This window comes from Zeus faber (genome assembly GCF_960531495.2).
Source record: "Zeus faber genome assembly, chromosome: 13".
NCBI lineage: Eukaryota > Metazoa > Chordata > Actinopteri > Zeiformes > Zeidae > Zeus > Zeus faber.
In genome coordinates, this window is record NC_137198.1 from 14,080,422 (window position 1) to 14,152,510 (window position 72,089).

Consider the following 72,089-nt stretch of genomic DNA (forward strand, 5'->3'; position numbering starts at 1 on the left):
CCGCATACAACCCATTCGTCTTTGCATGATTTTAGCGTATGCATGAATTAAACCTGACGTGGAAAAAGCTGTATAACTATTACACCCTAGTTTCCAAAATTAACCAAAAAAGAACGGAAAACAGTAAAGAAAAAGGAAATGCATCGAAAAAAAAGTATATATACTGTATAAAAACACATACTTTATATCTATGTTTATCTGTGTGTGTGATAGACAGTTGAAGAACAGAAATATGATGCCAGCATATTTACAATAAGACAGACTTAACCATCATAGGTGTCCTCATCTTGCAGATTCTGACTCTAAATTATCCCCGTTGCACCGGCTCTGATAATGGTACAATAATAACACTGCCATCCAAGCGCCGTGTTTCCTGAGTTGTGTGCGTGACAGCCATTGTCCCAGTTTGAGCATCATGGGTAATGCTGTTGTTCTCGCCGTTCTAGTGTTCAACCCAAGCCCGGCATTGACCTCTGACCCTCTGCTTTGTCTGTCATTCAATCTGTCTATCCTTCTCTCTCCCCCTGTGTCCTTCACCCAAACTAATTTACTGTATGAACAACTCACTGTGTGTAAAGGTTCAAAATCCACCCATGCAGGGGTCTCTTTCACTCTAATAGCTGTGGTAAATTGAGTTGGGATGCAGGAGACGAGGGCTGAGCGGCGCGCTGCAATTTTTTACCTTCTTTTTTTTTGCGTGGTGTCATCTGCGCTGTTGTTTTGTCCAAATGCACACAATGTCGCGGTGAAATGCCCCCGAGAACCACGAATAACTTGTTGTCACACGTCGCAATGGCTTTCACCTACAGCTCCGATTCGCGCTCCATGTCAATAAATGAATTTCAAGTCTTTTTAATGCGATCTAAATGAGAAGACAGCCGCGCTTGTTGACAGTGACTCTCATAAAAGCGCCGCCCTGTTCAGTCTTTCGTTGACACGTTTTAAACATTTAAACAACCTTTTTTTTTTTATTATCTATTATTATTATTAGCTATTATCATGTGAGTGGGAGTTGTGGAACATTTACCGTTGCAGCCTGTAGAGGACTGTGTGTATGTGTGCGATTGTAACTGTAACAATTAACAATTGTACATTTTTCTGTCTTATCGCCATCTCTCTGAAATCCTCAGTGAAAACCTCTTCTCACAGCTCAGACGGTGCCAGTGAAAATCTGAGTTGACGGCCATAGTCTGTTTGCAATTTAGTGACCCGCGCGTTTCCCCTGGGTGAACGCAGGGAAAAAAGAACTGGCAGAATCTGCAGGTTCTGGCAGCTTCAGTATGGCTTTTAGGAGAGCAGGACTCCATTAGACAAACAAGGATTTCACATCACGCCTCTGTCCCAGCAGAGGATGATTCAAATGAAGGGATGACGAGATTCACTCCTGGATCCCTCTGTCCCATATCTCAGGCTTCTCTGCGCACTGACAGGTCTGTTGGTTTTTTTTTTTTGAAAGGATAAGATTTAGAAAGAGTTTTAGTCCAGTGTTGAGGTGAGAACGTTCTCACCCGTTTAAGGGTTTAGTCACACAGGAAAAGAGGGAGCGGGGTTGACGAATGCTTTCGTTAAATTGGCCCCAAAGGAAGCCGGTGCAGAGAGTGATATTTTGTTCACCTCGTTGGATATTTACGGTGAAATGTCAAAACGTCTGACATTTGTCTAAATCTTGAAATCAAATAACTTTTTTTTTTTCGTTCTTGGACATCAGATATTGATGTGTGATTTTGAAATGTAATTATTATTTGACAGCGGAATGGCTGAAATACATAGTCTGGGAACCACACCAATCCGCAGCTCCTTTTTCATTCTCTCTGCGGGATACGTCTGGCCACCCTCCCGTTCAAACAGATTTCCACCCGCCCTTGCCGGGGTTGTACCAATCACGACCGTTTATCTAATATGGGGCGGGGTCTGTTGCTATGACGACGCAGGGGAGCGCCATTGACACACCTTACCAAGATGGCCGCCACTTACGTGGCGCGGTCTGAATCCGTTATCCCGACAGCTTTAAACAAACTCGACGGTATATTTTCCTTTAAAAACCTTTTGTCGATAAGAAAGACGTGTTCGCCATATTTTCCGACGGGATTTGGTAAAAGCTGAATTCACCGACTCCCTCGCTCGGCTCGTCGTCACATGTTTCGTTCGCTCTGATTGGTTGCAGCTCCATCCAATGCTCTGATTGGTTGTAGGTCTATCCAACGCTCTGATTGGTTGTAGGTCTATCCAATTGCGTCCAGAGACATTTTTGGTCCGCGCCAAATTGAAAATGAACGGAGAGATTCCAGGCTAATGCAGTTGCAAATTGGTCTGGCAATGTCAGGCTCGGTGAAGCAGACACGGAGGACAAAGGTGGTGGTTTGGATCCAGTCACTGTTTTGAGAGGATATATGGAGAGGATAAGAGCCGGGGAGTTAAAAAAAAAAAAAAAAAAAAAAATATGACATGTAGAGAGAGCAGAAAACAAAATTGCTTAATGGGGGGAATATCAGTTAAAGAATGCAATGCCTGTGAGGGAGATAGAAAGCGAGAGCGAGAGAGAGAGAGAGAGAGGGCGATAGAAGAGAGAGTCAGGTTTCCTGTGGCAAGGCAGCCTCAGCTCTCCTACTGTTTCCTTGGCCAGAAGACTTCAGCTGTGATCTGTTTGCTGAGCCGCTCAGCGTATGGAACTTCCAGAGTTGGCCCAGACATTCGCCTGCCATGAATACAGCGTGCAGCGGCCCTAAGCCCAGGATGCGAACTCCGCCAAACATATGGATCCCCTCACCTTGCTCGATAAGGTCTTTTTTTTTTTTTTTTTTTCAGTCAGAAAAAAATAAAATAAAATGCCTGCCTGCTGCTCAGAACAGAACCCCACGTTTTTTTTTTTTTTTTAACCATGTCAGAAATAACCTTTTCACCTTGCAATCAGGGCAAACAGTCAGACCTTGGTGGTCGGTAACGGACAAGAGAGATAATGTCTTTTTTTATTCTCCTTTAGAGCCAAACAATATAATTATGCAGTTCCACCGATTTACTTTTTTATTTAAACTTAAGAGGGAAATAGAACTGTGAAAATCCACGGAGGAAACTGGGTTATCGGAAAATTTATGTGATATACAAATGATTTCTTTTACTAATAATAGACAAAGTTTCTCTTGTTGCCCATTACATTTTCTTTCCAGTTTCCATATTCGGTCATCTATTTCCAGCCTTTATTTCTTCTATAATTATCAATGAATAGCAAGGCTGTCATTCAAGCAAATAACAGCAACATTATCAACACTCAACACATAACTCTTCTTCTTCTTCTTCTTCTTAGTCCCTGCTTTTAATAACGTCTTTGTAATAATCCAATTTTTCGTAGTTGACCGCCGTGACCCTCCGTCATGGATGTCAGACAGTGATGCCATTGTCCCCGCAGGGCTCTGCCGGGGTTAAGCTACGATGACCCGCCGAAAATCCTAACGTGATGTCTTTGTCTTGATGTGGTGTCACATGGACGGTCTCCTCCCTCCCTCCCGTCCTCTCTCCCTTCGGGGCGCTGATTGATGGTTGTGTTTTCCAGATCCAGACGGCCTCTAAAACAATTAAAAAATGAGACAATTATGTTATCCCAAGGTTGTTTTTATATCTTGCATAATCAGATGTTTTGGTCCAGCAGCATTCTGTTGGCTTGCTTTCAGCGGAATTATTTTGCGATGAAATGAGGTTCCAACAGTAAGACCAACATTTGATGCTGAAGCTCATCAGTTTGTGTACTGATTTGCAAATATTATTGTTTGCAACATTCGAAACATTTATGTGCGTAAACACAAATCTACCCTTATATATTTTTGAATTTGCTTCTGTGTCTATGCCTTGGGTATGCCTTGCCTCTGTGATTTGCAACGGGTGACCAAACCACTTGAAAACCACCAAACTATGCGGTGCTCTTGTTAAGCAAAAAAAAAAAAAAAAGAATAAATGCTGTCATCATTTTGTTTTCTTTCTTTTTCTTTCTTCCCCCCCTCTCTCTGACCGGATCTTCAGTTTGCAGAACCAGTGACGCTCTTTTGGACACGTTTCTGGAGGAGAACTTTGCTGATTATGCATATACAGATCATTTGCACGGCGACAGCCAAAGTAGGTGGACCTGTACGTCCTGTTTTACCCTGGTAAAGGACAAAATATTCAAGAGTAATTCAAATATGTATTCAAAATACATATACAATACATTCATTTTTATGTTACAGACTTACTGGCCATTTCTCAGAACAACACAAAAAAAAAACATGCTAAAAACCCAGCTTTATCTTCTATCTATTTCTCATACACACTATATTACTGTGTATATGCACGTATTCAATTATTCATTAACCATTCATTAATTGTATATTGTATATATTTCAAAAAAATAATTGTGAAGCGTGTTCAATTTATCTTGGTTGACTTCTGGATTTTTAATCACTATTTGAGATTTTTTTGAAATTCTTGCCCTTTGTCTTTTAACCCCTGAAAAGTGGGCTGAACCTTGTCTGTAAACTGAACAGACTGCCAATGCTGCTCTCAGAGTTTATAGGAATAATTATAATAAGAATCAACACCTCAGTTGGGAAAACTCGAGGCTTCACGAGTAAAACTCGAGGAATATTATCGTAGAACCAAGAGTCAAACACAGATCTCCGGAGCCACTTCTACACCATGCAATCCTAAATTTGTCAATGAGTAGATCAGCGTACCATCAGGCTTACCAATCAAGCTTACCAGGCCGAGCAAGTCGGACTATATTGGGCTTCATAATTGTACAGTGACAATAACTGTCATTGGCGTAACTCATACTGGTTAAAGAATGTTTTGTTTTTTTTAGTAAAGGTTTTGAATTCATACATTTTGCACAATATTCTATCTCTAACTATCAATTTTCAATCGGTTTTGTATTATCAAACGCTGAACTTTTTCGATGTCCCAAGCAGCCGTCTCCTGTGATTTTGAATCGTTCTGCCACTGGACGGGGTCAAATGGCAGCTCTCAGGCCGACTGGCAGGTCGCGTCGCCTCAGCAACGTAAAACAAGCGCGCTCCCTGTCACAGACCACTCACCGGGAGACTCTGATGGTGAGACTCACATCACACCACGTACTTAAGTCGAAGTATAATGACCCCCATATCAAATGATTGCTCATGCTTTACTCGGGGAAGCTCGTATGCGTGTATGACGATGGCTCTGAAGCGCGTATTCTGATTCGGCTTGAGTCAATTTGCAGGGTTTCTCACCACCTCTCCTCTTCCAGGTCACTTCCTGTTCCTCAGCCCCACCCGAGCTCCCCGGACCTCCGGGACATGTGATTACCGCCTGACCAGCCCGGTTCTGTCGGGCAGTGGGCGGCCGTGCAGCTTGCAGCTGGCTGTGTACGAGTCCGGCCCGGCAGCGGGGAACCTCAGCGTCCGTGTCACGCCGATGCTCCCAGGTTCCCCCGCCGTCACCACGGTCCTAAGCCAAAGGAGACGAGCCGCTGGCAGGTCAGAAAAAGGCTCTTTAGCCCCCCCCTAGCCAGTGGTTAGATTGGAGATAGATGCTGTTCAGACTCCTTTACTAAATACATTGAGAAAATCTAAGAAAATAGATATTAAAGGAGTTCCTTTGCTGACCGTTCCATATTTTTCTATTCGGGCCTTTGAGGGCTGCCATGATATTCCCTTTGTCAAAGTTTCCCATCTTAAGTGATTGATTAGAGTGCCTTCAGCCGGATTGAAAATGTCCGACCCTCACTGCATCGACTAAATCAGAGTTGGCATAGGCACTAAAGACACAGAAAAGGTAGGGAATTCTAACTTTTTTTTTTTTTTTTTTTTTTTTTACTTCTGCACTACAAAGGCTATGGTCAGAACATTTATTTTGTCTCTGGCCTGTATACTTGCAATTCTCGAGAGAAACATCTGCCTTAAGGATCTATTGTTTGAGAAATGTTCTTCCTATTGATCCGATGCTCGAGTACAGCTTCCCTCAGACCAGCTAAAAGCTTTGTTGTATCTGGGTACTCTGCCTGGGAATGAATTTGTATGTAATTGGTTTGGACAGATAAAGGATGGATGATCATGCAATGAGGTTCTACAGTATGTGCTTTTTGATGGAGTGTGCAGTAATGGATTGTGCAATTCTATTAGGCGGGGGAATTCAGTATACTGTAGTTACAGACAGCCAAGCAGACTAACCAGCAGATGATACTTTGGAAAACATTTTCTATTGAAAGCTGTTTTCATCCACATGAGTTAGTATATGATTCACTACAGTATTTTATTTGGGAAATTGCCTCCGGAAATTATTCGAGGCTTATTATCTTTCCAGGACTCATTCAATATTTAATCAATTATTTGGACTATATTCTACATACCTGCCTGTACTTAAGGAGCTTCCTCTAGGAGTGGTTTGGTAATGCAGATTAAATGATTAAAACCACCACTGATATAATCACATTTGCAGATAAAAGAGGATAAGATAACAGTTTATTGATCCCTGGAGGGGAAATTTCTGATTTGTCTTCTCTCTAAATGTCTTATTGCAGAGCTGCTTGGGAGGTTCTGGAGGCCGTGATCGGTGCAGTGGACGGGCCGTTCCAGGTGAGCGTGCACTACGCGTCCTGTCTGCAGAGCGATGACGCCGCTCTGGCTCTGGATTCTCTGCGGCTCAGAGACTGTGACCTGGGTAAGTTCAGCTCTGCGTGCACGGCGCGTTACGATGGAGATGGAATGCAACATTACATTACACATATACGTACATTATAAGCCAAAACTGGGACTTGTTGCTTTTGGCATTGTCGTTTTTAGTCGTCCTAGCAGTACATCTGCTTTCAATAATTCATAACACAGTTGTATCCGTCCCACTGATAAATGATCTTTTTTTTTCTATCTTTATTGATGCTTTTAATCTGGTCTGTTTCACCTAAAGACCAATCAAGCCAAATGCCTGTAGAGCATTTAGTCCTTTATTCTTCATATCACCCATTCAAGGATGATATGAAGGATATCACTGTCACTTCTGCAGACAGAGTCATTGTGAATAAAACATAGAGAAGATTGCTAGACATAAGAAGACCGATAAGACAAAATAAAGTTATGATTTCAGTCCATCTTTAATAACTGTTTTGTTGCCGTAGCGGTAAGTGCAGTGCTGTGTACCCACTGTTTTCTGTCTGTTCACGGGGCTGCAGGGCAACACGAGCTGGACCTCGACGCAGACTGTAAGGGGTCTTTCTACTGCGACACCGGATCCTGCGTGGAGCAGAGACTGGTGTGCAACTTCCACACCGATTGCCCTTTAGGGGAGGATGAGGGAGCTATCTGCGGTGGGTGTTTGAACACATCTGGCTCCGTGGTCCTCATCTCGCAGAGCCCCGAGGAAAGCATGCCATCTGCTCTGTGTCAATCAAGTGGCCTTTTTTTTTTCCAGCCCCATTCATAAAACACAGGCATTGCTGTGGTTTCCCAGCTCGAGTAGAGTCGCTCAAGGGGCTCCTCTTATGCAGCAAATCAGTTGAAAACACTGAGATGAAGTGGCTGCAAGGATGAATCCCAAGATAATACTGAATATCCATTTGGCAACTGTCAGAATAGAAATTTGAAGTGTATGTATGGGTACACTTGAGTTTTAATGCTCAGTGCCTCTAATCCAACACCAGGGTTTCCTCCACTGTGACACAATATACAGGGTAACTGTTGCATAGACGTTAATATTGTAGATGTTGCAGCCTGTGTTGAGCGCTAACTTGTTCGGAAGTTTTTTGTGCTGTTCTCCCTTACTGTAACACTGACTTTTCATGGCCCTTGCATCACTTATTGAAGGAGACAAGCAGCGAACAGTAATCATCTACATAATTCCAGTTAATTAGATGGCTCATAAAAAATGTAGAACTTGCCACCCCAATACATGAAATGAACATAATTTTCATGTTGAGACACAATATCTAGGGGACATTATCAAAAGATTTATTACAGCATAATGTATTGTGGTTTGCTTTATATTTTTCATGTTCAGAGATTTAGATGAGAAAAGTAACACTCTCTGACACGACTCTGATAATGAAACAGGCATGCTTCACCCCATAATGCAGTCAATGGGAAGAGAGCTATTTAAAGGCCTCGCTGCGAGCCCTGAGGCACGCAGCGGTGCCACAGAGGTGCTTTAATGTCTCCAACGGCTCGGTGGACGAGTCTGTTCTTCTAATGCCTTTAGAAAGACTTAGAAATACCAGAGTCTTCCTTTAACTGAAGGACTCTCGTGGGGTTGCTTTTGAAGAGGGTTCAGAGGCATGATGAAGAACACATTAAGAGGCAAAACCAGTCAGATTGACTGACAAACATACACACACACACACACACACGCAAACACATAAACACAGGAAATAGCACAAACCCTGACTTTTTCCAAAATAACCACAAAAAAAATAGGGTAACGTTAAAAAAAAAAAAAAAAAAGACTGTCAAAGGCCATAATCAGAAACACAGAAAACCTCCAGTTTGTAACTATAGCCGAACAACATTTTAGTTCAATTTCACAGCGAATACCTGCTCTTCCGTCCCCCACGCAGATGCCCTGCCCTTGGGCTCGCACTGTTCGTTTGAACGTGATGCCTGCAGCTGGTCAGTCTCCAGCCAGCGCTCGGCCTGGAGGAGGGTCGCAGGAGAAGATCTGCTGGAGAGGGAGGACACGCAGGGCACCGCCCTGCAGAGAACACCAGGTACTGCCATGGGCGGGTGAATTAATCAAATGACCCACAGTTAAATTGAAATTCTAAAAATAATCATTAATTGGAGCAATTGTGCTATGTCTGTGTCCACCATTGGATTAAGCAAAATAAGTACCCTTCGTGCAGAATTAGCAAAATGTCCTTAAATGAATCACTGTGTGTTTCTGGGAAGCTCTCATTCTCAGAGCTCTCATTCAAGAGCGATAATGAGGTGTGGATGTCAAAAACCACGAAATGATTCCCGGCTCTTCTTTGCACCATTTTCATGTTGTGTGGAAAGCCAGCAAGAATTTTAATGTTTCGTGCAGCCTTTCATTATATTTTCTCAGCGTCAAGTATAGCCTAAATAAGTGTAACAGCAAATTGTTGTGAGTTAACTGCTATATCATGGGACTTTGGAGGGTTTGTTTATGGTATGATGTGGTTTGTATTCAGCTGTGAAACATCTGAGTGCTAATTGATCCCAGGATGAAAGTCTATAGACGTCGTTTTCCATCCACGGGGCGCACGTTTCATTCCGGTTCTTCTTGGCTTTTATGTAAAATTACTGTATGGAAGTTTGAATGACTATCAATACCTTCCAACCCCCCTCTGAGAGTCATTGTGTTTGTATTGTGTTTTTATTTTATTGTCCTCGCCTAGGGCACTTCCTGTTTTTGCGAGTGCGAGGCAGTGATACTCACCGGCAAGCATCTGTACAGAGCTCGTCTCTCCCACCGCCTGTCACTGCAAAGGCCTGCGAGGTTGAGTATCCAGCTGATTGATCAACCCAGTCTCACGCTGTTTCGTGGCCGTAGTCACCAAAATGTGTCGATTGAATCTTGTCCCGGAGCACGATTGTCCGACTTTTTTCGTACTACACGTAATGAAATTTAAACCAATTCATTTGAATGGGGAGACTTTCACAGGCTTTAGAAGCGGGGGGCATGGGGAAGGAGATGCGTACATTAAAACTAAAACTAGCGTGGAGAGGCGGGGAGGGGGGCAACTATGGATGTATTCAAATTTAAAATGCAGGGTTTAAATGTTGTTTGACGATCACGAAACAAAGGCGGGATACTGGTTTCGCTTTTTCTTTGAATGGTCTATTCAATTTAAGGTTGGGCCAGAATAGGGTAGGGGATATAGGGTCATACTCTCAGTATTAATTTCATTCATAGATACAATTTAACTGGATATAAATGTTAGTGTTTGCGCGCCTCTATACCCATCAGCCAGTGCGGTAAACATTTCCATGGTAACAGCGAGCTCCACCAATCAGAGACGTCGCAGTTACTTTTAGGACTATGGGTAGTGTAGTCTCCATGACATTGTGAATAAAACATGTTTTTCTTAAAACAAGGTTGATATCATACAGACTTGTGGCTTCTACAGGAGAAAAAACAAATTCAAAAGCAAAAACAAATCCCTATTCTCGCCTCACCTTGAATTTAATAGACCATTCAATAGAGGAAAAGCGAAACCAGTATCCTGCTTTTATTTTGTGCTACTCAGAACGAAATTGAAACCGATGCATTTAAATTTTGAACACATCCATACTCTCCCCCCTACACACTTGTGTGTGTGTGTACTTTCGTCAGGTTAGTTTTAGCTTAGTATAAGTATCTGCACACCCCTCCTTCCCCATGCACCCACCTCTTCTAAAGTGAAAGAAAATCTCCCCGTTCAAATGAATTGGTTTGAATTTAGTTCTGTGTAGCAAGCTGTTGTTATACTGCAATTTCCCTCCAGGGATGAATAAAGTATCTATCCATCTATAGCATGCCACCACACTAAATGTCCGTTCAGCCCTGGTTAAAGTGTGTATTGGTAGTTTGCTAATGATTTTTCTGTTCCTAGTATAAGTATTTTGGCAAAAGACATTAAATTTACTTAATTGACACGATGTTGCATGGTTATTTTCATTAAAGTATAACAAATAATAAACTATAACTATAACAGTGAAGCATGAATCAATGAAACAGCATTAAAACCATCCCATGCACTATATATACAGCACATTCAGCCAAATCTTAATCTGTGTCTTGCTGTGCAGCTGCGTTTTTCTTTGTACATTTTCGGCGAGTATAACGGCACCCTAACGGTGGCTGCGGAGGAGAACGGCACGGCAACCTCGCCTTCGGTCTGGGAGAGACACGGGCAGTGGACGGACGACTGGCAGTACATCGCCATGGACCTGATTGGCGTTCACCACGGGTAAGTGAGGGGAAGCGGGAGCGGGGGGGAAAGGTGATTGCGGCGGTGAGACGGAAAAAGACAAAATACAATCACAGAGAAGAGGATCCAGAATAAGAATGTAGAATGCGAAATAAAACAGAGAGGGTCACACCCATCCTTCCATCTGTGCAAAACTGCCCTAAAATTGGGTCCGTGAATTCCAACGTGTTATTAAACACCTCTTTACAAATTGAAGATCTGTTTTTGTTATATCTATTTTAAATCCATATATTATTCCTAAATATGCAGCACGACGATTACCAAGTTGCCCCCGCTGCTACAAATCTCTCCTCTGCCAGTAGAGAAATGGAGTTTCACACTGCTTTATTGACAACTGACTCAAGACGGATAACATTTTTTCACATGGAAGAAAATTTTGCCTAAAAGGTCTGCAGTTTGGCTGGTAACAGTCTGATTCATTGGAAAATTTTCTTGGGAATAGCTTGGGAAAATTGTGGTTCGCCATACACTGAAATGACTAACTTTGAGTATAAAGTAGTGACCCGAGGTGGTACGCCAGATGACATTGTTTATAATATGCACTGAGAAATTTGAACTGAAAATATATACTTCGCTATGCATTTATTACCCGTTAACCACGCTTCTTTGTTGATATAATACTATTTTTTTAGGGAGTCCATATACTGTAATATCTGGCAAGAGACTACAGACTACTGACTACTACATTTTAATAATGTTTATCAATACTGTCCCTGTCAAATAAACAAACTCAATTAGAAATAAATGAATGTATGATAAATATTATGCGATGATTATGCGATCTAATAGTAATTTTCAATTATTTTGAAAGACTACGTATTTATCATTGAAAATGTTATAAACACAAAATAAAATAAATACACCCATCAGCATCTGAGTTACAATGTTCAGCTCAGATGAGAAACAATAAAATAAATAAAAATATGCACAGAATTTCAGTTGCATGCCATCCGAGTCTTCAAACATGTGTCCACAGGGTGCTCCGTGGAAGATGTAGAGACGCCTTTATTAATTATCATCATATTTTGGTATCAAACTGGTTGTTGGTTGCTGGTTCCAACTTGTGTGGATGTGATTAGTGATGTTTTATATAACATTTTCAGAATATCTTTTACAATATACAATTTCCCTCAATGTTGAAATATACTGCAATTGTACTAATAATTGTACTATTGCTAGGTCCATGTTTTATAGTTCTCTTAGTGGCCGCATGTGGCTGCCATTTATGTGAAAGTGCTAAAAACTAACAAAAAACTTTTTTGGGAGCTGTCTTAAAGTGTGTTTTTTGTGCTTCACCGCTAAAACATTTTATTTAAATATATTTTTTTATTCACATTTTACCAACCTTGACCACATGTAGTACTCATTCCAGATCTCATCAGCTGCGAAAAGCCTAGTTAACTGTTATAAGTGCATAACAAAGGATTTATTAACCTTAATAAGGAACAGTTCTCTATTTAGATCTGGCAGCTGCAAAAAAAGCATATTTAGCCTTTAATAAGTGCACAATAAAAAAAAGATCTGGCAGCTGCAAACATAATATTTAGCTGTTAATAAGTGCACAATAAAGAATTTATTAAACCCCAATAAGGCACAGTTCTTGTTTTAGACGTGGCAGCTGCAAATGCATATTTAGCTGTTAAAAGGTGCAAAATAAAGGATTTATAAACCTTAATAAGGAACTGTTCACACTCTAGATCCAGTAGCTGCAAAATGCATATTTAGTTGTTAATAAGTGCACAATAAAGGATTTATTAACCTTAATAAGGCTCGATTCTTGTTTTATACCTGGCGGTTGCAAAAAGCATATTTAGCTGTTATTAGGTGCACAATAAAGGATTTATTAACCTAAATAAGGCACTGTTCAAACTCTAGATCCGGCAGCTGCAAAAACCATAGTTAAATACTAATAAGTGCATAGTTAATTGCTAATATATGCTATTATCAACACTTATGTAGTCTTATTAACACAAAAAAGCATAGTTAACTCTTAATAAGTGCAAAACTGTTAATAAATGCATAGTTAACTGGTAATAAATTATATTATTAACTGCTAATAAATGCTGTTATTAACATTTATAGAGGCTTATTCATACATAATAAAAGCATTGTTAACTTCTAATAAATGCTGTTGTTAATATTTATAGAGGCTTATTAATGCATAATAAAAGCATCGTTAACTTCTAATAAATGCTGTTGTTAACATTTATAGAGGCTTATTAATGCATAATTAAAGCATTGTTAACCGTCAATAAGTGCTTATTTAACTACTAATAAATTATATAATTAACACCTTTTATAGTCTTAACACAATAATAATGTTAATGTTAATAATCTTATGAGGACCTTATTAACAATTAACTAAAGCTCATTACAAGCACCTTAATGGAAAGTGTTATGAATGCAACATACATAGTACTTTATACAATCTGGAAACCTACATTCTTAATTCTGTCTCATTAATTAAATAATCTTTAGCCTCACCCTTATATTATTCTACACTCAACGAGATGTTCTGCATTTTAATCATTTGCATTTTGGAGACTGAATGCTATGTATCAGAATCAGAATCAGAATCAGAATCAGAATCAGAATAGTCTATATGGCCAAGTTAGTTTACACGAACACGGAATTTGTCTTGGTGTTCGGTGCATACATGAAACATAAATGTAAAACAATAAATAGAATATTAGTGAAATATAAAAGAATATGTAATATAAGGCTGTTTTTTATTTATTTATTTTTTGTTTTGTACAGTTTGTGCAGGATTGTGCCAATGTTCAGTCTAAAGTGTAACAGTATGTGCAATGTTCATGGATAAAGTCCAGAAGAATGCAATGTGTACATTGTTAATGCTCCATCTAACAAAGTCTTATTATCACAGGTTTAATATCAAGGTGTCTGCGCGATGGGCTGAGGGCTCCAATGCTGACATCGCTCTTGATGACATCTCAGTCGGGGCGGCATGCTTCGACACAGGTAGCTTTGCTAAATCCATGCCGCCCGAGAGCATGGAAACAGTAGATAAAAACCACGGTATTTTAAATTGTACACATAATCCCAAAACTATGTGTACATGATTGAATCTTCTAACTATAAAAGAAGGAATCTCTGTCCACCTGTCTGTATGTCTGTCTGTATGTACAGTATGTCTGTCTGTATGTCCTTTGATTATCTCAACAACCGTTCATCCAATCTACTTCACACTTGGCGGGTGTATCGCTAGGGAACCAAGGACGTGCAGCGTCGAATTTGGTTCAATTTGAAGATGCGACATGTGTAAAATTATTAAACTTTCAGTAGACAGCAAACCGCGCGCCGGTAGGGGGCGGGGCATCAGGGCTCTGCAACTGAGCCACAAAGACTTTCTTTCCCCAGTTACTTTAATGGGCAGTTTTATCTTCCATGGTGGAACGCTTGTGGTCCACCATGGAAGTCCATTGGTAACTAAATCATTGACATTTTGTTAAACTGTACCATTAAACATTTCTGAGAAACTCTTCAATTTTGATATGGCATGCTTTGTTATAAAATTCTGCATGAGCCATAAGTTGGCACAACAGTAAGAATTACTTCCAGTGCTCCAGCAGCCTTGCCTATTTTTTTTTAAATACTGTATAACTGTCAACACTGTCCCTTGTAATGGAGAAAGCACACTTCACATATGTGTTAAAGTGAAAATATGTGATTTTTTATGATTTGGGCTCGTAGCAGTCACTTGTGTTCTTAAAGTTGCAAACCCTTTGTCAGTTATTTTTATATAAAATTCCGCACATCTGGCTGGGTACAATAAAACAACTCTGGACAATATTTTTGTTGAGGGGCTTCGTTGATCGACAGATCCTATAAAATTGGATCTGTGATTTGAAAATGGATGGAATAACTTAAGAATACATTATGTACGCTTCCGTTTGTTGTTGTTCTCTCTCTCTCTCTCTCTCTCTCGCTCTCGCTCTCTCATTCTCTCTCTCCTATCAGCCCCCCAACATGCACATTTACACTAATTGGGCTCTGCCTCTCCGCCCGTTCTCAGATCTCAATTCCCTGCTGCTCGGTCACAGACTCTTCCACGGCATGGACTCTATGGGGGACGATGTCTTCAACCTAGAGGATCTCTTCAACCCTCTTTCGGAGCCTTCTGCCTCAGGTGCAGTGCAGCGCCCCGTCACCCGTCAGAGCTTCAGATTTTCCAAAGCATCCTTTGACACCCGGGGCACTTAAAAAAATAAAACCAGCTTTTTTTTTAATGTCTTGCATTATGCATTCATATTCCAGGTGGCGTCTTGGTGGATTATTCTAATTTAGTTTGAATCTCCCAGTCTGCAGCTTTTTGAAATGTTGCGGCGCTCACCTGCCACCGAGCTCACAGATTTGGGGTTTTGATCTTCTAACATCAGTGCTTCTCTGCCCTTTATTCCCCCCGCACTTATTTCAATTCTTCCCTTCTCCCGTCTTTGTCCTTCCCTCCTTCCATCCGTCTTTCTGTCTTTTCTTTCCTCCTCCTCGGAATCCACACGAACGGAATCCTGCCTGCAACCAAACGTTGACGTTCTCTCCCTTCCATCCCTCTTCCTCCTCGTCATGCTGTCCTCTGCTTCCGTGTTTCTTATCTCCTCCTCTCCAGAGGTTTCCCTGATGACATGGTGGTTTACGTCGTGCGGGGCCAGTGGCCCCAGGGGGCCGACCCAGGCCCAGTGTGACAGCGCCTATCGCAACACCAACGTTAGCGTTACCGTGGGTAAAGACGGGCCCTTGAAAGGAGTCCAAATATGGAGGGTACCTGCGACCAACAGATACATGTACGTGACATTTTTCTAAATCTCTTGGCAGAAAGTTGAAAATCTGAGTGAAAGGTTTTGAAGCACATCACCAAATAATTTCCCCCAGATGGAGGAGAGTACACATCACAGAGTGGTAGGCAGTGGTAGGCAAAACCAGGAGTAACATGCAGCCTGCCAGAAGCAGCTCACAGGGGGTCTAATCTAGCCCACATGGCAATTTGAGAGTTTTTTGTAATTGCAAAATTTCACTTGAAATGCAGTTCTTTTCTGACTGTGAGGAATTCAGTCTTTTGCTCATTTCCCACTAAACAGGATATAAACAAAATAGCAATGAATGTATTACATACTCAGGTTGCCACTACTCCAATTCTACCTCTACTCGACACTAATAACTACTCTACACTAGGGACTAATACATTCATTTAATATGCTTTTATTGACTGAGTGTTATGGTGCTGATGTGCATGTGCCGATACCCAGCCATGTAATCCAGCCCAATACGTGAAGTGGTATTAGTTCAATCTGGCCCACAGCCGAAAATGACACCCCTCTTTTTCAGGGTCTTGTTTATTTATCTATCTATTTGTTTGTTTGTTTGTTTGTTTGTTTGTTAAGTAAAGTCCTATTGATAGTCATAGTGATATGCCTCATGTCTCTCTGCATGTGTTCCCCTTATGGAATACTGATGCTAAGACTGGCAGAAGCTGACTTAGCTGTTTCCTTTAAGGATCTCTGCCTATGGTGCAGCAGGAGGGAAAGGAGCCAAAAACAATAACAAGCGCTCCCATGGCGTCTTCATCTCTGCCATTTTCCCTCTGGAGAAAGGAGATATCCTTTACATCCTGGTGGGACATCAGGGAGAGGACGCATGTCCTGGGGTGAGTCGGTTTGAAAACCTAAGTTCCACCTGACACCTTTTCATTTTTGTTGTGCAACAATTAGTGTAATTATGGTACTATTGATAGCACTGGTTCTAGTGTGATAGATTGATCAATAGATTGGTACTTACAAGTAAAATTACTTGTACAGGTTTTAAAAAAAAAAAAAACCTGGATATAAGTGAGATATCATTAGATGGAAGGATAGACATCAGACTAGTATCAAAGAGGACCAAGACAAGCGCAGGGCTCAAGTCCTGCCTCGATGGTGTTCATCACTGGATCCAGTAAAGATTGTTTTTCAAATCGTCTTTTAGACTTTACTAGTGTCATAAGGTAGTTACAAGGGGCCCCAGTGCACGCTATTATGACGGGCCCTGGTGTAGAAATGGTTATTAGTTATGAAGCACACACACACACACACACACACACACACACACACACACCAGTCCTTTCCTCCAATATGAAACAGTACTCAAATAAAAACCAGGCCTCTGATAGATGCCGGGGGCGTGGTCAACACAAACAAATAAAGGCCTGCCTCAAACACAGACCGTGGGGAACTTAGGATGGACAAACTCCTGGTGCCTGTTATATATAATGCATGCCAGTTGTACCTACAGTATAATGTATGTTTCCACCGCTTTAAATTTAGTCAATTCAACAATATAATCGTGCTATTTTCAACTATCTGTTGTTCTGATTTCCTTGTGTTAAACGTAAACCTATCTCAGAGGATTAGGGTTTTTTTTTCTCCTCCAGGCAGTGGTGCGCGGTTTGTTTTAGTTGGTTTCCACTTGAGTGAAACAAACATTTTGAACCCAACTACAGAACGTTCGGTCTTGGATTAGGACAGTGGATTGCGTAATGCAAAGAGAGCGATCTTCGGTCCACTGTGCGCGCCAGCCGTTTCCGTGCCTCAACAAAAAATAAAAATTATGCGAGTGCTGAGAAATGACAAATAAAAGAAGAGCGAGTTTTGGTTTGGTGTTAGACATAAACGCCTGCTTCTAATATAGGCCTGGTCCCGCAGCAGTTAAGGTATCATTTTGTTATAATTTTGTGGCAGTTTCTCCTACCACGCCACCCAGGTGGCGTTCTCAGGGCCCTCCAGCACAGAGACACAGAAGACGATGTTGTAGACACCAGTTTATTGTAGAGAGCGGGCCAGTTGGAATGAGCCAGGAGCAGATAGAACATGTCATGACACATGCTCCTATCCTGAGTGTGTGTGGGGATGGGGGTTTTGCCTGGTGCTTGTTAGACCAACCAATGAGCAACAGGTATGCAGCCACCTTTATCCCACTCACCTCGATCCAGGACAGGTGTGGCTCAACCAGACCATCCTCACGCCACAAATTGCTACTTTTCCCCAAAAAATTAGAACCATGTTTTTGCTTTTTCGAGGGCATATACTGTATATTGTAGCAAAAAGCACCATTTTCTTATGTAATGTGAGTTCTTCTTTGAACACAGGCGTATTACTGAGGTGGCGATGTCAATCACTCGCAAAGGGCCCATTCTCTGCCCAACACATTTTGGAGGGCCCGCTTTGAGGGTACGCCTACCCCACCGGGCCCCAGTGCAACGGCACTAACGCACTGTCTATATTTGCGCCCTTGACTCTCGGTCTGGCTGCCTCCCACCCTCCCTTTCCCTGTCACTTGAATGATAATAGCATGTTTTATTTCTCACGAGACATTCTTTATTGACCCCCTCCCCCCCTCCCTCTCATTCCTTTCTGGGCCGCAGAGAAACACTCTCACTCAGAAGATCTGCCTGGGAGAGTCGTCAGTGATTGAAGAAGACCTCAGAGGGGAGGGATCTGCAGAAGTGGCTGGGGGAGGAGGCGGCGGCGGGGGAGCCACCAACATCTTTAAGGTGACTGTCAGCACAGGGAGTGTGGTGCACGATGGGGATCCGCTCGTGACGCTTCGTGCCGCCGAACGAGCAACAACATGATAAACATCAAAAAATGTCTACAGGCATTCTAAAAGGATTCACCACAGTCTCAGAATCTAATTTAGGCATTTACATTTAGATATAATGCACATGGAAGGTGAGAGGAAAAAATAGCTTGTACAAGCATAGAAATAAAGTTAACCTGATTATGTATCTGGCCTGTTCATTATAATCTTACCCTCAAGCACAAATGCCAGCACCTTAGATTGAATTTAATGTAATTCATGCTTCTATATACAGTACGCTTTTGAACCAAACAAATGGCATGATCCATCCAAACAGCAGCTGAGTTTTTATGTGTTTTCTTGTTGTCAGATGGAGGATGGTGAGCTGGTTCCTCTGCTGATCGCAGCGGGAGGGGGAGGGAAGGCCTACCTGGAGGACCCTGAGTCCAGCCTGGATCAGATCCCACTGGAGCAGTATGAGAACGACACCATAGCAGCCAGCTCTAATGGTCGCACTGGCGCTGCAGGTATGAGGGACAGAGAGTAGGGGCTGTTAATGATACGCGTGAAGGGCTCTTTTCAGGTGCCCGGCTGGATTTCTTAGTTTATTTTACCCCAACATTTGGTGTTTTTCCTGCTTTCCTGCTGTGTTGAAGTAGGTGAATATGTTTTCTATCTTTGTTATCTTGCCCGCTTTCAGCTTCTCAGTCTTCTTTCCTTGAAACTGAATGCCCACACATATTATGTGCCAGATACCTGCGGCGCATCTTTTATCCCTGTGTTAGACATGGCAGAGGCAACACATATGCAAGGTTAGGTGAAGGCTGTGAGAGGAGACATTTATGCCTCACATGCCGTACAGGAAAAAAACATTCTTTGAGGGATGCTTTGACCTGAGCATGGCGCTTTCTACAACTTGGTTTTAGCATCCAACAGCTCTTGACCTGCTAGAAGAGGACACACATTGCAGTCTCTCTTCGCTCTTGGTAATTGTCTGTGGAACATTCTTAGTAAATCCTCCTTATATACTGTATGGCCTCGATGGTCGATCACAACATCTCTGTAAGTGTAGACGTGTGAACAAGTACTTGTTCATGTGAAATCAACCTGGTTGTGACCAAGGAGAGTGCTAATTCCCTTTCCCTCACATTTAATTATTCGTCCCTTGCTAAAGAAATCACATTTAATAAGTCTGTTAAGAGACCGTTATAGTGCAACCTTCACTATAAGATGAATAATAATTTGTGGTCCAGTAAATGCATTCACATGTTGAACACATTGTACATGATCCAAGTTAAAAAATGATAAATATATTATTTGTTAAAATGCTGCTGAAAGAGGTCTGTGAAGTGTGTAAGATGTGTGTTACTGTGGCTTCATGTCTGCCCTCTTGCAGGTGGGGGTGGAGGCTGGAAAGACGGCTCCAGTCCTTATCCGAGGGCTGGAAAGTCCCTGGCGGAGGGTGCTGAGGGGGGGTCCTCGTGTCCCCTTGCCCTGTCTAAGCTAAACTGGTCCACCTTCGGGGGCTTTGGAGGTGGTGGCGGGGCCTGTACGGCTGGAGGAGGGGGAGGAGGCTACAGAGGTATGGACGTGGAATGATCGTCAAAGGATGTCGTTTGATTGTGTTTGTTGCATTGTGGGTAGGACAGTGTCATTTACAGGACTGACCAATCCCCCTCTTCACTCTCCCTCTGTCTAATTGTGTCCAGCAGTCTTGTCTTGATGGTCTTTCTTTTCCACACAGCGCTTACCTTAAGTGGTTTTGATAGCTTGACTCGAAATTAACGGGCAAGTGAAAGTGATAGAAAGCAGTTTGGTTGCACAGTGCAGGTCTGCTAGACATGGCAGAGACCAGTATCACTTATCAATAATCAATAACACACTCTAATAATTTTTGTCCAATATAGTCCTTATAATGGGCATCATTCCATTAACTTTCTGGACAAACTGGGCCATCCTGGTGGCTCAACCATATGCATACCATAATGCTGTAGGCAAAACCCCTGCGGCAACCGGCGTTCAAATCCAGCCTGCAGTCAATTGCTGCGTATTTCTCCCTCTCTCTACCCCCCATTTCCTGTCCCTCTCCACTGCTCTCTACAATAAAATAAACCTGCTCAAAAAATGTTAAAAAAAAAAAAGTTCTAGACAAACAAAATAGACATTCTGTGTTTGGTTAAGAAGCATAGTCACTCTGCACCCCACACGTTCAGTTCGCCGCCTACAAGAAGGATGTTTACTGCTCTTGCAGCAGCTCTGCACTGCATTCCTCACAGGTTTCACCGGTCTATTTTCATAGCTTAGTTTTACCTCTGATCTCTGGTATTTTGACAGGAGATTTATGCCAAGCTATGGAGGGAGCTATGGAGCTACTTTGTCATAGTCGCCTTAGTAATGCTCAAGATTCTTTGAGGTTGCACAGGTTCTCAGCCCGAACTGATGTGAACTGTGTCAGGTCAATGACATGCAAAGTAATTGGTAAATTTGAAATATCCATTATTATGTATCCAGCCCCCAAGAGCCCCGAAGCCGCGTTGTGGCGTGTCACCTGAGTCAGCAAGCCGCTGGATTTCCAGGGCCTTCTCTATCTACCCTTTGTTTTTAAGCTCTCTCACCCTGCTCTGGAAATGTGCCTTTGTCTTGGAGTGGGCCTGTCTTTTGGCTATACATTGGTGTCATTCTGCTAAGAGCAGAAGGCTTTCCTTTTGGCATCAATCAGATGTTCTATTTCGGTGTCGTTTCATCGAACCAGTCCTGATGTTTCCTGGGCTTGTAGCCAATGGCGGCTCTGCTGGTCTCAAGTATTATGGTCTTCAGAGCAATCCAGCATTCTACAACACCCTCAGGATCTTGCTTTGGGAGTCTTCTTTGCGACAGCCTTCTTCCACCTTCGAGACCGTTGTGGCGCTCCTCCCAGCTCTACATCCTCACACTCTGATCAGTCGCCATCTTCCGCGCGTTTTTGCCGTTGGATCTCGCTTCCTCTGTCCACTCTCCCTTGACCTTACCGCCATGAGTGACCCTGGAGCACACTGAGCTCCAGATGTCATCGCTGTCAGGTTCTCTCTGGATAAACACAAGCCTCTCAGCCGCATCATGCTGGCGATCCCTGGGAGGGGAATCAATAATGTCCTCATCCAAAGCTTACGATGCAGCATTTCTGGTTATAAGTCGTGTTGGGGCGACGCCAGTAAAATTAATTGAGTACTTGCAAATCATCGTTGGCATTGCAACATGGAGACAAGAGGTCCGGCTTTTAAGAAAACAAACCAGCAGTTATTTAAAAGAAATACACAGCCAAAACCCAAGTGTAATTAAATTATATTGTCTTCCCTGTCTCTCACTCTAGTGAGTTATTCGTGAGATGATGGACAAAGAATTAATTTTGAAAGCTTTTGGGTTTTGAATGTGTTTATTATTATTGTTTATTGGACAGAATCCTTGGAACACTTATTGGAACATTATCCCCTGTACGCTTCCCAAGTTCATTGATCTTGTTCTGTGATCTGGTGTAACGATTGTTAGCTTTGAACTCAATCGAAGATGGCTAGTTTTAATTGCGAGGTGTACATTACATTAAAAAGCAGTGATATGCAAAACTCCTTCTGGTTGTTAATGGCCATTCAACTTTTTCATATAACACAACTGTGAGTGCAACAGTTGTCCTGAGTAATACACAGACAGACAGCATTGAGGCAAATTGTGTCTCGGGGGTTCAGGGTGGTGGTGGCAGCATGAACATAAAGGAAATATCCATAACGAAGTGCAGACCTTACATTGGAATGCATGATGATAGCTGTGTTCTTCAAAGAAAACTGGAGCACTATATGCTCTGGGGTTGGACAAAGTACAAGTACTTAGAGTGGTCTCTGAGTGTCTCTCAGTGACAGTTCAAGACCCAAGCCAACATTTCTTTCAGTGACTGCTAACATTTGCTCAATGGGTTCCAAGCTTGGATCTGGGGTCGGTAAAACAGAATCAAAGTCCAACCACATTCCCTGTGCTAAGGCAAGCGTTCTCGTCCTGCAGATCTGCTGTTGTTTCACAACTAGAAGCGTTTTCGCACCACAGGAACTTTTTCGTAGTTCAAAGAACACTGCAGGAACTAGGAACGATGTTAGTTCTTAAAATGCCATTCTCGGGGGACTTTTTTAGCTCCTACTCCAGGGCAGGGACTAACTGGCACAAGAGGAGCCTTCAGTGACGTAAATACACGGTGATTGATCCATGGTCCCTCGGACTGAGGACAGTCCACCCGTTGAGTCGCATTGCTCTGGGTGTGGACCAGCCCACGTACACTCAGCGGTAAAAAATTAAAAAATATTAACCAATAAAAATAAAAAACAATAAAAATTGTGTTTTTTTATTGTAGATGCATTTATTTTATTTTCCGTCTTGTAAATCTGTAGTAATATGAGCAAAGATTCAGCAACTGGATTGCTTATTTCTCGCCTCAAATTTGTTCTCAGATTTGGTGGACTGATCAGGTGAAATTCATGAAAGATTGCGGAGTTAATTTAACGAAGCCCGGAACTCATGCTGAAACCCAATTGGCTGGCGTCACTTCGGCATTCCTACTGCCAATGCAAATGCAACCAGAAAAAAAAGCCCTTGAAGGTATTTAGTTCTCTGGGGACCTCCCTAGTTTCTATTTCCCCTCAGGGAGTCCCTTGACTGTTCGCAGAAAATCGCCTTAGGTGAATAGGGAGGCAGAATATGCCTCCAGTGCCAAGGTCAGAAATGAAATGAATAAAACAGCAAACTAAGCAGGAACGCAACAGTGCTCTTCTTTGAATTTCAATTCTGTACACCTCAAAATGTGTGTGGAAGAAATTAATTCCTTGTAATATTAGATGCATTTTGCTGTGGAATATGTATTATAGGTCATTCTTATTTTCCTATCAACAAACTAATGATTCTTATGAAGGGTTGATTTTTTTTTATGGAATTACCCTATCGCTATATATGACTGTGTACCCCCATTGATTAAACTCACTGTTTGCAGACGCTTACCATAACCATACCATCAATTTGATTCAGGAATGATCCCTTTATGTCTTTTTTTGTGTGGTTCATTCGCAATAGATGAGAAAGGTACAAACGATAAGAACTGAATCATCTCATCCTGTCCCAGAGATTTTTCCTCCTTCAATGCTTATTTTTGCATTCTTCACTGTAGATGGAGGATGGTGTGAAATCACCGTAATTTCCCTTTTTACTCCCATCCTTGTCTTCCAGAATTATACTGTACATGAAATAAATTACACAAACATTGCGAAATTCTTTGTCAAAAAAGAATTACACCATGACGTTACACAGTAGGCTCTGCCAATTTGGATGGGAGAGCAGTCGGCTTCATTTTACAGGGTTTGCATATTTTCAAAATGTGTGTACTACCTTTGGGCTGAAAATTCTAATTCAATATCGCTGATATTTTGGAAATATCGAATTTGTGGGTTATTTTACAGTTCCTGTAAGCTTTTCTTGGGAATCCTTTTGCTTTGCTCTGTGATCAAAAGTTCAAGAACAGCGGACCACAGGATGTGTCTGCATGTTTTTCAGAAAATATGACAGAAATTCCTTGAGTTGTGTGAGGAGGGTGTGTGGACAGCTAGCAGGACTAAAAACAAAACCTGTCAAAGGGCAGATGAGTTCCCCCATTCTGTTGTGAACGGCCATCTGTACCTGGAGAGGAGATCGGCGCCACCAGGGAAACGGCTGATTGAAACACAATGACGCAACCATGCCGGATCGGTCGAGGCTGGGGCTAACAACGGCTGCCTCCATCAACGAACTTCCTCAGGGTGGGATTGAAAAGTGTGCGACTGGGGAAGACCAACTACTGAGGCTCGCAAAAGATGAAGTAACCATTGGAGTAGTGATTGCTAACACATGCTTCAACCACAATCATATTGATTACATCCTCGTCAACAAAAAATGTGGCAGCATCATGAATGGAAAAAAAAAACGATTGCTTGCGGGTGCTGACATCGGCAGTGATTGCAGTCTTGTCATGATGACCCTGAAACTGAAGAAAAGAAGAACTGAGGACTGAATTTTTTTTTTTGAACTCTCAAAATAACGATCGGAGAAAAGTTTGCACCATTCATGGGAATGACAGATAACTGACCCGTTCACAAATGCTTTGAAGGGAATGGCTCTGGATGTCCCGAGCAACGAAAAGAAAACTTAAACAATCTTGGATGACAGCGCAAATCCTGAGGAACTGTGACAAAAGTAGAGGTCTAAAAGCCAAGATATAATCAGGACGAGGAGAATGACCAGAAGAAGTGAAGAAGACCAGATGTGCGCAAGAAAAAAATAATTGAGAAAGAAAAGAAGACTCCTTACATGTGAAATGTGCCCCGATGCGCACCATCGCGGGCGCCCGCGGCCTGCGCTCTGAGATGCCGAGAAGTGAAGTCGGAAGAAGCCGCGCGGAAACTGAAAAGTGGGAAAGCCGCAGGGTTTGACAACGTACCGGCAGAGTTGATCAAGAGTAGGGGTGGTACCGCTATCAATGTCCTGCATCAGATCTGCAACTCAGTACGGAGGAGTGGGGAGCGGCCGTCGTGGTGTACAAAGTCCTTGATAATCCCTCTGCCAGATAAAGGAAACCTCGATAAAAGTAATAACCGCAGGGCCGTGAGCTTCTTAAGCCACCCAAGCACGGTCTCGTAGAGAATCGTAAATAGCAGGGCGAAGATGAGAGCCAAAGACATCTCATCCAAGGAACAAGCTGGTAAACGGAGGAATCGTGAGCGAGAAATAGAGAGGCCATCAGATGTAAATCCCCACTCAACTTTATCAACTTCAAGATGTGGAGTAGCAACATCTCCCCTTCCCACAAAAATAAAACCCGATGCACTCACTGATTATATCCCTTGCTCTGCATGGATGCGAAAGCTGGACGCACATAGTGCCACCCCCCTGGTTGCTATGGCAGCATTAATCAAGCCAATCATGTATTCTGGGGCAGCTGGCCAAACAACCAGGGGCCTCCTCTCCAGACAGCCCATGCTACAACTACGTATGTCATTTGAATATCAGCGATGATATGATCAGTCTGTTCAGCATTAAAAGACAAGCATTGTGTTGGTCTTCTCCAGCGCTACGCAGTCTTATGGGAAATCGTACGCTGCCAAACGAAAGCCTAATTTTCCTATGAAATTTTGCCAAATCAAGGAAGCTCATTAGCATGTGGCCCAGTCTGGAAGGCCCTACTACAATATAATGAGACGGAAGCACAGTCACTGAGGACAGTGGCTGTGCTTCCTAAAAATAATAGCTCAAACCTACCTCAGAAGTATCCTTGCAAATGAGACATACCATAATTCAAACATGTGAATTTCAGGAGGCGATGCAGCACAGAGCGATGACATCACGGCAGATGGTCAGGATGGAATCTCTTTTGTCCATCCAATGGGAGAGATATTTCTCCAGCCTCTGGCAGGTGAGCCTGCCTGTTTCTTTTATATAATTTTCGATTGTTTCTTCCAAGTATCAGGTATCAAATATAACACAGGTTTGGTTCGCACCCTTTAATGTTTGTTGAACTACATTGACCTCTGGAGTTTTTAACGAAAATATTAATATTGATATCCATTACAGTTGATTATTGTATTGGATCTTTGATTGCTATGCAATTCACTCTATATCGACATGTGTGCATTTTGTTTGCATGTGTTTCTTCTGATGTCCTAAACCTTTCTTGACTACCTGTACACCACTCTTGGCTGTCTTGTTCCTTTCAAATGTACTTAAAATGAAACTTGGCTATGAAGAGAACGTTTGATGCATATGCGTAGCATGTGGAATACATTCCAGTCCCTTTTTTACGACACAAACAAGCCCGTTAGCTACTCATGAAAGAGCTCTATGGTTTTTTTAGTAGGTGTGAAAAGTACTTAACCTTTTATTTATTTATTTATATATTAATTAAAAAAAACAAAAACAAAAAAAAAACCTGTGCTGTCAGCATGCTCAGCATACAACACAGATTATTTGTGCCATTGCCAACCTGCAATGCAACTCTTTATTCATTCTTTAATCATCAAAAACTGCTGCAATAACTGTCCTGTTGACGACCCGTGGGATGACAAGAGCACAGCTTTTTGTTACATACGACCGTCACCAATCCCCCTCTTTGGAGAAGGATCTAACCATATTTTGGTCTGTAAACATCTAATCATCATTCCTACTACAAGAGTGTGGGATCACCACAGGCGAGACAAATAAACATAAGAACCAAACAACAACATGTAATGAAAAAACATATAAACATCAGACGACAACATGTATTGACAAACCATAATTAAGTCCAGGAAAACTGGAGCAACAATTAGATAAGATCAAAGATAAGACAAAAGATAAGATAAGATAAAAATACTTTGGATTTGTGTACTGTTAATCCCCAAAGGAAATTCCAGTGTTGCAGCAGTAATGACATACATGACAAAACACACATAATTTCCAACAGACACAATAAGGTAGGTTGTTTTTGAATGAATTATTATATACAATTACACACATACACATATGCACATACACATGTATACATATATACATATACACACACAAACATATATGCATACACATATATACACATATACATATACATATATACATATAGATACACACATATATACATATATACAGATACACACACACATATATACAGATACACACATATATACACATGTGCATATACATATACATATACAGTACCTCGACTTACGACTGTAATTTATTCTGTAAGAAAAAATTACTAATTGCGGCTACGTTTTGATTGCTGGACAAACAACTTCATTAATCCACTCCCTAAAAATAATGCAAGTGACCCAGGCTTTGGGTTTGGATTCCCAATAAAAGTCAACTTTATTCTTCTGTACCTTGTACTTTTTGAATGTGTGAGGATTTTCGTAATGATAAACCAACAAAGGCTTAATCTTCAGGTCACCACTCGCATTCGCACAAACACAAAGTGTGAGACGGTCTTTCGTGGGCTTATGGCCGGGCATCGTTGACTCTTCGGCAGTGATATAAGTCCTATTTGGAAGCTTTTTCCAGAATAATCCAGTTTCATCGCATGTGAATACCTGCTGAGGGATCAAGCAATTTTCATCGATGAATTCCTCAAATTCCTTAAGGTATTCTTCTGCTGCCGCCTTATCTGAACTGGCTGCCTCTCCGTGAGCAACAACATTGTGAATTCCCGTCCTCTTTATAAACTTGTCAATCCAGCCGCAACTAGCCTTGAACGTCACCTCTTCAGACATGCCGGGAGTTTTTTGCCGTACATCGTTGTACAGTTGCCTTGCCTTTTCACAAAGAATTTCTTCAGTGGAGGATCTCCTACCAACTGCTTTTCAGTCACCCAAGTAAGCAGCAACTTCTCAACTTCATCCAGTAGTTTTGGCCGCAACATCGTCAGGATGCTAACGCCCTTCGCAACATCAGCCTTCTTGAACTCTTCCTTCTTCTTAAGGATGGTTGCGATGGTGGAAGTCGTGCGGCCATATTTATGAGCAAGTTGAGTCATGCGCACACCATGCTCATATTTCTCTATGATTTCCTTCTTGGTTTCAATGGGAGTCATTGCCTTTGTTTTTTCGCATCGTCCTTCTTCTTAGGACTCATCATAAACGGTGAAAATAAACAAAATACACAGCACAAACACAGTTAATATGAAAAAAAAATCGATAAGCCACGAACTACGTGCATACACGATGTAAGTTGCCTGCTGACTGACTGCTGACTGACTGCTGACTGACTGCTGACTGACTGCTGACTGGCCGCCGACGGGCCAACTGCAAATTTCCACGGTTGTATCTTGGAGCAGTCGGTCGCAAGTCGATACAATTTTTCGCGACTATCGCTACTCGTATCTTGGATTAGTCGTAAGTAGATGCAGTCGTAAGTCGAGGTACCACTGTAGAAGAAATACTGGACTATATAAAATAAATAGAATAAAATTGAATTTAACTTAGTGAAAGGTAATGCTAAAAAGTGTAAGTTAAATAGTGAAGTAAAAATGTGCCTTGTGCGTTACCAGTTTCCTCTCCTGGCACAGAGGGGAGTCATTGTAAGTAACTATTGCGGTGGGCAGGAATGACCTCCTGTAACGGTGCTTATTGCAGCGGAGCTGAAGGAGCAGCACGTGACCTCTGACTGTCATAGTTATGGCAGTAAAAGAGGGAGGAAAGGAGAGGGAAGTAACCAGGAGGGTGTTCGGGGATTTGTTCAAAGCAGGTGCTTTGTGGTGTGTCTGTGTACCTGATGTGTCCACCGGTGAGTGTACGGGACTCGTACTAATTGGTTCTAGTGTATGAGAACAGAATAATATCGTAGTGCCTTCAAGCAGCGGAAAAGGCTCGAAGCCACCCCTGAATCCTGCAGCCGGATAGACACCCCACAGCCGCAGAAAAGCTCACCCTGCCCTGCAGCCACAAAAGACCTCCCAGCCCCCAGAGAAGCTGGGAGCCCGCAAAGTAAAAAGGAGCAGAAACCCATCTTAGCTCCCCGTAGCCCCGCCGGGTCGCACCACGCCAGAAACCACCAGGTACAAGCTGCCAGGACCCCAACCCAGCCGGCAAGTCCTGCAAGCATGTCGAACCTGAATCATTCGCACACCTCCTGCCCCGCCTCCCTACCCACATAGATGGCACCCCAGTTTTCAGCAACCAGCCACAGGCGCAGACCCTGACCAGCACCCTGCTGCCTCACATGAACAGAGGCATAGAACAGAAGGCGGCAGACGGCCCCCCACCCGCGGCTCGGTCCCCCAGTGACAAGGGCCCCGCTAACCAAGAGTGCCAGAGAACAGATACCCGGGCAGCCAGGTGCATGACGGGAGTCCACCCCCCACCAAAGGAGACCACATAGGGAGCCCACACCGAGCACAATCGGCCAGGCTCAGGTCCTCACCCAGGTCACAGGACCAGACGGAACATTTAACCAGCCACAGCACAACGGGCAACCCCCCCACCCCCACAGGACACAGAAGGACATGCAAGCCCCATCGCCCTGCCCATGGGGTGACCCCAGCGGCGCAGCGATCGGCCGACCACAGGGCCAAGACCCGACCCCGCAATTCAAAACCCCCCGATCCCTGCCCCAAACCCGCATCCACGCCTCAAACCAACACATGGATGCCAGCTGAAGGCACCCCCCAAGGGCACGGCCCCTCCACCCCCACCCCCAGACCAGCCAGCTCAACCCAGGGACAAAGCAGACTTCTCCTCCTGGCCCCCCTAACACCCTAAAGTGGCTAGGGACTGCCCCATGTCCACATCATCGAGCGCTAGGACATTCCCAGTCGCTCAGCACCAACCCAAACACAGAGCCCTGGTGAGACCCGAAGGACCCCCACATGCCCCAAAACACCATCACATCGCCTCGACTTAGGAAGACTCAAGTATTAATGGATGGAGTTATGTCAGTGATAAAAGTAGCCCATATTTCATTCAATTAATCAACCTTGTTTTTGGATATTGCCAATTGTTTTTCCATTGAGTTGTTTTCTATTAATAAATGTAACCATTGGAATGTGGTGAGATTATCTCTGTTTTTCCAACTGAGTACTATTATTTCTTGACAATTGTTAAGGCGATAAAAATGGGTTGATGGTGTTTGAGTGGTGGATCAACTGAGAAGAGGTCAGTGAGGAGACATGGACGGGGAAACTGGAAAGCTGTGACCCAAAAGAGTCGATAGTTTCTTGGTGAAAAGTACGTCATCTTCTTACATCTTCAACATTAGCACGCTGAGGGGCGAATTCACAAAAGGCTTTCGCAGCCACTAAACCTGTGCAAATAAGACAAAAATAAATACAAATAAAAATAAATAAATAAATAAATAAAGCACTCATGCCCCCCGGCGCCCCCCCCCCCTTGTGCGGGGCATGGGTGGGGGGGTCTGTCACCGTGGGGCCGTGATTCGGGCCCGCGGTCCGTGCCTGCGGCTGCGTCTTGTGCCTGCGCCCGGGGGTTGGTTCTATGTGTGCACCCCTAGGGCGCAGGGCCTCCTCGTGCTCCCTGGGACTCGGTCATGCTCCTCGATCTCCTGCAGCCAGGAGTTATCCGCGGGGCCGTGGAGTTCGGGGGGCTTCGGGGCCCCTTGTGCTGCCTCGAGGCGCCGCAACATAATACAGACCCTCTACACCAGTACCAATGGGGCTAGGTCATGTACACTCACCGGTGGACATCTTACACACACCCACTCACGCACGCACACATGCACACACGCACCCCTGCTTGGAGTGCACCCCAGCAACCAGGGGTGCTTTCCTCTCCTTTCCTCCCTTATTTACTGCTATAACTTTGACAGGAAGAGGCCAGGGGACCAGTTGTAGTTCCAGTTTTCCTGGACCTAATTCAGTTATTCAATACATGTTGTCATCCAATGTTCATGTTTTACTTGTAAATGTTGTTTGTTTCTATGTTTATTTGTCTCACCGTGGTGATTCTCCCCCTCTTGGAGTAGTGATCAGTTGTTTATAGATCCAAACATGATGAATAGTTCTCCAAAGAGGGGGGTTGGTGGTGGCTCTCCATAACCAAAACTGTGCTCTTGTCATTCTACAGGTCGTCCACAGGACAGAGTTATTGCAGCAGTTCTTGATGATTTAAGAATTAATAAAGAGTTGCATTGCAGGTTGAGAACTTGAACTCCTCTTGCAGACTAACTCTGTCCTGGATGCAAATGGCACAAATACTCCGTGTTGTATGCCCAGCATGCTGACAGCACAGTTTAAAAAAAATTTTAAATTAAAAAAATTTAAAATAAATTATGTAATTCTCAAAGCACTGGAAAAGATGGAAATGCACATATAACTGCGCTGCCAAGCAAATAGTGTCTCCGTGCTCCAGTGCTATTTGCACATACTTAAATTGGGTAAATGTTCATACATTTGGCGCAAAATTGGCATTTGATCCATTTGAGCAATTGCAAATGAGCCTCATTGCTCAAACACCAGCACTTATAGCCACACACAGTTCAAGTACAATAATTTGCATCTTCAGATAGTTGGTGGTAATTGAAGTGCATTTATAAGAGGTGTCCCGTTTGAGAAGCTTGTGAGGCATTGTTTTTTCTTTTTTCTTTTGTCCTCCACTTCATATCCGGATGTCCCCTCCGAGAGAGGCGTGCCCCCCCCCCACACACACACACACACACGTACCCAAAATCTCCATTACACATTTAGGCTTTTCCCATTCCCCGGGGAACTGCCATTGTCCTGCCTACTGTGTTCTTGGTGCAAAGCCACCATTTATACTTTGCCACATGGATAATTGCAATCAGACGCAAAAACAAGGGCAAATTGCACTCAGCTGCAAAACTTTATAGGCGTGTTTGCACTGTGATATAATTAGCACAATATCTTTCGTGAATCGTACCCTGAGACGGGGCAGATGACGGTTGCAATTGATATGCAATTCATGGTGCTATCAGCAGCCGCAATCCATGCTTTGTGAATTTGAGTCTTTTTGCTGTCCTAATTAAAAACATACGCACAAACATACGCATGTACACATACTATCGCAAATGTCTATAAAATAATCTTGCAAAAGTATGAAACCTGTTAATTTCTTGATTTTGGAGTAAAAGGTGAGCTTTGTTCTTCTAAAGCGAGCTGCCACCTTTTTAAGGCGGATCACTGTGAACATCACATCCTGCGCTCAGGCACTGTGTTCTCCAAGTAATTGATCTAATGAAGGCTTTAGAAGGTTCCTCTTGTTCTTTCTCTTTATTTCTCTCTCCCTCTGTCATCTATCTATCTATCTATCTATCTATCTATCTATCTATCTATCTGTTTATCTGTCTGTCTGTCTGTCTGTCTGTCTGTCTGTCAAAAAATCTATCAACTGGAGAAATTCATTTACTGTAGATATGGATGTAACTTCCAGTTGCAGAGCATTACATCCTCTTGGCAACACTGTGTCTTCCACTCTTGAAGTGAAACAAGGGTAAACACAGGCCTCTTTAGTCTGCAAGCCATTGTTGTCTATAGCAGCATGTTGAGCCAATAGAGCCAGACCTGACCTAGAAAGAATACAATATTGATTTAATGGCATAAGATTTATGACAATTGGGTTGGACGCCAGCAGTTTGTCTTGTTATTGAACATTTTTCCATCCATGTTGCTCATAAAACGTTCTGGGAAGCAAGTTCTCTCGCAGATACTGTTTCAATGCTGTCCTAAAAAGGTGAATGCAAAACATATTGCTCCTCAAGTATTATTTAGATAGACGTATTCCTTCTTCTCATGTATTACTACTGTAGAGGAGATTAGTGCCAAGGCATGGATATGATGTATGGGGACACAATGTGATGAAAGTTATGTCAAATGAAGATGAATTAGTGGCATTTTTATTCTGGAAAATACTCCTCTAAATATATTTTGTGTGTGTGTGTGTGCGTGCGTGCTTTCCGCCCTAGCCATGGAGAGTCACGGTGAGTGTGAGATCAAGGTGCAGCTGAACTGCAGCCACTGTCAGACCCAGAGCTGCACTCGGGACGAGGACACTCACCTCATCCTGTGTCTCTGCCACAACGAGGAAGTGCTGGCCAGCGACAACGTTACCTGTACAGGTAACCATACAAACACATTTGCAGGCCTTGGAAGGTCCTTCTGCGGAGCTGTCTGTCTTTAAAGTCCCAGTGAAATTGCATTAGGACCAGTAGGACCAGTGTTGGAAGTAAGGTAATCATATTAAATTTGTCTGTAACGAGTAATGTAACGCGTTCCTGTTCCCTAATCCAGAAATCACATTACAGTAACTAATCAAACATTTACGCCGTTACTCGCACTTACCTCACACTATCGGTGAAATAAGACAAAGTTTGCCTCAACAGTCTCTTTACTGGCTAACCAAACGGAGTGATGAAAAACGCTGGTGTCGTCAAACCAAAGCAATCTCAATCATGGTTTCAGTACTTAATTCCCCAAAACACTTAGAACATAAACAGACACAATTGCTGGCAATTTATCAACACATAACAATCATGCATAACACTTTTAAAACGTACACTTAACAACAAAACTTAACATAAATCTGAAAGTCTGAACACCGTGGGTACTGGGAAACAGGAAGGCACAATGTTAACTGTGCTCGTTGATTGCTCTAATGAGCAACAGGCGTACAGCCACCCTGGGCCCAATTTCCTAGACCCAAGACCCAAGGTGTGGCTGTTCAAACCACACCACCCCCACCCCACAGTGTAATACATTACCTTTTTTGAGCAACGACCCCCACACTGATTCAAACTAAATTTTAATTTCTGCGTGGCATATTAATCTTCTAAATTATTCAGTAGCTGGGAGTCACATTTTCATGTTTTTTTAGTTTTCTTTGTGACTCGGTAACTGCAGCCAGGCACACACGCGTTGATTCTTGAGTTTCAATTCAGAAACGCAGGACTATGACTCACACTTTGCAGTTCTCTGCCTCAAGAAATAATTTTGACATTTTGATTAAGTGATTGCTGGGAGAATTCCATTCACAAGTCGGCGCCAGCCAATTCCTCTGATTGTAATTCACCGTTCACCTTTGTGCTCCCTCGCTCACCCAAGTGTTGTACCAAGTGAATCAAACAAACAAAGAGTCTGTGTAACAAATCTATTTTTCTGAGTCACTCGGCAAGAACCCAGTCTCAAGAAAAGGGCCAAACCCGACTCTACACTACAACAGATTCTGAATAACAACTGAAATTAATCGCTGTGTCCTTTTTCCTATTCTCCCGTATCCTGGTCTCCCTCTCTCGCGTGCGAAGTCTGGGCCACAAAGGGAGCTGTCCTTATAGTGAACAGCTGTCTCAAACCTGGTGAAGAAATCAACAGATCCCTGCGTACCTAGTTATCTCTGAAGAGAGACGTCTATACTCTTGCTGACCCGTGATTTGTCTCTGGTCTTTGTTGTTTTTTTTGGTTCCTTCGTAATCAAGTTTCTGCTGCTGTGACACGACTTACTGAAAATAAAGAAACCTTAAAAGTCAAAGGCTCTCTCTCTCTCTCTCTCTCTCTCTCTCTCTCTCTCTCTCCCAGCAGCCCCCCAGGCCCCGGCTCCGGCGGGCCAGCTCTCGCTGTCCCTGGTCATGGCTGTGGTGGCCTCCACCGTGGTGACGGGCGTGGTCCTGACGTGCGCCAGCCTCACGCTAAGTAAGAGGGTGTTCCAGCTCTGTGTGCGGTCTGTGCCGTCCACCTTCCACCGAATATGACCTCAGCTCAACGGGAACTTGTTTCATCGGGGCTCAATTTGAGCTCCCTCCACAGGTTGTGAATGAGACAATTAAGAGCAACCGTGGGACGGGGGTGTTGCTCTGAGCTTGACGACGGTGACAACATTTAGTCAGCGCAATATAGCGCCCGATTTACTGCAAGCAGGCAATGTTCTAGTACCAGAGGTAATTTTGTTTTTCGTAAAAAAAAAAAAAAAATCGACATCCGAGCAGAGATTTCTTTTTTTTTTTCATGACAAAAGGTTTGACATATTGTGGAATGGCAGAGAAAAAGATAATAATAGAGATAGTAATTATTGTAATGTTTCTATGGCATATCCCTAACATTGGGAGCTTGTTGCATTAGCAGTGTTGTATTGCTCGCGATAAGATAAAACAGAAATATTGCAGCAGTGAACAAACATATAAAAAGTATGCACAAAGGATGTATAAATGTTATAGAGAATCATAGATTATAGTTAAATGTTGGACTGTACAACCATTGCTTTTTCACAAAAAATATCTTTTAAAGAAGTGAGACGCATAATATAGAAGTGAAGAGCTGATCTATAGAAAAATAAGAATCACCATAAAAAATATGGAAGATGGGCGTTTCCTGTGTTTAGCCGACAAACTTCTGTTTATTTGAGCCTGTTGCAAAATTGTCTTTCTAAACCATGTCATTGTCTTTGTTTCCTGTGATACAGGGAGAAAGAAACAATGAAATAGATAATGTTGGACATCTAAATATTGCACATATGAATCGATTCAGCTTGTTTCATGGTCAGAACCTTTAAATACATGAGAGTCGGCTGTTCTCATATAAATAATATTTAGTCATCCCTCCCACCCTCATGCTCTATCATTTATAAATTACTGAAAAAAAGAAGGCAAAAAAGCTAAACTACTTATTCTTACACAGACTAAGCATAATTAAAAATGGAGTATTTAGGGAATTAACTGCTAACCCTGTACAGTGCTTTTATTTAAATTGTGTACAGGGAAAGGAAGACAATTAAGGGATAATAGGGGAGCATAATTGAATTATGATCATATTATAACTGATATGATAATTTTATGAATGTTATGGATCTAACTTAGCCTAAATAAGCTAAAAAAAAAAAGATTAATATTAATAATAATTAATATAAAAGCTGCTACATATTATTTAACATTCACTTATATGCTAAGCATATCCTATTGATGGCCTTATTAATCACAGACACTGTGTTCAAGACTAGGTGTGTTTTTAAGCAATATAGGACAGTGAGGGATTATCCAGCTAATGTTACTTTTTGCACCGCTGTCACCTTTTTGACACTCATCTGCTGCAAATAAGGGTTTCCTTGAATTTCACTGGATTCTCTTATCCTCCGCCCCTTTATGATTAAAGGGTTTAAGCACTGCCCCCACCCCCCCACCCCAGTCTGCACCACTTCCCCTCCGTGGCTTCTCTCCCTGCGGTTTGAAGGTGTTGAATATTAAGTGGGGTTCACTTCTCCCACAGCCTCGGTGAACTTATGGAGGCTGAACTTATCATTAATCTAAATGGCACCGCTTTGGTTAAAAAATATGGATTTGCCTATATTTTCAACTTTCTTTGCATGTTATCCTGGTAGAAAATCTGACGTGCAGAAATTGATCAATATACTAATCATGTTATAGACCTCCACTTAACAGCTTATAAGAGCAGCATTGATTATAATTAATGTGTTTTCTTTTGTCAGACATGCAGTAGTTCACTGTATAGCATCTGAACCTATATGAAATAGACTTATTTCAATGTATAATGTATATTGCAGCAATAAGACTCCTTCACAACTTCAGCAGCAGTGGAATAGACCAAATCATGATGATTTTATTTTTGTGCTAGTGTGTATATTGTGTTGAGTGACAATGTATACAGTCTGAACTGACAAAAAATAGATTATTATGATGAGTGTTCTCCTGATGGTGTTTGAGGTGGTTGTGTCTTGTCTCTGTGTGTGTGTGTGTGTGTGTGTGTGTGTGTGTGTGTGTGTGTGTGTGTGTGTGTGTGTGTGTGTGTGTGTGTGTGTGTGTGTGTGTGTGTGTGTGTGTGTGTGTGTGTGTGTGTGCGCGCGCGCGCGCGCGCATCGCGTGCATGCGTGTGTGTGGGCTATTGCGGGGGTTGCCTGTCACTGTCTAACATTGAAACAAGCAAGACGGGTTGTCAAAGAGGATAAGCAAGTTAATTCTCACCCTAAGTGCTGCTCGTGGGAATCAGAGATATCACGAGAGGCTTGTGACAAAGGTGGAAATCTGTAAGAAGTACTCCTGAAAATCGTAGTTTACGATGCTACGATGATAGTTGACGATGCTTTCTTCATCACTCGATAACTGATTGAACGAAATTGGACCGGGCTGTAGGGTCAGGTGCGACCATAATTGTCTTCCTTACCAAATGAGAATTATCTGTTTTGTTTTGGCAATTTGAACTGAATCTTTTGCCGACCAACCCAGCCTGACCTGTGCACCAACTGTATCCATTGTAACTTTTGTGTTCACAAAAATACAAAAAAAAGTGCTTCTTAAAACTGAGTAGAGAATTTATTTATTTATTTATTTTCTCCTTAAATGATGCCGAAGTTGTTGTGTCGATCCACAGCTAGGCTCGCTGGTAGACATGACGCGCAAGGGAAAGTGTGCGTGCAGCCCAAACACACACGCTCAGGATTAACGAAACACAAGGGTTCTGTTTGTTCACAGCTGGTGTATCCTGTGACATGCTTACATGTCCCTTCCCATTATCTCTCATGTCATGTGACCTCTTTTGGCCGACCATTACCTCACAGTACGAAGCTGTCGATCCCCGGTCCTGATTTATACTTGTCACTTCACCGGAAAACATGCTGTAACATGACCACGCACGGACAAACCAACACTGACGCACGCACGCGCGCACACACACACACACACATATGCAGCTCCCCTTCTGCCTCAGTCCACTGGTTAATGGTGTTTCTTCACCCTAGTTCTCCCCCATGCAGGGAGGTAGTCTGGTCCCCCGGGTGCCCCCCTCCCCCTCCACCCCCATCTCCTCCTTCTCCTCTTTTGCCCCCCACCCCCACCCCCACCCTAATTCCTTTCCCCCCCTAGTCCTTCTCCAACACCTCCTCCTCCTCACCCCGCAAACACCCCCAGCCCCCACCGTCTGCACCAGGCCATGGCTCGGCGGTCCCTCTTACCTGCACGCAGCGCCCCCTCCCTGGCAGACTACCAACCTGCATCGGGGACATGGGCGGCCTCAGCGGAGGGTGAGTCCAAACTCACAGGGACAGACAGACCTAGGGAGCGTTAACCGAAGAGGGGACGGCGGTTGCTATGTATCCCATAAGGCTTTGCATTTGTGCGCAGAAGCACTTCTCAGACATGAGAATCACAGAATCACAGTGAGAATGAATGTGGATCACTCACATTTATGACCGGTCCTGTATTGTTCATTTTTACTTGTTTTTGTCTTCTCTCTCTCTCTCTCTCTCTCTGTCTCTCTCTCTCTGTCATTTGGGCTCCACACCCTTTAGTTTATCACCGTAAGAAGAACCATCTCCATGCAGTGCGGGTGCGTCTGCAGAGCCCGGAGTACAAGCTGAGCAAGATCCGCTCCTCCACCATCATGACTGACTACAACCCCAACTACTGCTTTGCGGGGAAGGCCTCGCTCAGCGAACTGAAGGAAGTGCCTCGCAAGAACATCACACTCCTCAGGTACGGTGCAATAAAGTGGCAAGTGTTGTCAATACTTTTGAAGAAAAAATTGAATGTCTAGCTATGTTTGTCTAGCTATTACATTCTTTGCATTTAATATACTAGTGACAATATTTAAATGCAAATCCACAATAAGGCAATAAACATTAACAAGAACAACCTTTGTTGATTCAAAAAGGGTTAGTCAGTGTTTGTGTAGCTTCCCTTAGAAGGCAAAGATTTGGCAATTTTCTGTGTTAGACTGCTGTGTACTGTAATTTTTGTTTGTACTCCTGTGGTTAAATGCTTCCCAGTTTCCTGCAATCTTTTTTTTTTTTTTTTTACTTTTGCTGTTTTTTCTTTTTATTTTCCCTATCCAAATTATCCCACACTGGTTCAGTTATGTTAAGGTCAGGGCTCCGAGGTGGCCAGTATAATACTGAAAGTTGACCATCTGCAGACTTCCGCTCCAACTAGGTCTTAATTCTCATCATCATCATCATCATCCTTATGCAGAGATATTACAACTGTGTTTATTAACTGTTCTCCCGAAGGCACAGTGTGAATCAAATCTGTGCATATTTCTCAGCGTTCCCAATTCCGTAGATTTTCACCAGATCTCCAAGGCCGTTGGCTGAAGCGCAACCATAGGCCATGACACTGTTCTTCACACAAGGCCGCAGACCGGCATTGATATATGTCTAGCCAACAAAGTTCTAGTGTGTCTCCTTCTGGCATACTGGCTGCTTTGTAAACTAGAAATGTCAAATTCGGACTTCTCATTCCATACGGCTGAAGTCCTGCTTATGAACTGCAATCTCCTCTGCTTGTTACAGCAATGGTTTCTTGACTGCAACGTAACTTACAAGGCCACTTCTTGGGGATTTCACATAGAATGTGGTGTGTGCTACACTCTAAACTCTATTGTTGTGTTCGGCATCGCGTCTTGTGGCCAAGGTTTGACTTGGTTGAACTTTGGACGCTATGAAGAAATCCCCGCTGGGCCAATAGGAACAAGAGGTGAAGCAAACAGCAGGTTTCTGTGCAATATGGAGCGGAAACCGTTTTTTAGCGGTGTATGGATTCCCCATGCTCTACAACCCTTCCTCACGGTTTTATCGGGACCTTGAAAGGAATGAACTTCATGGAAACAGGTTTCCTCCTAGTGGGTAGACAATATATGACAAATGGCCAATAAATTTTACCTACAAGATATGATCATGACTACTCCCTGGTTCACTATGTCATTAGTCATGTTTTGCTATAGCAATATTATAATATTTCACACCACAACAAAAAGATTAATTTGTTTATTTACAGAAGATGAGAAGAAAAAAATATGGAATGATGATATTGAATATATAATGATGGTGATAATAGTGATGATGATGATGAGGAGGAGTTGATGAACGAGTAGCTTTGATGTGCTCATTAGAGGAATGATGAATGGTGAGCTTGGTGAAAGATGGAACACCCGGAGTCTTGACTTGGGATGGGAAGAAGTCTTCAGGGCATCAGGCCTCAGCCATGCCTTCAGATCCCCCTGGCGGTTCCTGTGAAATGGAGAAAGGAGAAAGAGAGCGAGAGAAGTTGAGCTGGGGAGGTGGTGAGGTGCAAAAAAGCAGAACAATCGAATGACAGGGGGATTCGACAGATATACTGTATACATAGATTTAAAATGTTGATTGGTAGTAGGTGTGGTTGGGGTGAGGTCTCCTCTCCTGAACCTCAGGTAAATCTAACCACATCTCATGAGTTTGACATTTAGAGGACGCTTTTATCCAAAGCGACTTACATTTATTCAAACACTAATGGACGCAGCCATCGGGAGCAATTAGGGGTTAAGTGTCTTGCTCAAGGACACTACAGCATGCTAACAGGAGGAGCCTGGGATCGAACCAGCAACCTTGAGATTACTAGACGACCAGCTCTACCTCCCTACGCAATATATTCCAACGAATATATTGAGTCGTTTATTTACTGAAGATGAGAAGCAAAAATATGGAATGAATATAATGAAGTGATGTGAAAATGGTGATGATGATGATAATGATGATGATGATGATGGTGATGAGGAGGAGGAGGAGATGATGAATGAGTTGGTTCGACGTGCTGATTAGAGGAATGATGAATGGCGAGTGTGGTAGTTCCGCCGGCCACATGCCTTCCAAGTGGCGTTTTTAGGGCCCTCCAGCATAGAGACACAGACGACAATGGGTTGTAGACATCAGTTTATTGTAGAGAGGAGGCTAGGTGGAATTAGCCAGAAGCAGATGGAACATGTTATGACAGGCCTCCTATCCTGAGTGTGTGTGTGGATGGGGGTTTTAATCTGCTGCTCATTAGCCCAACCATTGAGCAACTGGTATGCAGTCACCCTGACCCAATCATCTAGATCCAGGTCAAGTGTGTCAAGTCTGCTCAGACCATCCCATCCACACATCACACCACAGCGAGCTTGGTGAAAGATGGAACACCAGGAGTCTTGAGGGAAGGAGTCTTCCTTCCTTCCATAACAGCTGAGAACCGCATGGGCTTGTTGGAGATCCTGGAGGTTGGTGCGGATGTAGCTATGGAAAGCTTAAGAGGACCAGTGTCCTAGGAACTGGATGGTGTGATCTGACAGACCCTGGTGGGAAGCAGATGAAGTGGCACCGATGCGAAGAGAGTGGCCGGAGTACAGTTTGGGTGAAATTGCAGTCTTGATTAGAACATCTCTGAGTGACGACGAGTGGCGATGCTCTCTGTTTTGTTTGTGAAGAGGGGGTCGGTGAGTGAAAAATTGAGGGAATGTCTGTAATGAATGAAATTTCAGAGGGGTAGAAAAGGGTCGAGGTCGGAGTCGAGACGGAACAAGAATATGGAAGTGGTGTGGCCGGTCTGGTTGGTTTTGCTATGCTTAAGTGTGAAAAAGAGGGAGTCGTGAGTGTGGACGGCAATGTCCGAAAGGCTGGGGTGATGACCAGGGTCGTAAGAGGAGGAGGGTGAGGTGAACTCAGCGCATTGGAGGACAGCGAAGAAAGCCAAGGGAAACATGGATTCCAAGGTCTTGTCTATGTGGGGTGTGAGGTAGCCGGAACGGAGGGTAAGTATACAATGCGTCTGGAAGGAAGTTGCGATTCCTGATGTTTGAGCCCTTTGAGGAGCATGGGCATGTGGACATGGTTTATTGCGCAGCAATAATTTCATTTAGAAGTTAATGCCGCAGGGGTATACTTGAATGGTGGAAGTGGGAATAGCGAGGTAAGAATGAGCATGTGTAATGAAGCTAGAGATTGTGAGGGGATCAAGAGAGGGGAAGGGTATCAGGTAGGTGGTGTGTAACATCTTGAAGCAATTCCAGGCTGTCATGTATGATGAGAGGGTTCGAGGAGCGAGGGTGCTGGTGATGAAGTGTTGAGATGCGGTCACGAGGGGGAGTAGCTGGGGAGCCGGTTGAAGATTGTGGCAGAAAATGGAGGGATTAGAGTGAGGTAAAACATGAAACTAGAAACAGAGTCAGCGATGGAATTATGAAAGTTGGGAAAGTGAGCTGCACGTAAGATGAAGTTTTGTATGAAGTGAGGCAGCACATGAATTGTTTGTCAAGGGAACAGGAATGTCCTTTGTTCATTTCTGAACCGGTATGGATAAGGATGGTTTTACCCAACCATTCGTGACCCCACAGCCATGCTACAATAACTATGGGGAAGAGCTCATGAAGAGCGGATGAAAGAGTTATGGTGTTGTGGTCAAAGGCAGAGAATTCCTAAGGCCACTCAGATGAAAACCATTTACCGCCGTAGTACCCTCCGAAGCCTACTGATCGGGCATCCTCTGTGTACAGCTGAATGTCTTCAAGTTGAGTGATGGTGTCTTTGTAAAAGAGGGTGATGCCGTTCCAGTCTGCATCGTCTAGGTTGATTGAGTGATAGATGGAGGGAACGAGGCTAAGGCGAGGATGTTGGAGATGAAGGATCATCCCTGGGGAATGACGCGGACGGCGTAGTTCAAGTGACCCAGTACTGAAAGGAGTTTACGTTTCGTGGAACAAGAAATTTCAAGATAATTGGAAAGTAACAGATGGGATCCGGTGTAATTTCTCTTTTGGCGAGGAACCTTGGAAAGAGTTTGAATCGAGTCTGATGCCGAGGAACTCTATAGAGGTGGAGGGTCCTTCTCTTTTCTCCAATGTGAGGGGTACTCGTAGCTCATTGAAGACCGAAAAGATTTTGGCGATGCCATGAGATTATGATGAGGAGATTATGATGGTGCCATGACTAGGAACTTGTCTTGGAGATAAACGAGGTATGGGAGTTTCTGCATCACAATGCTTCAGAGAGTGAGTCGAAGACTTTTGGGCTGCTCCTACAACCAAAAGCGAGGCGACGGCAAAGTAGTAGTTGCCTCTCCAAAGGACCCCAAAAGAAACACCAAAAGTCACCGCACCCGGCTAGACGATGAGTGACTGGGTTGACTGTGGAGTACTGCATGGAAAACTCTCGGCTGGGAATGAAACTGTTAATGCTCGGAATTTTGTGCCGTGTGGAGATGAGCGGTTGATGATGAGCCATTTCTTACTGGTGTATTTTCTGGTGGCGATCCCGATGCGGCTGATGCGTGGGAGTGGGATGGGAGGCTGTTGGAAGGCGCCGATCATAAAACCCTCCTTAACTTCCTTTTTCCAGCAGTCGACGACTGCGGGCTCGCTGGTGGCTGACTGAAAGTTGGGGTGGGTGTGGGAAGTGGATGGAATGACTTTTAACTCGGTTGGAAGCCATAGGTGAAGCCTAGGATGAGAAATGTGACCAATGCGGTGTCTGGGTGGTGCTGACGAGCGTTGGCCAGTGCTCGTATGTTGATGGACTCTGGACAAGCACTTAGCTGGATTCCCTTCCATTCCTAATGGAGGTGACCTTGAAAGACAGACTGAAATTAAAAAGGTTGTAATTTCAGTCCAACAATAAGTTGTATATAGTTTAATATGACATAATGCCATATGACACAATATTAATTGTAGGCCATATCGCCCAGTAATAAATAGAGGATCTACTTAGTGGATGGAAATATAAAATTTGCAATGCCCTTATTGGTTTCAACTCAGAAATGGTTGATTTCACTTGTTCATTTTCTCTTTTTTGCTTGGTGGCTGCGTTGTTGCAGGGCTCTTGGCCATGGTGCGTTTGGTGAAGTCTACGAGGGACAAGTCCTGGGGATGAGCGGTGACAACAAAACCATGCACGTGGCCATAAAGGTCAACACACCCACACACACACACACACACACACACGCACACACACACACACACACACACACACATGGGACGACAACTTAAACCTGGACATTATTTGAGACTTCCTCGTCATCTGTACTATTCATTCATTCAAACTACAGGACATCATGAAGGATCATGCCCTCATGTGTTGTTGATATAACATAATAACATATATGACATAATGGTGACGAGACTGTATTTACTTGCGCTGCAGCCACTCAACACACTTTACAATGAGTGTCTCTCCTCTACATTTTCGCACGCTGACAGTAAAGCCAGCTTGTCAGGAACAGTTTGGGATTAAGTGTCGAGCTCAACAAACCCTGACCTTTTCTACAGCAGAAGCTGAGTCATCAAACCAGCAACCCTCTGATTGGCAGATTACATACCTGCCCTGCTAAGCTACTGTGTTTATAAGAACTAAAAAAAAACGACAACATTTATTACTTTTTTTTACTCAGTCCTTTGGCCTTAGAAAGGTTTGCATGGAGCTCCATGAGAGGGAAGTTGGTTAAGAGTCAACGGTGGATTCCGGCGGATATTTATCTCCACATGCGCGTCTGCCCTCTCATCGGCTGATTAGCCACGAACCCTGCATTACCTCTCCACATTGGCTGTCTTGTTTTGTCTGTGCATAGACACACGCACACCCACATACACACCAAAGTCAAACTTTTTTTCTCTCTGCTCCACAGACCCTTCCGGAAATCTGCTCTGAGCAGGATGAGATGGATTTCCTCATGGAGGCCCTGATCATGAGGTGCACTGGGCTGGAACACTCCGGGGCCGAAAACAACCCTCTTCACACATATGATACACAGACACCACATGGCACATCAGACAGCGCATATATATTTATATTTATATGGGGACACATCCACATCCCAGCACATCCCTGACATGTGCAAGGCAGTAGGCACACCAGACACAATCCAGAACGTTAAATCCAAATGTGGTCATACTGACGTTTAGCCGGTTCACAGTCAGACATGTTCTTCTCATTGCGTCGCTTGTTTTGGTTATCCCTCCATCTGTTTGTTGTTATGGAGTGGTCAGCTAACTCACTGCGTGTTCCACTGTATGTGGTATCCATTGTGTGTGTGTGTGTGTGTGTGTGTGTGTGTGTGTGTGTGTGTGTGTGTGTGTGTGTGTGTGTGTGTGTGTGTGTGTGTGTGTGTGTGTGTGTGTGTGTGTGTGTGTGTGTGTGTGTGATTATTTACTTGGGAAGACGACAGCTGTTTATGAGTGGATTTTTCATCGTCTATTAGAGAAGCGCTCAGCTATCACTGGCAGCATCATTTCAAAATGTCATTAAGGAAACTATTTACAGTAAATGGATACCAAGAGGAGTTGGTCCGCAAGGATTCTGATTCTGATTCCCTGTATTCTGTCTTTAATTTTGGTATTGTTGCGTCTAGAGAGACTAGAAGTTTTCCCAGTGCTGAGATCAGAATCTTTTTTGGTTTGTTATCTGTTATTATATACTTGCTCAAGGTTTTGCTGTTATTACAAAACCCCTGTATGTATTATTCACCACAGAACAATACACACACACACACACACACACAAACACACATAAACACACACACACACACACACACACACACACACACACACACACACACACACACACACACACACAGCAATCGAAAATCGACATTGAATAGAGTGGCATGACTCACTCACACATAGATTTTGACGCAGACACGACAACATAAACCAGGCCTCCTAATCCACGTGCCCTGTGTCCACACAGTAAGTTCAGCCACCAAAACATTGTGCGCTGCATCGGAGTCAGTCTGCACATCCTCCCGCGCTTCATCTTACTGGAATTAATGACTGGAGGAGACATGAAGAGCTTCCTCAGAAAGAACAGGCCACGAGCTGTGAGTCAGTCCGGTGTGTGTGTGTGTGTGTGTGTGTGTGTATGTGTGTGTGTGTGTGTGTGTGTGTGTGTGTGTGTGTGTGTGTGTGTGTATGTGTGTGTGTGTGTGTGTGTGTGTGTGTATGTATGTGTGTGTATGTGTGTGTGCGTGTGTGCGTGTGTGCGTGTGCGCGCGGACTGTATGGACTGCATTTCTTACGCTCCCCATTGGTGCATGTGTCATGGTTTGCAGGGTCAGACGTCTTCTCTCACTATGCTGGAACTGCTGCACATGGCCAAAGACATTGCGTTCGGCTGCCGCTACCTGGAGGAGAACCACTTCATACACAGGTTTATTGTGGAACACACCCTACTTTTGTAGCTGCTGAATAGCCGTGCACAGGCCCGGAAGTCAGCTCCAGCTGTGGTCACGCTGTATTTGAATTTCTAAACAGTTAACAATGCTCAACATGTATTTTACAGCGAAACCGTCTTCATTCCTGTTTTATGTTCCCATTCTCCGCTGCTTTCTGGCAGAGCGGAAATTTGGAGCTAATTGGACGTCCCTATGTTGAGGGGGAATCGTTTGAAGTCGTGGCAGGGCACAGTGTCCTTGTGGTTCCGCCATAAATTTGATATGTAAGACAGATGCTGTGTATTTCAGAGACATTGCTGCGAGGAACTGCTTGCTGACCTGCCCTGGGCCTGACAGGGTGGCCAAAATAGGAGACTTTGGCATGGCTCGGGATATATACAGGTGAGTGTAATTATTCTGCAAAGGCCTGGCGGCTCTCAAGGACCTCAAGCCCTCAAGAATGATTAAAGTGTTATGAGTCTTTGGAAGACAGGAGTCTGAAGTGCACTGGATTGATTATGCTGAATAGTAGTGCATTCAAAGAGCTATCTAATTTTCCACTGTAGATCTAGTCTCCTCGTTTACTTAGGGAGTTCACAGCCTTGAGACATGTCTCCGTTTCTTCTTTATCATGATGATAAATGCTCATTTCTTATAGTAATGGCATTAATTTATTTCCCCACAGGGCCAGCTATTACAGGAAAGGTGGTCGCGCCATGCTGCCTGTCAAGTGGATGCCACCTGAAGCCTTTATGGAAGGAATCTTCACCTGCAAGACTGATACATGGTATACATATAATACAATTACCATTGGTACTATATAAACTTTGCTGTGCCAGTGTTACTAATGGTCGGTGAACACCAAGATGTTCACTGAGATGTTTACTTTTGAAACAACATCTAAAAAATAAATCAGCACACATCTACTTTTGCTGTTTTTATTACTATTGCGGTGTGTGTGTGTGTGTGTGCGTCTGTGTGTGTGTGTGTGTGTGTGTGTGTACAAATGAATGTATGTTCATTCTATTTATAGTTTCTACATCACTTTTTATTCATGATACTTCAACTACTTACTGGATACTGCATATTTCAGTATCTCAGTATTGTATAATAGTCAGTATTAAGTCAATGTTAGAAATGTGTACTTTTTGGTTACCAATGCCCAGCTTGTACTAGCTAACTAAATCCAAACTTGTTTTGATATACAGTCTTATCTTTGAGAATAACTTTTTGCTCCTGCAGTATTTCCAATGTTCTCAGTCAGTGGCCTCTAAATTTAGTGAGATCTAAAAGAACCGAATCCGATTTTTCGACCCTGCTTGATTTCCTGTAACCAAGACGAGTATTGTTCTCCTGGCTGAGTCAAAGCTATGGTGAGCACGGTTTTATTTTTAAGGACTAAGAAGGTGTGGTTATTGGCCAAGAATGGACATTAAAGCTCTTAAAGGGTGTGCACATTCCGCTGTTCTCATGATCTGTGTCTCCCCATGCAGGTCGTTTGGAGTACTGCTGTGGGAAATCCTGTCCCTGGGTTACATGCCATATCCATGTAAGACCAACCAGGAAGTGCTGGAATTCGTCACCAGTGGAGGAAGGATGGACCCACCGAAGGCCTGCCCAGGCCCTGTGTGAGTACCTGCCTTTGCTACTGTGACATTGCTGTGATTATGAGTTGTGCGGCGCTACACTGATCTTTTGTCACTTCAGCTTGATTGGTTACTTTAACTGAGAAATCTCCCTAGGTGGTAAACAACCGAATGCCACCGTGCGATGCAGCAAAATGGATTCTTTTTGGGACTGCAATTAATTGGCAATTAAGACTCTGCTATGTCTGTAACTTCACCCCTGTGCTGTGCCCTGTAGCTACCGAATCATGACCCAGTGTTGGCAGCACTGTCCAGAACACAGACCCAACTTCTCCACCATCCTGGAGAGAATCAACTACTGTACTCAGGTACATTGCAAATTACTACACACACACACACACAAACAAATTGATGTATATCCTATTTTTCACTCTTTTTCTCCTCTCCACTTTTTATTAATGCTTCTCCACTCTGCATCTCTAGGACCCAGATGTGATCAACACGCCCCTCCCAGTGGAATACGGTCCCACCGTGGACGAGGAGAGCAGCACGGTGATCCGTCCTTTGGACCACACCTCCAGCAGCCTCACTCCTCTCCTGGTTTCCCACCACGGCTGCCAAGAGTCTTCTCCCCAGTTGGACCCCTCTTCTCTGGGCCTGGGTCCAAACCCGCTCGCCTCGCTTTCCACCAAACCCCGCCTCGAACTTCAGAAGACGCAACACTTCCATCAGGAAGTGACATCACAGCGAGAGGCCCTGGAACCATCTTGGGCCGAATCGGTCCCGGCCCCTGCTTTGGCCGTGCCAGCAGCTGGGGTGTGCACGGTGGGGTCGTGGCTGCAGCCAGAACCTCTTCACCAGCCGTGCTCCAGAAACAACTCATCCTCCGGGAGCCAGAAGCTGAAAAACAAGACCAAGAACCTGTGGAATCCCACCTACGGCTCCTGGGTGTTGGAGAGCTTCAGCAGGGGGAAGAAGACCTTGGCTCACACTCAGTCCATGCCTCTCTCCACCTCTAGCTCCTCCACATCCAACACCTCCAACACCCAGGTTTCCCAGTGCTGCAGTCCAATGTCAGATCGCACCGAGGCGGGCTACGATGGCGCCAATGGCACCCACCTCAGCCCCTCCCCCTCCCTCTGCTCCTCCACGCCTTCCACCTCCTACCAGACTCAGGCCGTCTCAAGCGTTTCCTCCCATAAGAACCCACCGGGGGGCGCTACTGCAGCAGGCCAGACACCCGGGGTAGACCTGGCCAAGCTTCAGAGCTTCCCCTGTGGAAATGTCAATTATGCCTACGATGAGCAGAGCTACGAGGCAGAGAGCCTGCCCCTGGTGATGCCCAAAGCCCCGGAAGCCAGCAAAAGTGCCGGCTCCGCCCCCAGCTCCCGCCCCAGCTCCTCCTCAGGCTCCTCCTCAGGCTACTCCTGCATGCCCAAGCTGCTGCTGAAGCGCCACGCTAGCTACGGGCACGAGGATGTGAGGAGACACGCCAAGGCCGAGAAACCCATACGCGACCGAGACTCCGGCTTCTCTCTGTCCGAAGACCTCAGCGTTACCCCAATATAAAGCAAGAGCTTACCTTCACTTCAGCGTAAAACTCGGGAATATTTTTTTATTTTACCTGCCAGCTCCTTTTGATGTGAGGTTCTGGATTAGAATATACACAAACTAAAAATTGGATTTGTAGATTTATTGGGCAATGGGCTTCGTCATGCTGGAAGAGCTGAAACCTAAAGAATAACAGTTCCTAGAATGCTGGAATACACACGAACATCCTACACACACACACACACACACACACACACACACATACACATACACACACATATATATGCACACAGTGCATGTACGCAATCCTTCCAAAAATATACATACGATCACTTCTTAGCACTGTGATGGTGTGAGTAACATAACACTGGAACTTAAACCCACTTCGGGGCTTCCTGGACACGGGTAGCAGGACACTGGTAGATGAACTGAGACACTGGACCCACTCAGCCTCCTCAACATCTGCACTACTGAGAGGGCTGCACACTCCTTTTATACCGCCCCCGCTTTGCTGGATTTCTTCACAAAGGTTTGAACGTTATGATGTTGGATCGCTGTGAATAATCAACCGGATGAAGTTCCATCATTTTGTCTCTTCCTTCAGCCATGAAAGTTTGTTCAAGGCATTTTAGTTTTTTAGACTTCAGTCCAAACAAGAAAAATGTATTTTTCTTGTTTGTTTTTTTTTGTAATCATTCTTACACATTAAATTGTCAGTTAATTTGTTACTATGTACTATTTTACACTACTAATTACTTTTGCAGGTATAGTTTTTTTTATTTGCACATACTTACATTGCACTAACCCATTGTATTTGTAGCTATTTCTTACTTTCTCTCATTGTTTTCATATTTGTATTGATATAAAGTATCTTTGTATTTTGAGTCAGTTTGTAGTTGATCACTGCCATTAGTACCACTACACTGTGTCTCTGTGATGTAGTGCACGTACTGTAGTACCGTTATTTACTCAACAGAGGGAGATATTTACATTTAAAGTCCCAATCAGGATGCTGCAAGTACTTTATTCACACTGCATGAGACTTGTTTGTCTTTTTTTTTATTTAACCAAAAAGTGCCCATCTATATTTTTAAAGGATGTTTTAAGAGATGGTAGAGTCTTGGTAGTAAGCCTTTTGGAAGTGTGTAAGTCATGGCCTGCTGATCATGTTTACATCGGCCATATTATTTACGTTAATGTTCCCGCATTTCGCCAAAATCTCTCTCAAAACATTTAAAATTATATTTTAGTATGCTGTATTTTATTTTTCATGGACAAAAAAATAAAAAATTCCATCCTCATTCGTCACAACACTGTCATCCAACAAGGAATGTAAAAAAGTTTTTTTGTCCTTATGTTTCTTATCCAATTAGGAAATTCAATGTTCCCCTATGCCTTTTGTGGCTAAAGGTGTGCCTCAACCAAATAAAGCAAATACTATTACATCTATGCAATATACTTCATATTCATTTACCCTTCTTTTGCCCCAAATTAAAGCCGTGATGATCTGTGTGATTTCATCAGTGACTAACTACATGCATATAAATGATCAAGAATAACCCCAAGAGAATGAAAGTCATAATTCAAAGTTGTTTGTATGTATTTATTGTTTGATATCCCAGCCATTGTCTATGTGTTGGGATACTTTAATAGTGTTTTACTCTGAAAAACAAAAGCAACAGCATATTCTCCTCTAATTACATACACCGTTCATTTCAACTACGTTATACTTCTTTCATATTTGGAGGAACTACATGGTTGGCGTTCAGCTATAGAGGGTAGGGCACCAACAAACTAATAAAAAGCAATTATTAATGATAAAACAGTGATTACAGTGAGGCATCCCAGGCCCGGTGCGACAGCAGTGGTGTATTGTAACTTGGAGGGTTTGGGAAGCTTTAATAACCGAAAACAGAACCTACTCTAGAGAAGCGTACTTTGACGTAAGTTAATATTGGATCGAGTTTAATGGTTATTTAGTGGTTATTATTATTATTATCCAATTTGTGTGATTTCCTTCAAGACTGCCATCACACCTCTGATATGAACATGTACGCCTGTCAATGTGCGCACATGCTCCCAATCCGCTCCTGGATCTCCAGCAACAAATGCCCACTTCTCTCGCAGAAGTCATTTGGAAGCTCTTTCAGTGGAATAGGGACGAGTGGCCTTGGACACCTGGAGGTTCTTCGGTCGCGCCAGTGCCGCTCGTCTCCGAGCCACGAGTCCCTTCCCAGGGTCCGGCGCTGATGACGGACTGCAGGGTATGGATCAGGTTGTCCAGACCCCACAGGTACCCGTCCTCCCTGTTCCCTTCCTCCCAGGGCACGCTGTGGTTCAGCACCTGGCCCTCCGCGAGCGCCGTGGTCTTGCCGAAGTCGATCAGCCAGACCTGCGCGCGGCCCGTGTGGTCGTGGATGAACAGGAGGGAGCTGCCGATGACCTGGAGGAAACGAGAGGGAAGAGGAGGTTAGTTAGTCTTCCTCCCCCGTATCGATCCACGTCACTCTCTGGCTCAGTCATGCATGGATACAACATCAAAATACGCGGCAAAATGCTCATTGCTGTGTCATCCTCACCTCGTGTCTCTTAAAGAACTCCGACATCTTCAGGGCCTGTTCAATGTCCGTCAGTCTGCTCAGGTAGGACTTCTGCGCAACAGGGTGACGACGGGGGAAGTAGACGTGAGATCATTTCAAGAATCAAGATTCTACATTACGTACGTATAGTACATTTTAAAACTCTAAAAAGTAGTCCTTACTTTACTTTGAAAGCTGATTATAATTTTTTTTTCTCCTTTAACCATCGTTGTAATTGAAACATCCACTTATCACCTTGCGTGCAAAACTCGCAAAAAGCAAGTCAAACAAAGTCTAGGCATGAACGTTGACTTTAAGTTTCATCGAGAGTGAAATATTCTGTTAATAGTTTGCTCAGCAATTCAAATATCTCATGGGTGTTTTTACAGACACAGGGTTGAACATTTTGAGCTTGTGAGTGTAATGTTAGCACAGCAAAACAAATATGTATCTATGTGGGAGTTGATTGAACAGGTGCATTTGTGGCTGCGTGTGTTTTTGGTATGTGCTGCACTGTATTTTTATATATATATATATATATATACATGCATGTTTGTCTACGTGCTCCTGTGTAAGACATGTGTACAGTAGTCAGCTGACTGTCACATACGACAATACTCTCGTTTCCTTCGACAAAATCCTGGAACACGTGCGTGATGTCCTCCTTCGACTGCGTCTTCTTGAAGTCAGTTCGACACGTACCGTCAGATTTCTGAGGAGAAAGACTGGGATGAATGAGGGAATTGGGGAATATTACGGGTAATTATGTCTCACCGAGTCCCCTCACCGAGAGGGGAGCGTCTGTAGGGTCAAAGTCAAGATAATGGAGGTCTTTTTTTTTTTTTTACATTTTCCCAAAGCCAGGGAATATTTTATGAAAAGATCGCACATAATTTTATTTTATGTGCTGTGCATATTCGCTTTTATTTATTTAGACAAATTACAAACTGGAAGTTTCCCAGAAAACATTTTGCACAGCCTGTTCCTTGCTTTAGGGCAGTGGTTCCCATCCCGGGGTGCTAGGCTTTTGAGGCATATGTTTCTAATAGTCAAATACTGGTAAAAAAAAAAATCCACATTGTGCTAGTACAAAGATAAACAGTAACAAAATACATGACTAATGTCCTAGCAATCATGCTGTCTTTCCCATGAACATAGAGCCAATTCAGAAGAAAAAAACCACCAAAAAATATATGGGGGTGGACAAAGGATTGCGTCTATTAAATAGGGGTCGGGTTTCTCTGAAGAAAAAAACTTCGGAACCCCTTCTTAGGAGACCATCTTGAGGAAGGAATGGGTGACGGTCACTGACCCTAAAAGACCTTATGGCGCCCGTTTCCCCATTGGTGTGCGTGTGGCATGTGTGTGTTGGTGTGTGTGTGTTGGAATTCTGTCTCCCTCCACCTTGATCCCTTCGATCCTGAAGCCCAGTGTGTGTGTGGAGCTCAGCGTCTCCCTCCACTGCATGTAGCGCGGCTTGGTCACGGCCTTTTGTGAGTGCTCCTGGGCGGTGGGCCCCTGGCCGTCCACCTCCACCATCTTCTGGTACAGGTCCTTCCTCAGCTTCGGACGCTCGCGAGCTCGCACCAGCTCCTCCTCCAAGTATGTCCTGTAAAGGCAGGAAAGATGACTTTTGAAAGACAAACTCATTTGGGATTGGATTTTTCTTGGGGGATTCTTCTGATCTCAATTGATTGTTCTGTGTATTGATAATGTCAATGAATCCTGTTGACTATACTGGAGACTTGAGAAATAACCTGAGATTGACACTTAGATGTGAATTTGCTTTACAGTAGTAACTTGAGATACAAGGTACAATGATTTATATTTTTATTTTCTATTTATTTTAATTTTTTATCTTATTCGTATTTTTATTTTTATTTGTATTTAATTTTTTTTTTAATTGTAAATGTGCTATGCCCATCACAGTCTCTGGATGTTGCCAAAAAAAAATTCACGACTACTCTATGTATGTGACAAAAAAATCATTTGGATCTTTTTAAATTTGAGCAAAGAAGTGAACATAGAATGAATTTGTTGCCGTATAAACACCCCAAAAAATTAAACAATTAATAAATTGGGCAAGGCAAAAAACAGTGCAAAACAAAAGTGCAGACAGCGAGTGAGTTTCAGATTCACTCTATCAGCTCTTTGTGGAGGCGGCGGGGTGGTTGAGGGGGTGGTGGAGGAAACTCCACAGCATAGCAACGCTCGCTACACGAATGGTGTGGAGGTTTGAACGTGTGCAACTCTGAGAGAGTGAGAGAGTGTGTCACGTTGTGGTTGTGTGTGTTTTTGTCAAGCGGAGTCTCCAGGGACACCCCTTTCCAAACGAGCCAGGGTTTCAACCTTGTGTGTGTGCTGGTACTTTGTGTTTGTCGGTCAAACACTTCTCAAGGTGTGTATTTGTAACTAGGTTTCAAGGAGTGTGTGGGTGTGTGGCTACATGTAGTAAACACGGCACACTTTGTGTGTGTGTGTGTGTGTGTGTGTGTGTGTGTGTGTGTGTGTGTGTGCGTGTGTGTGTGTGTGCGTGCATACATCATGCACATACAACGACGCTCAAGTGTGTGTGCATGTGAATGCATGTGTACATACTGTATGTGTATGTGGTTGTGGTATGTGTGTGTGTGCGTGCGTGCGTGCATGTGTGCGTGTTTGTGTGTGTGCGTCTGTGCATCTGTGCGTGGTGTATGTGTGTGCGTGTGTATGTGTGTGTGTATTGTTTGTGCATGTGAGGAAGAGGTGGCGGCCGCCCCGCCCCGCCTGCTGTGGCAGGAAGCCAGGCCTCCAGGCTGCAGTTACAACAGGTGTTTTTCTTTCAACAGAATAGTCATGTTGGCCAGCAAATATCGACAGTATGACTACTCCTTAACTACACCTAAACACATATTCCAACAGGGTAGTAGCGCACGTACCTATATTACACATATGCACGTCACATCTTCAGACGACACTCTGTGTCTGGGGAGTGACGTTGGTTGAGGTGATATGTTCCTTGTGAAAATGAATTGATTTTCCTTCATGCTGCTGTCATCGCATGTGTCAGTATTTCTGGCTTTTTTGGAAAGACCATGTCACACATCGCAACACAAAGTCAATCTTAAAACTGAAAGGGGAACAATCCATCCCCCATGTTTACTTTAACACTGTGCATCCATTACACGTTGTTTGACAAATGTCAGACTTAACCGAAATACTTTTGGATCCAATGAGCAATTGATCATCACTAACACATGTCATGGCACATGTATGTCACTAACGGTAATGGTACAAAACATTGAGTCACATTTATTCAACTCTCATGTTTCACTATTTCTATTGAAAGAGGAACGGAAAAAGAAAGCAGCCGAGAGGCAGTGATACAAAAGAAAATACACTGAGAATAATTCTGAGAAAAGTGCTTCATAAATAAAAAGCATTGTTAATATTATTATTATTATTATTGTCATTATTTTATTTTATTATAATTTATTTTATTTTTATTATTATTATTATTTTCATTATATATATATATATAAATTATTATTATTTTTTTATTTTTATTATTATTACTACCTAATGGTTACCTTAGATAACAATAATACATTTATTTTTCTCATTGACATTGACGGTCAATCCTAACTTCAAGACTTTCAACATTATTATTAAATTCATGAGCAATTGTCTGAACTCTCAAATCTTCTCAATATAGAAACAGATTAACTTTGAGTATTCGTGACCAGGCGTTTTTCACCAGATTCTATTCTGTTTGCCGCTGTTTACCTGACGCCCATCTTGCAGTCCATCACATTGGGAAGGTCAAAGTTCACCAGCAGGTCTGTCATGTGTAGGAAGGACTCTCCGTCTTTCTCCACGGTGCCATGGTAACCGGGCACAAATGGATGCAGCGCGTCTCCCCTCAGCCTCTGGAAACACTGCATCTCGTTCTCTGAGAACTTCTTCAGGATGCTTCCCTCGTCCGCTGCCTTGAAGTTTCCTGGTGGAGAGGAACGTGAGATTATTTAGCAGCTAAGTTAGACAAATAAGGGGGAAGAGAATTTGGTTCAAGGCCAAAATAAAATGTAATTCATGTGTTATATGTTATATAATATGATGATTATTATTATGATTATGATTATTATGATAATCATAATAATAATAACCTTCATTTGTATGGCACCTTTCATATACAACATGCAACTCAAAGTGCTTTACATAAAAAAGGAAATCAAATAGCAACAAGAACCGCACACCAAACAAGTAAAATGCATTTACAAAGCAGAATAATAAAAGAATGAAAATAATAAAATTAATTATAAACAGGGTAAGAATGAGCTAATAGAAGAAAATATACAAAATCGTATTAAAAGAAAAAATCTAACAAGCAAAATGCATTTAATTAAAAGGTAAATATTATACTCATTTTCAGATTCATCAATAATGACATATAACAGGGTTCTGATAAAGTATGTAGGATTGGGTATTGATTATTAATCGTGTGAACCAGGCAGCACCTTTATGTCCAGCAAGCTGAACCCAGCTTAACCGTCTCCTCTGGGAAGCGACGAAGGGCCAGTGGACAACGGTCTTTAACTTCCACCATGGCCTGCTCTGCTGAGGAAGCGCAGGTAGGAGAATAGAATAGAATAGAATAGAATAGAATAGAATAGAATAGTAAGTAAGTAAATCTTGATTTGTATAGCACTTCTTAAAACTTTCTGTTACAAAGTGTTTTACATGTATGCTGCAGGGAACATAAAAAAAAACAAAAAAAACACAATTGTAATAGAAAATTAAAACCAGAGAGAGTGGGCATATAAAATAAAATAAAATAAATACAAAAAAAATAAAATAAATAAATAAATAAAATAAGACATAGTAAGAGGCTGCATAGAAAGAGGCACGATAAAAATATGAGTTAGAGACAAGACAGACAAATTCAAATGGATAGGACAAAAACACAAAGGATAGGCTTGATTTAAATTTTTTTTAAAAAGGCAAATCGATAAAAATGTTTTTTCAGGAGCGACAGATTGGGCTGATCTGATGTGTAGAGGGAGATTGTTCCACGGGGATGGGGCTGAAACACTTTTAGGCACGGTCGCCTTTTGACTTCGAATAGGAGCGAGGGACGGATACAGTTAAAGGCCTCGATGGGTGGATCTGAGCGACCGACCGGAGGCGTAGGGGGTCACTAGCAGCTCAGAGATGCAGAATAGAATAGAATAGAAAAGGATAGAATGTTAATAGAGCACCCCATGTCTGCACCAAATCCTCTGCTCAGCATTCCCACTAAGATGTAGAAACAAGCGCAGAGGATTTGTGAACAACCTTCTCTCTGTCTCCTCTTTTCCACAAACTTCCATCTTTACAATGCGCGCGCACACACACACACACACACACACACACACACTCACACACCCACGTACACGCAGGGCGACAGCCTGGATGTTTCGCAGACGCCGCCGGTGCGACGCTTCACACTTTGTGAGTGATGGCGCAGACTTGTCCAAGAAGAGGCCAGGGAGGAGATGTTTCTTCTTGAGCCGCTTCCCTGGAGTGTGAGTGGAAGTGTTTCTATTCTGGACGCCTCGGGGGCCGGAGGGATGATTCACGCACGCCGAGGTGTCATTCTCTCCGGCCCGTTGTGATTGAAACAGGAAGTTCGGCGCAGGCTTGACTCCAACGCCAGATTTTTTTACGCAATTCACAATTTGTGAGAGGATAGACTGGAGGACAATAGAACTGTAGCTACCCCCCCCTAAAAAAACCAACTAAAAAAAAACTGTAGTTAGGAAGGTAAAATTTAAATCCTCAGGGCCCGACAACAACTTTTAGAAGTGGTTGCCAACCATGCATGAGCTATTGGTTGCCAAAACTGACAAAATGGTTGCCCAATTGTAATTGTTTTATAATTATGTCAGTATTAATGCAACTATATGATTATAACCCATGGTTCAATATTCAAATCTAAAACATTCTTAACAGCGGTGCTTATTTTTAATTTTTTACAATTGAAAAGTGGAAGACAACAGGGAAACCACACCGCACAAGACGGTTGACAATGGCCTGAATATGGTTGCCCAGGGCAACTGGGCAACTCTTAGTGTCGGGGCCTGGGTGCTTAATATTAAATGTGATCAAGGATCAAAAGAAAAAGCACATTAAACATGACTAAATCATATGTTGTCGTGAAGATAGATTCCATCCTGAGTGCCGGTAGTATTAACCCCTTCCGGTCCAGTTTTGGTCGCCCTGATCCCGTTCCACTTTTCGTCGGCTTTACCAAACTTCATCAGAGCTGTTGAAAACGCCCTTGAATGGAAACAAACTGGTACTGAAAGACGCAGCAGAGTCAGCAGTAAACACACACACGCTTTAGAAATACCCTCCGGTCGTAGAACGAAATCCTCCTCAACTGAATTATTTGCGCGAGGCGGCGGCGCAGTTCAGCACAGGACCCCGGCGGACGACGTGACTCTCGGCCTGTGCCTGATTGCACCACGATAAAAACAAAACCTTTATTCTGCGATTGAGTGGCTTTAATGTCAGGCGATAAGCACGGCCAAGTCCCCCCGTCCCCTCCCGACTCTGCGGTGTTTACACACAATAGGGTTTGTTGATGTTGGGGCTGGGTTTCGTGTAATCATTAACTATTATTGCCTATCGAGGTGATGAGTTTATTACTCATCAGTTTATTTATATTGTTGTCATATAATATACATTACACACAATATTTGAATGGGATGGAATGCGATCTCCCTCAGACATGCTGTGCTGTTGGTTTATATGCTGCTTGTCTACATCTATTATGTTACTGTGAGCTTAAAAACGGAATAATGGATTTTTTTCTGTACACATAACAGCAAAGTGCCATTATTTACATTTCATACCCCGTTAGACACTGGGAACTGAGCGTCGCCCTGTTGTGGTGACCAGCCTCCGTGCTTGGACCGACGAGGGAACAGTTTCAACTAAAAACACACTCAACTACACCCGTCGACAAGCCTCCCGAGTGTGACTCGGTTCGCGTGGCGGCCGGGTTGACTTTATCTGAGGCTGGGACCTCACGGACGTACGTGCGTGAACTTCACGGATTTCCAGTGAGACAACAGTTCCGCCGGACGACGCACGTGGAACAGGGCCTGTGTCGGGCGAAACGTGACCCGCTTGAACCGCTGTTTGTTTCCGACGGGCTGGCGGAAAAAGTCACCATCCAGCGTCCGCCTCTGATGCTTTTTCTTCGTTTCTTGCGTAATATTTCAGTGGCGGCCCCAACGCGCCCGCGCTGCAGCCTTGTGGATCGAACACGCGAAAATCACTTCCCTCTCACGTTCGGCTGCACAAACACTTTTGACTTCCTGAAGTGGTTATTTGTAAAATGTCAAAGGCCAAGGCTTAAATTGGCGGTGACCACAAAAACATCGCACGGCGAGCTTTTTCAATTGTTTCCATTCGAGCTCATGTGTCTGGAGGAGCAAAGAAGCAAACAAACAAACAAACAAACAAACAAACAATAGACAACAACAATAGCTTTTGTCTCTAACAGCTGTCTTAATTTGACCCAGAGTTTAAACCCAAAACTATTCATTCCTATTCTTCCTCTGACCCTCCCTGTCTCTCATCTTGCACCTTCCATCTTTCCTTTCCCTTCCCTCTCTCTCCGATGAGCACACACACACGCACGCACACAAGCACACGCGCACACACACACACACGCACGCACACACACGCACCCACGCACACACACACACACACACACACACACACGCACGAGCGCCCACACACACACACACACATGCACACACACACACACACACACGCATCCTTTGGAGCCATGTGGACTCAGTGTGTTTAAAAGAAGGTGACAGTTACAGCCCTTGTATGGAGAAGGCAACAAGAAGCAGAAGGATCGTGCAGATACACAAAGTCAATCTTAGAAACGGAGGCGAATTAGAGCTCCAGCAGAGAAAATAAATCCAATTATTATCATCATCAACAAGGACTTATAATGTATCACGGAAAGGCAACGGTGGAGTCTTAAGGTTGTTGTTTAGGTTTTTTTTCTTTCCATTTTATGCTCTCCTTTTATCTTTCGTTGTAATCCAATCTTCCCATGTATTCGCCCATGCTGGCCCTGATTAGATAACAAATACTTTGAACAAAGGAATCCCACCAAGGCATTGGTCACACGCTGGAGTACGACCAGAACAAACACCGAAAACTTTTCTGAAACCAATCGGCATAGAAGTGAAAGAGGTTTGAAAAAAAAACAAAAAAACAGATGCAGGCAAATGGGGATAGCACTTCTCCTCTCACAATCTCACGCTAACCCTACTGTGCTCTAAACGCACCCAATCGATTCCATTCGATTCGAGTCATTTTTTTGTGAAATTGTGAAAATAAAACGCGCAAGACCAATATTTAAATGCGCGGGTCTGAAGTGGCACAAGGACGCATTTATCGGCAGGAATTTTGAAGGCAAACAAATTTCCACCCTCAACGCCTATTGATTTAAAAGGCCAAGCCTCCGCCATCCGTGTACTGAAGGAGGACCGTGGTACTAAAGGTTAAGGTTAAGGTTAAATTCAACTATAGGCAAAAAGTGTGCAATAGTGTTTATACTCCTAATTGCAGAATGTGGAACTAATAATGTTAGTGACAAGCAATATTTGGCCTTGGAAATGATATATGTTTTATTTTAGTTAGTTAGTTAGTTAGTTAAGTTATTTTCTCACATTGAATATATTATATATATTAAAAAAAAAAACAATACCATAGACAAAAACCAAAACCACAGCTCAGCAGTATTGAGTATAACATACTCCCACAAACACACGCACACGCACACGCACACACACACACACATACACACACACACACACATACCATGGTTTGCTATGGGTAAAGTAAGCTTAGTGTAAAAGGTTCTGATCAACCTTAAAAATAAGAGAGGTAACGCCACATCTGGACCAGCTGGTGGTCCAGGCTTGTGCCTTTTAATAGCACAATTTATCCAATTAATAAACAATTTACGTTTATCTACAACTACTGACATGACAATCGTGTCTTTTGAAATGTAGTGAGTGAAATGTAGCAGTCATTAAAACCATGAAGGCATTGTCAATGTAGACCTGTGAAAATGTGTTCCAACTTTTCCCCACATTGCTGCTTGCATACTGGCTATGCAGGTCTCCTGCTTAAGTAAAGTGAGTAAAAAAGTCAATAAAAAGACATATTAACAGGACTGCGTAGAGTGTAAATGACCTCATTTTCATTTTGATTGAGTCAACCACCTCTCCATATATGTGTGGTTTGTAAGGAAGGTGAATAAGTGCAGAGGTGTGTTCCTCATAGGATTTTTATTTCCATATAATTGGATTGGAGTGGGAATGAGTGGGAAACTTAAAACTTTAACAAAGAGCCACTCACCTCCCCGCTGTCCACCAGGTGCTCTAGGGTGACAATGCCTTTACTTCTGGTCTCGTTGTCGCTCAGGATGTCATCCTCCGACTCCACGACGGAGGACCCCGTGGAGGAGATGGAGGAGGTGGACAGCTTCCTCCTCAGCGCTCCGTCCGCCGCACCGTCAAGACCCCAGTCACCGCCGTCGCCCCCCCGGTCGTCCTGCTGCACGACGCGGCATGAGTCGCCCTCCTCCGGGGTGATAGTCACCCGGGGGATCCGCAGCGTCTCCGTCTCCGGCGGCAGGTCTGGGGCGCTGAGCTCGGAGCTCCGAGCCGCGTTGTGGATCGGGATCTGGGTGAGGTCACCGGAGGTCTCCGCTGACTTCGCGCCGGACTTGCGCTCCGGGCGGCAGCCCTCGCCGAGCGCAGCCTCCTTGGAGCTCCTCCGGCGGTACTCCTTCGGCATGGGGACCGATCGGCTCGAGTCCCGTGGTTCGGTGCGGTTCAGAGCCTCGCGGATCTGCAGGTCCTCCCGGTTGAGGGTCCACTGATGATAAACGCATCGGAACGAGCCGCTACTCTCTCTCCCAGTACTTGTCGGGTTTCCAGGGCGGGACCGTCCGGCCCCTGTGTGCGCTCCGGGTCCTCTGTGGTTCTGATGGGGAAGCCCTGTCTCTCCGTGCGCGCCTCGCCTACACGCCTTTCTTTCTTTCTTTCTTTCTTTTTTTTTCAAACTTCCTGACACAAAGTAACAGCCACTCGTATTGTCGATGTTTTTTTTTTTGTTTTGACTACTTCCTCATTCTGCTGCAGCATTTTATAATACTCTATACCCGGTGACCAGAGCAACCAGAGCGAGAATGGGAAATGAATAATAATAATAATAATAATAATAATAATAATAATAATAATAATAATACTTGTAAAATTAATAATAATAATAATCATCATCATCATCATAATAATCATAATAAACAATATTCATTTCAATAGTTCCTTTCCTACACAACTAAAAGTGCTCCACGTTCATAGAAGGTAGTCAAAAGGTAATAACTAAAAACAAATATACATTTATAATAAATAAGCAAAGATGTAAAAACGAGTAAATATCAAATAAAAAGTGACTATAAATTGTATTTGACATCGAAACGCCCATGGAAAGAATGGACAGACTTGTTCAAACGTTCAGCAGCACCGACTCAACACTGGTGTTAAGATGATTCATACAATAGTATGTTAAGTGCCTCTCATCATAATATTCCTGGTGAAAGACGCCCACACTGACCCTCTCCTGAAAACCATCACTCTGTTTATTATACAATACCAAATATATCGTAAATATACAAAAATGCAGGTCAATGGAAAAAGGCAGGGCAAGCATATAGCACACTGGCACATTCCATATAGAATGACATCCAAAGAGTTGTACAAAGGGCATTAAATGCATTCATATCAAATATAGCGTGTGAAAGATAGAGTAAACCCATAAATAAAAAACAATATACTATACAATAAAATCACAGAGATCACAGAGAAGATTGATTGATTGGTTGGTTGGTTGATCTATTTATTTATTTATTTATTGGTTGATTGATTGATTGACTGTCTCGATTTTTGAGAAACTGAGTTGGAAAAAAAAAATGAAAAAAATTAAAGAATCATTAATAATAATGATTCTTTATATTATTTTTTTAATTTTCGTTTCATTTTTATTTGTAAAATATAAAATATTATTTTACACAACGCATTGGGGAACGGGCGTGTGCGTGCGTTACCAACTCCCACCGGGAGGCGGCTCTCCGTGCACGGTGTTCAGCCCGAGCGCTGAGAGGAAGAAGAGTTGGACCGCCGCGGGGCCGGGGGCTGATTCTCTACCCGAGTCGTTGGTTGTTTTCGCTCACGCTCGGGGGCCGAGTTCCGCGTCGCCGTCCGAGAGGCCAGCGAGATGTTTGCCGCCAGGAGTGCACTGCGCCTGGGGTCGAGGATCTCTTCGTCCGCTGTAGCGAGGAGGGGATGCGCCGGCTCTGCGCTCCCCGTGGACGACGTGGTGAACGGACTGACCGAGGAGCAGATACAGGTCAGCGGCGGGCTAACCGGCTAACCGGCTAACCGGCTAACCGGCCGGCTGCCAGACGTTACTGTCTTCTACACGCTAACGGGGCGATGCCCGGCTCCTCTCTCTCGGTTCAGTCTTCTCTGATTTATATTGTTTCGTTTCCCCCCACCCCACCCCACCCCACCCCGGGCTTCCCGAGTGTCGGGGAGACTGAACACAAGGTTGTCGGAGGACGTCCGGCGTGATGACATAACGTTGTTGTACCGTGGCGCTCTAACCCCGTCCCGTGGTCAGCCTTAGCCCGGAGGGATTGTTCGTAATGGAACCGCAGCTGATGCGGAGATGAACCTGAGTCGCTCAAAGTGAATCAAAGTCCCCGAGCTCGGTATCTGGTCTCCCCCGGTTGTAGTGAGGGGTGTGAGGCGCCTGGTGTTTCTGATTGGCTGACCGCTAGTCACGCTGACTTTATATGGATATTTAATATCTGTATTTCGTATTTACTATATAACGCTTTACATCGTGTTACTCTATAATGATCATATATATATATATCATATGATTGTGGGGAAATTGCCAAATATGTTATACAGTACATTCAAAGGAAGCTGTTAAAGGGGTTATGGATAATAAACTGTTTTTCCGCATGCACTCTAGGAGAAAACAATGGCAAAGTATACATTACAAATTGTAATGTATTATTTTAGTGTGTGTGTGTGTGTGTGCGTACTTTGCATGAGTATACTGATTTTTGCCTCTGTAAATTGTGTTTACTCTTGACTCATTGAATTAAAAACCTCAGCCTCCCTTCGATCGCAAAGGAAATAAAGACGTGATGATAAAAGTGAAACATGTGAATGTCGTTCCCGCGCAGCTGAGGGGGGCGGTCAGGAGGTTCTGTGCAGAGAAGCTCGCCCCTTCTGCAGACGAGATCGACAAGACAAACGAATTTCCAGGGATGCGAGTGAGTTTAACCATTATTATAAACGTGCACGCTACAGCCAGCTTGGCTTTTTTTATTTTTATTTTTTTGTCTTATCTCATTTTATTTCTATTTGTGTTTTGGGAGGGGCTGTTGGAAAATTACAAACTGGTTGATTGTCGTTGTTTTTTGTTTTCTTTTTTTTAAACAGGATTTCTGGAAGGACATGGGAGAGATGGGACTCCTTGGAATCACAGCGCCAGGTTAGAGAGAGGACTCAGAAATGTATTTTCTCTTTTAATTGCTCTTTTTCTAACAACTGCATTCATGAAATTCATCAAATAACTTGTTAAAACATCTAGAAGTTTTTTACCAAACATGTTTTGCTTATTTGCTGACCAATGTACTGCACCTCTCCATCCTTTAACCCCTCGCGTCACATGTTTGTATTTTTTCCAAGCAATGTGTCATGAATGAAGCACTTCACTATAAGGAGAGCGCTGACGTTTGTTTACCCGCTCTTTTTGTTTCAGTGGAATATGGTGGCACAGGTTTGGGGTACCTCGATCACGTTATTGTTATGGAGGAAATGTCGAGGGTGTCCGCCGCCGTTGCTCTGAGTTACGGCGCCCACTCTAACCTGTGTGTCAATCAGATGGTGCGGCACGGCAACGAAAGCCAGAAAGAAAAGTATATGCCAAAGGTCGGGACCGATCCTCTGCCATGTGATGATTGTTATTTATTTTTTTCTCTTCATCAAATTCAGAAACTATCAGGCGATGTATTCTCACCGCGGTCTTTCCTCTTCTCAGTTGATGACGGGAGAGCACGTGGGAGCCTTGGCCATGAGTGAGCCCAACGCCGGCTCGGATGTTGTGTCCATGAAACTCAAAGCAGTGAAGAAAGGTGAGATGCTATAGAATCCCACTCGTTCTAGGGCAGGACACACGATTTACGATACTACTAAGTAATGCTATGTAAAAGTATCCGTATAAGTGCTTTGATTACATTTAGCTGCAATTGAAATGTATATGTCCAGTCCACTGTTTAATAGTCAATTTGTTCAATGTTCACTGCATAGCAGTTCCTGTAATGAAGCCATTCAGCACAAACACTGTTTCAAATTTAGTTTGTATGCGTCACAGGGAAGTTTCAACAGCATGGTTTACAGTTTTTAATGCGTTATCCGATTTATAAAGTAATACTGTGCGGAGCCTTGTTAATATATATTCATTCTCTGCTGTGATTTACCCTTTACCCCCAATGACATGCCCAAAATCGCACCTGACATGTGTGAAGCAACTTGACAAAGGTGTGTCATTTTTATTGATCATCTGATGGGTTGTGAAGAAATTAAATCAGTCTACTGGGTGACCAATGGGCTTAATTTATCATTTTCACAACTTTTCTCGATGAACCTGTCTAGGAGTTCCGTGTGTGTAGTGTACCTGCTCAGTCCAAAATTTAGGATTTTATCATTTCAGTTTCAACATTTCTGTAAAAAAAAAAAAAAAAAAAAAAAATGACTGAATGCTCCTGTAATGTCTTTCAGGTGACTACTATGTTTTGAACGGCAACAAGTTTTGGATCACCAATGGGCCGGACGCTGATGTGCTGATCGTTTACGCTAAGACGGATCCGGAGGCCCATCAGAAAGGCATCACTGCCTTCATTGTTGAAAAGGTACGAAGTCCCCAGTGCAAATGTATCCCAGAATATGTTGACTGTGGTGAAGAGCCCCATTGCTTCAGGGTCCGCATATAGCCTCCATGGCTGTAATGAGGCCCAATCCTGCTTTCATCCATTCCTGGCTCCCGAATCCCCTGCACACTCCACCTGCTTTCCATTTTTCCACCTAGCATTAATATTAGAAGCAGGTGTAAGAAATAATGTGTGTGTGTGTGTGTGTGTGTGTGTGTGTGTGTGTGTGTGTGTGTGTGTGTGTGTGTGTGTGTGTGTGTGTGTGTGTGTGTGTGTGTGTGTGTGTGTGTGTGTGTGTGTGTGTGTGTGTGTCAGGGCATGCCAGGTTTCTCTACAGCACAGAAACTGGATAAGCTCGGCATGAGGGGATCCAACACCTGTGAACTGATATTTGAAGACTGCAAGATCCCAGGTGTGTGTGGTTGATATGTGTTCCATGCGCTGCATTTTCCGTACAGTATTTTCCCAAGTTGTATAGCTCATCTGTATTTCATGTTTTCTGTTTATTCTAGAAAAGAACATCCTCGGCCCTCTGAACAAAGGTGTGTATGTGATGATGAGCGGCCTGGACCTGGAGAGGTTGGTCCTCGCTTCAGGACCTATTGGGTAAGACATTGTGACGAACCAGAGGTTGGTGGGGAATCATGTTGATCTAAAAAAATAAAAATAGAAATAGGGCTGAACGGTTAATCAAATTCAAACCGCAAATCGCAATTTAACAGAACGCAATTTTTAAATTGCAAAGCCTGCAATTATAAAAAATAAAAATTAAAAAAAAGTGTTTTTTCATCCAATCAAATAGGGCGATCAGGGCACATTTTGCGCACCTGTCTCAATCTCCAAAGTGTGTGTGTGTGCGTGTGTGCGTGCGTGCGTGCGTGCGTGCGTGCGTGCGTGCGTGCGCGCGCGTGCGTGCGCGCGCGCCACCTGTAGAGTCCGGACCGAGCCTCTTCCAAAATAATGCATCTTTGTTTTTTACCTTTTTATTCTTAATTGAATGAGCATAAAGCTGTCCCTGAGCACACAGAGCGACACTCCGTGTATGTGAACGTATGTGTGCAACATTTTTATCAGAAATAATATATTTCTTCTGAAACACTGCATATTTTTTAAAATGTTAATTTTCAGATTCAAACAATTACAAGGCTTGACTCAATGAGTCAATATTCTGCCGTGATTGAAGGTTTTTCTTTTTACAGTCCAGTAGTTAAATAAATATGTAATTCATATCAATTCATCTCGTTTCATCATAAAATGTAGGTCTCGCCTACAGGAAAGAGCAGTTTATGTGCTGACTGTATTTGATTTTCTGATGATTTATTGCTTGTGTTTAGTGAATAATACAGAAGTTAGGGAACTTAAAAAAAAAAAAAAAAAAGCCGAATTTTCCCGAATCGTTCAGCCCTAAAATACACCCCATGAACTTTGAATAAATTCAAGATCTGAGGTTGTTATATAAAGTCTTATATGGTCTTATATCATTAATATTCAACATATTTAATCACTATGATGAATATTGGTGTTCCCATGATACATGAATCATTCCAAAGGTTGCGATGCAAAAAGAAATATGCCGAAATATTGGAGTGCAAATACAAATAACTGAGTACCATTTTAGTGGTGTGAGCTTTTGTTTTGTATCATCTACATAGCTTTCCACAACATTCTAATTTTAGTACAAATTTTTCCAGCATTATGCAGGCAGTCATGGACCTGGCTGTTCCCTACCTCCATGTCAGAGAAGCTTTTGGACAGAAGATTGGACACTTTCAGGTTTCCTTCCTCAATTTCATCCAGCATGCCATTTAAAAAGAACAATTTAGGCGGGGTCATTATTTCTCCCAGTGGCATCTTCATGAAAAATCAAGACATCGTCATATTATACCGTTTTGGAGACTAAATTAATAAGGAGAGATTGTCAGAGTTTCCTGTGATGAGGTCTGGGGTTGCATTTGAAACCTGTTGACCACATTACTATAATCGTTTAATGTAATGATCATCAGGGGAATGTCTTAAAATGTGTTTATATAGGCAGATGATGTTATTTTGTAAACTCGGGGTTTTATCAACTAGTCGGCTATTATTACCACTAGTTGGCGCTGTTGGCAGCCCGTGGACTAGTCATTGACCAGATTTACAAAAATGTTATATGAGTGAAGTTTAGTAAAATATGTGTGGGCGCTGGATTGAACAGTCTTGGATTGGTAATGCCGAGAGCAAGGAGGCGCGGGCTGGTGACGTCAGGCTGACGGCGACCGGGTTGTGTTGAGAAATAAATGGAGGCGGATTCCTGACGTCACCAGCCTGCGCCTTCTCCTCGCTCCAGGCATTTCCAATAAGAGACGGTTCAATCCAGCGCCCAAATATGTATTTACATGACCTTGATTCAGATATGTAGAATTAAAAAAATAAAAATAAATTGGGCCAAACAATCGACCCTCCACCCGCGGAACAGACCGGCAGTCGTGAGTAAAGATCCCAGACATTGGACAACGGATGTGCGAACGCGCGGCGTAAAGACAGTCGGCGCGCCTGGTCAACGGTCCTGCGCTGAGTCGAACAGCTGTCCACACAGTTTTTAAATCCCCAGTTTTGAGGGGACAACGGACATTTGGAGCGCTGCTTGTGTTATTGCTTTTTAGTTTTTTGCGATTCACGCTGTCCCAATGGAAGAGGACAGCAAGCGCTCGCAGCAAAGCGCAAACCGTGACGTCGCCGCTGATCGGATCGCCCTTCGTTGTTACCTAGAACCCCTCTCTGCTTCTGTCTTACATAATAGGTAAAAGACGACTCGTTGACTAGTCGAGTACTGTTATCAAAACTTGACGAGTAAAAATCTCTAGTCGTGAAACCCCTCGGGTAAATGACGACGTATCCCGCTAATAATTCCGTGTACTAAAAGGCATTTAAAGGTTTAATGATGTTGTCTTTACCTCCGTGTTTCACAGTTGATGCAAGGGAAGATGGCCGACATGTACACAAGGATGAGCTCCTGTCGACAGTATGTTTACAACGTAGCCAGGGCTTGTGACAAAGGACACTTTAATTCCATGGTAAGAGTTCTCATCTTCCTTCTTAATCCAGTGTCAAAATGTAACTGTTTTTATATCCGTTATTAGTCCTCATATGGTGTACATGAATAAAAGAAAATGAGTCGACATACAGTATCTGAAGCACAAGTGAATTTGTGCGGAAGCTTGGAAAATGTCGACGTTTATGAGGAATTTACATTCCCTGATTCGTTTTACGTGACACGACAATGTGCACTACTTAATGCCACGCTGTTACATTTCCTTTTTGCCGCCGTACAGTGTACAGTAATTATATTGATTTATGCTGCCATTGCAGGACTGCGCAGGAGTCATCCTGTATTGTGCTGAGAACGCTACTCAGGTTGCTTTGGACGGCATTCAGTGTCTGGGTGAGTGCCAAGCACATCAGCGGCTCGGATAGAAAATGCACAAGGGATGACTACCGCTTGAGTTGATAATCATCGCTTGTATGTTGCTGCACTTTGTTCTTGTCGATTCGACGACGTTTCAACTCACGTTCTGACCGTCTGATCTATTATCCGACGTTTTCGTGTTAACGTGGAATGCATAACAACACGTGAACTGGAACGTGTTGTTTGAACGTGGACTTCAATGTGATGCCCTCAGTATCAGCTTGTGCGTTGGCTCATTGTTTTAATTGTCTCCACGTTCCCTGGCTGACAGGTGGCAACGGCTACATCAATGACTACCCGATGGGACGTTTTCTGCGAGACGCCAAGTTATATGAAATTGGCGCCGGGACAAGTGAAGTCCGAAGACTTATTATTGGAAGAACCTTTAACAACATGTACAAGTAGGCTGGCTGACACGGTGATTTGTGAACACACGACGATGATTAGGTCTTTTTTGTTTTTCACATGTCTATACGTCATTGGTGACAAAGGTGGCCTTCAGGTACCACGGAAAACACAAAGTCCCTCTCTAGAGCCGGTTTGGTTTGTCCATTCTGTGCTGATACACTCATTAAAACATACTTTGCAAATTATATTATATTTCTGCTGAGTCCATTCCTTCAATTCTACACTGCACCTTTTTAACAAATGACTGTTATGTTGATTGTTCCAGCTAATCATCTTGTATAAGCTTAGTGGACTCAGAAATTAACTAGTATTTCATATCCTTTCAATGACAAACAAACAAATGATGCAGTAACAATGCAAACTGGTACTGGATAGAGAAGATGAGACGCCCCGTATTTTGTCACATGTGTGGTGTGTTTAAACTTTTTGTGTGATCAGTTTGTAGACACCGATGATTTACAACCTTTGCTAACATGTCCTGATCTAGAATATTGAACAAACAAGAATTTGTTAATTTCTGGGAGAAAGCCGTCAAATATCAAGAGACAGTTCAAGAGATCATTTGTCACATACATATACATACGGTCATACATATACGCAGTGAAATGTCGTGACACCCGGTGATTACGCACAATATGCTCTGTAAGCTCTAAAAATACTAAAATGTGATATCAAGAGAAAGTATTGTCTCTTTCAAATTGTTTATTTTTTTTAGCTGGCTGTATTAGTTGTAGTTATTTCATTTTTGATTGAATACAATTATTCTGTGTATCTGGGCTGGAATGTGTGAATTTTTTTTTCTTTCTTTTTTCTGATAATCGTCTCATATGAAGTCCAAACAGTGAATCATAATGTGCATTTAAAGTAGTGACATTTTACATGAAATGTACATTTATTTTTGAATAATCATTGTCATATACATACATTACAAATAGTGTGCTATCGACGTAAATGGTCATGAGTCACAAAAAAGATGACGTGCATTGCTGACGCATCAGCGCTATTGAATCATCCACTGCATAAAAGAAATGCCACTGGCATCCTTCCATCCTGCAGTAGTCGCCTCTGCCCAAACTAGACCCAAAGGTTTTTAATAACTTTGGAGCTCATCTTTAAACTTATTTTTCTATCACAAGTGTTGGAGAAAGTACTTTTTTTTTTTTTAAACTTCCTTCCTGTTTAAACCAAAATAACATCCTGGTTAGATTTCAGGTCGCTCGTCGGCACAGTTGGCTCTCCTGGAGGTGTCTAATGACTTTCTGATATTTGTTGATCCTGGGAACTGTGCAAACTTAATTCTGCTTAGACCTCAGTTGTGCTTTTAACCCGGTCGATCATCCCATTCTCTTGGACCGGCTCAAGCGAGGAGCTGGCATTGAATGTAACCTAATAAGGAACATATTAAAGTGGCTTGATTCTTACTAAAAAGTAGAACATTCTCTGTTAATAGTGGGAATTTATTTTCTTCCTCAGCCCATCACATGTGGAGTACCACAAGGTTTTCTTGAAGGCCTAATTGTATTCCCTATCTGTTTCCCTGCGCTCTATTTTCTTCCGAAACATAACATTGCCCGACCATTGTTGCGATGCTGAAACACAGTTGTACCTTCCACTGAAGCCTAGTGATCATCGATCTCAAGTGACTTTACTGCCTTGAGGACATTAAGTGCTGGATGGCAAAAGCTTCCTCCAGCTAAATGAGAGCAAGACGAAAGCTTTTTAAGTTTCCCCTCAGTTTCCATCAGAGTCACGGCAAATGGGTTAGTACCCCCGTCCTCAAATGTAGGAACTCATGTCAGAAGTCTCGCCGTAATCATCAGGCCTGAAATTTGACAAACAAAACTCCGTTGTAAAAGGAAGTTCCTTTCAGAGCAATTGCTAAATCCTCATTTAAGGACATTGAGGTTGATTTGCATGTGTTCATTTCGTCACGTCTCGATTATTGAAACTGTTTAGATGTGATTTGGGCACGTTCTCGTCTGCGGTCATTCAAAAGGTGGCGGCCAAGCTCCTGACCGGCACGGGGAAGAGGACAGTATTTCCCCCGACACAGGCCTCTCTTCACCGGCTGCCAGTTACATTTGGAATTGAGTTCTAGTTTTTATTAGTTGCTCTCAGAGCACTATATGGATTGGTACCGCGTTAAGTTTTGGAGCTCCTCTGTCCTCATTCCACCTCCAGATCCTCAAGGCAAATGCTTTTTGTCTGCTCCGCGGTCCGACTCCTTGTTCAAGTTTTTGGCTGTTGCTGCGTTCTCCGTTGCTGTCCCGAGACTGGAACGCTCTACCCATTTGAATCGGGGCTTCTACCCATCGATACCTTTTCAAACACCACCGTAATGCACGTCTCTTTATCTATGCTTTTGAGTGTGCGTAAGATCTGCAGTGCCTAACGATTGTCATGTGCATGTTTCTTCACGTGCGGTGTGGTGTGGTGCACCAAGGACATTCCAACGCAAGTTGTCAAAACAGACATCAGCAGAGGGTGCAGCATCCCTTTCTACGGTTTTCGAGGTTACAGAGGCAGCGCGGGTTGCTAACTCTGCCAGGGACCTCGTTCAGCGGGTGAGCGG

The 72,089-nt window shown here is 43.3% G+C and overlaps 3 protein-coding genes across 3 annotated transcripts; 2 read left to right on the plus strand and 1 right to left on the minus strand.

The window, feature by feature from the left end:
- Window positions 1-415: 415 nt before the first annotated feature.
- Window positions 416-49,160, plus strand: ltk (leukocyte receptor tyrosine kinase; the record flags this gene model as incomplete). The annotated part of the gene is made up of 29 exons (XM_080012003.1): window positions 416-419; window positions 4,012-4,104; window positions 4,935-5,075; window positions 5,252-5,480; window positions 6,524-6,663; window positions 7,169-7,303; window positions 8,546-8,695; window positions 9,347-9,447; window positions 10,740-10,900; window positions 13,806-13,900; window positions 14,955-15,068; window positions 15,546-15,720; window positions 16,430-16,580; window positions 18,333-18,461; window positions 18,858-19,014; window positions 19,884-20,069; window positions 25,842-25,940; window positions 32,927-33,079; window positions 34,533-34,646; window positions 38,248-38,431; window positions 43,553-43,643; window positions 44,360-44,424; window positions 45,421-45,550; window positions 45,782-45,879; window positions 46,193-46,285; window positions 46,569-46,670; window positions 47,377-47,511; window positions 47,747-47,837; window positions 47,953-49,160. 29 exons carry the CDS (start codon window positions 416-418, stop codon window positions 49,036-49,038), a joined length of 4,602 nt encoding a protein of 1,533 aa, XP_079868129.1. The 3' UTR covers window positions 49,039-49,160.
- A 1,543-nt stretch (window positions 49,161-50,703) lies between these two features.
- On the minus strand, window positions 50,704-61,581 carry itpka (inositol-trisphosphate 3-kinase A). The gene is made up of 7 exons (XM_080012647.1): window positions 61,014-61,581; window positions 56,096-56,195; window positions 55,365-55,578; window positions 53,004-53,208; window positions 52,210-52,311; window positions 51,600-51,671; window positions 50,704-51,463 (listed from the first exon to the last, which is right to left on the minus strand). The coding sequence occupies exons 1-7, from the start codon at window positions 61,452-61,454 to the stop codon at window positions 51,167-51,169; spliced, it is 1,431 nt and encodes a 476-aa protein (XP_079868773.1). The 5' UTR covers window positions 61,455-61,581; the 3' UTR covers window positions 50,704-51,166.
- A 1,231-nt stretch (window positions 61,582-62,812) lies between these two features.
- ivd (isovaleryl-CoA dehydrogenase) lies at window positions 62,813-70,288 on the plus strand. Its single transcript, XM_080012932.1, has 12 exons — window positions 62,813-63,065; window positions 63,916-64,005; window positions 64,175-64,226; window positions 64,497-64,666; window positions 64,776-64,869; window positions 65,516-65,646; window positions 65,980-66,076; window positions 66,177-66,270; window positions 67,356-67,437; window positions 68,613-68,717; window positions 69,013-69,085; window positions 69,381-70,288. Exons 1-12 carry the CDS (start codon window positions 62,934-62,936, stop codon window positions 69,512-69,514), a joined length of 1,254 nt encoding a protein of 417 aa, XP_079869058.1. The 5' UTR covers window positions 62,813-62,933; the 3' UTR covers window positions 69,515-70,288.
- Window positions 70,289-72,089: the final 1,801 nt, after the last annotated feature.

Excerpts from the sequence above, each read along its gene's own strand:
- itpka (XM_080012647.1), bottom strand. The coding sequence starts at position 61,454 with ATGCCGAAGGAGTACCGCCGGAGGAGCTCCAAGGAGGCTGCGCTCGGC. Across the intron at positions 53,209-55,364 it reads GACTGCAAGATGGGCGTCAG|GACATACTTGGAGGAGGAGC; the intron begins GTAAACAGCGGC and ends CTGCCTTTACAG. Across the intron at positions 51,464-51,599 it reads AGTTCTTTAAGAGACACGAG|GTCATCGGCAGCTCCCTCCT; the intron begins GTGAGGATGACA and ends CGTTTCCTCCAG.
- ivd (XM_080012932.1), top strand. The coding sequence starts at position 62,934 with ATGTTTGCCGCCAGGAGTGCACTGCGCCTGGGGTCGAGGATCTCTTCG. Across the intron at positions 63,066-63,915 it reads TGACCGAGGAGCAGATACAG|CTGAGGGGGGCGGTCAGGAG; the intron begins GTCAGCGGCGGG and ends GTTCCCGCGCAG. Across the intron at positions 65,647-65,979 it reads CTGCCTTCATTGTTGAAAAG|GGCATGCCAGGTTTCTCTAC; the intron begins GTACGAAGTCCC and ends TGTGTGTGTCAG.